A 56,776-nucleotide genomic window follows, 5' to 3' on the forward strand; every position below is an offset into this window, starting at 1 on the left:
CGATTTAACCATGAATCCCCTTTAAATTTTGAATATTTAACGAAATATTCAATAGATTGGAAATTTGAATGACTTGATTTGGTGTATATTTAGTAGGATAAATTGTTAGAAAAACTATGAGACTAAATTATGGTCCGTCCAATGACTTTGAAAATTAGCTAAAAATCAAATTTTGGATTTATTTTCAATTATCTCGTTTTTTGTTGAAATTCTATCTAAGATGGTAGCTAAAAAACATATATGGACATCATCTGCTGATGAGTTAAACAAGATTGTCGATTCATAAAGAAAATTACATGTTTGAATGAAAAATATGTACAATATCATATACTATAGACGATTTCATCGTGGACTACTTAGAATAAATCCAAACATCAAAATTTTTGTTGATTTCAATGTTCCGAGAAAAACCAGGACTTAACCAAATTATGTAGTTTTAATAATCATTAGAAAAAGAAGGTGCTATATTTTGATCAATCACATCAAATTAAATTTTTGTAGTTATTGTAGATGTAAATCATGTAACATGGAGGTAATCAAATGCTAACTAATTCTCAATCCAAAACATAGAATTTCAATATTATGTTGGAAATTTCTCAACATATAGATATAACTTTATCAACATAATATGTAAATTTAAATTTCAACACAAAGATATAATTTCATCAACACAAATCTATTGAGAAAGTTTTATCTTTTTGTTGATAATTTTAATAGATAATATTGAGATAGTTCTGGGTTCTGGATTAGAAGGTTGGTTTTATTTTAACGCGACCCTAGTGTAATATATTGGAATACTAATTTGGTGTTGACTGTTTATTCAGTAATTTTCAACAGTAATTAATGTCGCTGAAATTAACCCCACTTGATTAATTAAGTTTATTTTCTAACACGCGTTTAGTAGGCTAACGACATAAATTGTTTTGTAAAAAAGCTGGCGTTTGGTAAGATTGGTGGAAACTTTAATTGTGACAAAGGTATATTTTGGACTTTTGTTTTTGTCAAATTAGCCTTGATAAATTAACAAGGACTAATAATTAACCTTGTCAATATAAGGCTTAGAGTTTCCAATAAAAGAAAATTATAGGGTTTATAGAATTTTATTATTCAAGAGATCATTGTCGTATTTTCTAGCTCGTACTAGACATACAATCACAAGTATATGGTGATTTGCAGTGTACTGTATGTCACTATTAATTTTACTATTTTAATAGAATTTGAACTAAAATAAGTCATCATGTTTCATTATATATATAGTGAATAGTATAAAGACGAAGAACCCCATGAAACTATGAAAGTACGTTGGATAAGTACTTAGCCTTGGTATATTTAATTATTGTACTATATTCTAAGTGACAACTTTAACCTAAGAAAAAAAGAAAAGTGGAAGGTGCGCAATGGCATTTCTGTTCCACTCAAATAAATATACACATACGAATTATTGTATTGAGTATAGTATTGGTCCCAAAAACATTGGAAATATGGTGTCTCGAAATCAATTGGCACTAAAAGCATTTGTTACTTTTACCATTTATATGGCAATGAATATCAACGGTTTCGCTTGGAATCGGACCGGTGGTTCCAATTTTGAAACGGAAATTGTAATAAACGGGCCAAACCGGAATTGATTTAGTGGTTCATGCGGCCTGATTACGATTTCAAAAAATTTCAAATCATGAACCAGTAGTTCCGAGTAAGTGATTTTCATCAAAAATTGATTTTTTTTATAAAGTTTCAGCTAAATTTTAAAAATAAATAAATGACTATTTTGAATCGAAATCAGACTGACGAATCTTTATTCAACATCCCGATTGCACCTTCTATAGAACCGGAACCAGAGGTTTTTCACCGAAATTCAAAACACCATTGTTTTTACTTTTAGGCCTGAAAATGCATTTTCATGCGATTTACAAAAATATATTCAAACATTATAGGAGTATATATTTTCTAAAATTGTCTTTTTTCATATTAAACAAACTTCGTTTTTGCAATTTCACAAGAGATTACTTTTGCATATTACAAAAGTTTGGTTATACTTGCCACAGTGAAAAAAAAAATTGACAGTATATTGTACTCTCTCCGTCCCACTGTAGTTGATCATTTTGAGCACTTATTTTAAAAAAATGATACTAGGGTGTCCACAATAGGGGCGGCGCCCTCCCCCCCCCCCCACCCCGGAGTCGCCTAAGCCGTGGCTCGCTATTGTGCTGGAAACTTCCGTCGGGGCTTAGCCGGGTCCGAGGCTGCGGAGAGGCCACCGCCGAGTAGACGGCGAGGACGGGGCTGAGCCGCTGAGGGAGAAAGGGGGGGGGGGGGTGCTGACCGCGGCAGGCTATTGCACGTCGCCACGAGCTGCGGCGCTCGAACACTTTTTTTTTTGGCCACCGGCTGTGGAAGGAGAAGTGTCCACCTATTATTGATACTCTTATTCTACATTATTATCTCTCTTACTTCACTCTCTTTCTATTTTAACTAATTAGTATTATTTTCTAAAATAAGTGCTAAGAATGAAACGTTGCTTCTACCACAGTGGGACCAAAGGAGTGACTAATTCTTAATAAAGTTTTAAAGCTTAATACTCCTACTACAGTATTTTAACTAAACTATTTAAACCGAACAAAGAACCAAATACAACGTGTTTTTCCGACAAAAGAAACAAATACCACGTGTTAATCCTCAAAGCATTTTTGTCAAAATTTTTATTTTCTCCACCACATATGTATGATCTCTTGGTTAATTAAACAATTTTGATTTAGGAATTCCTAATGTCAAAGCAAAACAAAACCGACCACCTTACATATCACTTTTAATAAATTATTCAATTCTCTTTTTGTCCATATTCACAATTCTCCAAATTTATATACTACTATAATTTATAATTTCATCACTAACCCTAACTCAATTTTATAAAAGATTTCAAATTACTCTCTCTTTCCACACAAAGCCTTTCGACCAACACCTAGATCAACCTTATTTCTTGACTTCTTTTTTATAGATAAAAATTAGTTGTAGCAAAATAGAGGGGTTGGGGTAGATTTGTCCATTGGATTCACGTTTGTGAGGCTAGTGGGGGATTAAATTTAAAAGTAAGAAATTATTGGCTATAATAAGTTAATAACCTAATGTAGATTATTGCTATGATGGTGTCTTAACATAACTAACGTCTGATTTCTTGCGCCACCTTAGTTATTATTTTGCTCTACCTTTTGTCTATTTCAACATAATTTCTGATTAAAATGGAGTTTATAGTTTTGAGTGGTTACCATCTATCATTATCTACCAACCATAACCATTAATATTTATAGACCCTAAAATTAATACTACTAAATAGTAAATAAATTTATAGTTTGTTGATTTTTTCCCTAAAATAGAAATTCAATAAACTCTATTTTGGCACTATAATGTAGTCTAGGAGTGGAAAATAGTTAGTATATATTGCTATATTTATGGATGAGTTTATGTTATAAATATATATTACAAAGTAAGTTTAGTGTTAAAAAATTATATTATGAGCAAAGTTCACGATTTTAGAAAAACTCAATTAGTTGTCTTTTGAAAATTATAACTCGGGTGATTTTCTAACACGTGTTAGATTAATTGTTGCAATAATAACAATAATTTTCGATTTCAAATTAACACATACAACACATTTTGACCTTAGAGTATGATATTGTTCATTAAGTGATACATGAGACGAATATAAACTACACATGTGCAAAATAAAATGAAATGAAATAAATAAAAGTTGGTGAATTCTTTAGCAATTAATCATGCAAATATTTAATCACACCATGACTGGACTAACATCATCTATCATATCAAACTAGCCTGGATATGACTTTCAAGAAATAAGTCATTTTATAGAAAGTCACACCCAATAATTGGAGTCATGTGAAATCAGAATGATACTATGAATGTAAGAGAAAGCAATATGTCTTGTAATAAGAAGTGAAGTCGTTTGTTATTATAGTACAATCTTTTACCTTCATTAAAAATCTCATTTTATTGGTTTTGAGGTATCCCTCTACAAAAGCCACATTACATATAAATAAAGGCCATTCGATAGCTATGTTAGAACAATTTTTAAACTTTTATTTAGCCTTAACCATCCAATTGAATCGTTTAACACTCATATATATAGTCTTAACAAATAATCCATGTTACTTTTATGGTATGAGGATGCCCTACTTAAGCACATATTTTTGTCTAAAATATTAATCCACCATTTCTAGAATTTATATTTACAATTTTGGGAGCTTGATCTAGACAGTAGAAAAAAATTAGTGAGCTACCATAGATCAATTTGTGCAAAACATGCTCCATCCAAACCACTCTAATTAACACTTAAGTAAAACATTTTAAGTAAAACATTTCTAATCCAGCACGAGATTTTATGTAGTTTTAGTTTGTAAGTAAAATTAAGAGAATAAAGTAACAGAGAATGTGTCATTTAGTGGGACATCCTCAAAAGGAAAATGTGTCATTTTGAGTGTGACGGAGGGAGGGGTGTATTTGATCATAGTCATTATCTCACCAGGTCGACGCGTAATCTAGTGAACGAGATATAACTGAGAATCACATTATTCTTATCACACACTCAACAATTTCTCTAAAACTCGTGACAAAAGCAAATGAGACTTCTAACAAAGAACAAAGATGTAGTAATAACTAACACACTCAATAAATTCATTAAAACTCGTATCAAAAGCAAATGAGACTTCTAACGTAGAACAACGGAGAAGTTGTAGTAATAATTAAGGACAGTGAATACAGCCGGTACCCTACACGAGATGCAGTCGAATTCATGGCCTTCTTATTCACTGGGGGCTCCATAGCTGTTGACAGGCAAAAATATGGCAATACAACAAAAGCCACAACCCTTCTTTAATGCCCCTCCAACAACCCTTTTAATCACCACTTAATATTCCCCTCCCATTCTATCACATTAAAAGAAAATAGAGGATTAAATTGGTTCAAAATAACCGGTTTAACTCCAAAACCAAAATGAGTTAATAGTTGACCAATTAAGTCTATGGAAAACCGTCACAAAAATCATAAAATTTGGTCAAACTTTTATCAATCATGTTAAAAAAAATACCAGCTAATTAATTTTGACATTTTTCTCAAATGTTGCATCGATTTGAATTTATCGAAAATTACGTATGATTCTGGAGGCTAAAATACTTTAGTATAATCTTATATTATACTACAATCGATTATTTTTGTAAATGAAATACTCCCTCTGTCCCGCTTTAGCAGTCCCATTGACTTTTCTGCCATCTTTTTGTAAAAATGATAAAAAATAGTTAAAGAGGAGAAATGGTAAATTAAGAGAGAATAATATAGAGAAGAGTTTTATTTACATTATTGTCTCTCTTACTTTGCCATTTCTCCACTTTAACTATTTTTTATCATTTTTACAAAAAGATGGCAGAAAAGTCAATGAGACTGCTAAAGCGGGACGAAGGGAGTACAAATTTGCATAAAAATCATGAAATTCGACTTCTAAATTATAGGAGTACAAAATTTTCATTTGAATATGAGACAATCAAGAAAAACATCAAAATTATGATATACTTATAATTTGCTACTCCTATTTTTTAAAGTTGCTGGCTTGATCAAAATTTAACCGAATATCATTATTTTCCTGACAATTTATCAAGAACATAGTAAATTACTAGAAACCAGACCACAAAATGGTTTCTTGATTTATAATTGACCCGAATTTAATGAATTTCACTATTTCCCCCACTATTTATCTTAGAATATAGATGAAAATTGAGAAACCACAAAATGGTTTCTTGATTTATAAATTTATAATTTTTCTTGTGTGATGAGATAGAGCGTGTTTTGTCTCGTTGTAAATAGAAAAAATGGCGTCCACAGCACATGGTAGGGGGATGAGAGAGAAAGCCATAATTGTTACACCTCCATAGTTGTGGGACTCTCTAGCAACCTATGTAGCCTGTTTTCCCATAGGGGAACACTTTCCCATTCTGCCACCTACCTCCCATATTTAACCCCCTCCTCTCCTCCTCCACCATGTTGGAGCACCTCCTCTAAATGGACGACGCCCACCCTTCCTCCACCACCACCACCTCCGCCGCCACGGCCTTCGAGTGGGAGAATCTCGCCCTCTACACCGCCACCAAGCCCCTCCACTTCTCCATGTCCCTCCCCCACCTCTACCACTGCCACGTCCCTGATCAGGACGTGGCAGCGGCAGCAGGGCAGATGCCCGAGGCTGCGGCCGTCGGCCTCAGCCTCGGCGCGTTCCCCTCCCCCTTGCCGCCCGCGGCCCCTCCCACGAAGCGGTCGCCGGCGTCCTACCACAATATGCAGAACCCCTGCTGCCAGGTCGAGGGCTGTGCCCTCGACCTGAAGCTGGCCAAGGACTACCACCGCCGCCATAGGATCTGCGAGACGCACTCCAAGAGCCCGAAGGTTGTCGTCGCCGGCATGGAGCGCCGCTTCTGCCAGCAATGCAGCAGGTACAGTCACTACTTGCCCGTCCTTCAATTTTTATTGGTAAATAAACATAAATTTTAAAGGCCTGACGCTGACTCTGTGGAAGGTTCCACGACTTGTCGGAGTTCGACGATAAGAAAAGGAGCTGCAGGCGGCGCCTCTCTGACCACAATGCCAGACGGCGCAGGGTGCAGCCTGAGTCCGTCCAGCTCAGTGCCTCGTCAGGAGTTCTCTCTCCTGCACTGTACATTGGTAAACTGTAAAAGTAAATTCATTTTTTTTTCTGATAAAATAAATTAAATGTTATGTTGAAGTAAATTCAATGTTACACAGACCAGAGACAGGAAAATGTTCTGTTGAACGGACTTCCCGTCTCTCTGTCAAACTCGTCGTGGGAAAACCCCCCACGACACTTGGATCCGGAGAGGCTTTCCGCCATCCACCACCACTCCACTCCTCGGATTCTTGATCAATGTGAGTAATCGAAAACACAAAAACAAATTAATTAGGCCTAATTTAATTTTAATGAATATGTTTATGAATTGTGTTGATATAGGTCTGCATAACAACTCTTCCATGGCTCCGGACCTGATGAGTGCTCACTCTCTTCTGTCATCCAATTCATGGAGCTTGAACGAAGGTGAATCGCCGGTGGACGCGCAACAATTGACCCTGTTCCAGGCCAACGAGGAGGTCGGGCTCGATCAGGGCTCGGCCGCCTGGCTCTTGCATATGCACAATGATGGCTCATCACATCAGCAAGAACATCATCACCTCTTCAAACCACCATACCCTTCTGGTACCTTTTATTCCACTCAAAGGAGTTTGTAATTTATGTCTTTTCTCATTTTCTTTCATCTTTTTCATTCGTTGTAGACTATGTTGTTCTGTCAATAAATTTGTCCTTGTTTTACTCTGTTTTGTTGTCACGAGTAGGAGTCAACCATTTACCTTTGATCACGATTTCAGAATTATTATCAATTTAATGCGGTAAATATGAGCTACCCAAATGTATGAACAAAGAAGTTCCACCGAAGATATGGGCCCATGGATGGTGAACCCATCCGTGGGAGTCTGGTTTGAATTTTACCATAATTTCACGTGAAAGTGTGGAATAACATATATAAGTAGAGTCTGACTTTTAATTTTACTTACTAGATTTTGGGTTAAATTTAGGCCATTTTAAAATTATATGCTTATAATTGATGGATTGGAAAGTCCTTCCTAGGATAAATTGAAAAGAGCATGTGACAGCAGTTGTAGATTGCACTAATTCACACACTGGTACTTTATTACTATAGCTGAGTGGTTATGTTTGAAGTTAGGATCCTTTGTCTCATCCTGTTGGACTGAGATCTCACTACACATGTAGCCCAATTTGGGTACATTTACCTCGTCTCTGAGTCATATTTCGTTTTACATTTAACCGTGTAGTAAAGAGTAACGTCATCAATATACACGCGTCGTACATCACTATAACAGGAACGGGTTGCGAAACGAGACAAAAATATTCACCAATTGATATCACATGCAGTTTGGGGGTGGGAACTTCATCTCTTTCATTCTAGGACCACCTGGGAAAGGGATTGTACTTGCTGATCTACCAAAAGCATTGGCTTGATGTTCTTGTCAGCAAGCAAAAATGTGTTTTTGTGAAAAGCGTGTTGCAGAAAGTGGGGAACGAGCTAGGTTCGGTGCACGGTGGTAGGTGTGACGATTGCATCAACGTCACTATTAGACTTTTACAACGATTCACATAAAATATCGAAATTCGACATATATTACTGCGAATTACTAAAAAAATTTAGCTTGAATTTGAATTCAATTGTGAGATTTTAAATGCAACCAGTATAAGTAAGTACTTAACTTTTAGTTTAATAGACAGCTATATCTTCTTGAATTATATGTGGTGGTGGTACAAAAATGTGTATTAGTACAAATCACTGATTTTTGTTATATTGAGCAAGAAAAGTATAATTACACAAAATAGTACTCCCTTCATTCTTAAAAATAGGCAATTATACAAATTTTAATATATAGTAGTTGATCAAGTAAAAGGGAGATGAGAAAAAGTAGAAAAGAGAGGATAAAAATAATGGAAATAGTGCTAGTTGATTATGGAGTCCACATTATTAGGAGTGTGTAATCGGTCAAAAACTTTCTATATTTAGACTTGGTCTAATTTTGGGGACAACCCCAAATAGAAAAACTATAGTCTATCTTTTGAGGACGAGAGTATAATGAATTGGATATATAGGATACTTATTACTACTAATTTATAAAAGTTGTGTTAATAAGAGTTTTTTGAAGTTTATAGTCCGAGTACCTTTTGAATTCGTGTCAACAGACACACGTAGAAGCGAGGAAGGACTTGAAGCAATACTTTTTGTTTGTATAGCTTTGTCGAATTTTTGTTATTTTATGTGAATCGTTGTGCTTTTAGCCCCTATTATCACAAAAGGTCCGAATTCATTATAGCACGATAAATTTATGTCATTTATTAATAAAAAAACATGAAAATCTTCTCTCGATATTATGAAAAATAATATGTAAAATATATAGCTCATATCAAAATAATTTTTGCGTCCACTCCTGATTCGCTACACAATTATGTTCTCCTTTTTTTAGAATTTTGGATTTGCCGTGAGTTTCATCCTGTTTTTTGTCCAATTTTTCCTTTTAAATTTTCTAAAGTATTTAAGTTAAAACTTATATAGGGCTAAGTTTGGTAATGGATTGGGCTCATGTGATTCTATCAATGCATCAATTAGTCTTGGTCGTTTTGACTCATTTTTTGGTCGAATTGAATAAAATAATTTTATTTTGGAAAAGGCTATCGAATTGAATCATTGCATTCGTCATACTAACTAAACTTACCATTCCTTAATAATATTCTCATCAAGTAAAGATTAAATCATAAAAGGATAAATAGCATATTTAGGTCAAAGTGTTGTGCTTTTTAAATATGATAAGAAAAGGTTGTGGCTGCAAACTTGTAACGTTTTGGCCACAAGTAAGTGACTTAACCAAATTATATACTACTACACAATTGAATTATTGTTGGCCATATTATTCCATTTCTTGGATTAAAATTGTGAAACATAGCAAATAGCCCTTTTTAGCCATAAATTAAATACCACCTCCAAGTAAGTTAACCGGGAAAATGGGTTAATTAATTTGATCGAATCTATTCTAATCTTAATTTGATCACAATCCTTGAAATTTACTGAATTTATCTCTACTTTTTAATTAATTGTACAATTATATTCCATTTTTTTTAACTTAATCTTTTCAATTTCTAACAATTTGTAGCAATTTCGATTATAATATTTTACTTTAACCGTGAATTGTGACATGGCATGTTAAAGATGATCTATTTGTAATTTAAAATAAGTTGTGTGCGAAAATGTTAATCTACCCTTTGTTAATGAGTGATTAAATTGATACGAATTAAAAGGATTAGTAGTACTTGATAAGTCGAAAAACATGAGATAGATTTAAAACATATACAAAACATTGAATATAAAATAATAAATTTCAAAGTTTAATATAAAAATTTAAATTATAAAATGATATGGATAGAGATGTGATCATTAGCCTAAACAAATTTAATCAGATGGACGTAGGTGCTACGTATTATCTGCATAGAATTGACGCACGCCCTTTATATACAAATTATCTTTCACGAAATATTCGTCTTATCATATAACTATGATTAGATGCTAACAAATTATATTCTATAATATTTATGTGCCTTAGATCTACTTTTAAAATTATTGCAATAAACTTTCAATTTGCAACCAAAATTGACATTTAAATTCAAAATCAATGGACTAGTTTTAAAATTCATGAAAGTTATATCATGTTATCAGTCGTAGAATAACCAAACTTCAACTCCCGAATAATTACAAATCAATATCGACTCATTGATTCTCATCTCATTACTTTTCCGTTGACCTTTTGGCGAAAAAAATTAACTACGCAACACAGAAAGAGAACAATTTCAACAATAAACTTTTAATGCTCGAATAATTACAAATCAGTATCGACTCATCGATTCTCATCTCATTACTATTCTGTTAAACATTCGGGCGAAAAAAATTAACTGCACAACACACGAAAGAACAATTTCGACAATAAACTTTAAAAGCCTTTCACCAATTTTGAATCTATATCTATATCAATCAATATATATCAAAATCTCAAACTTTATAATTCAATATTTTAAATTTTCAACCCTTATTATAATTATATTATTAAGCGGAATTAGCGCATAGATTTATATATGCATGTATATTTTGTATGTATATATTAGGTCTCTAAAACCCCTTAGTTTTCAAACCCTGCCGCGAAGCAATTTGATTTCGCAATTTCTTGATGCTCTCGCAAAATTGAGAGCGAATTCCAATTGTTTTGTGGAAAGAGAGGGCTTTTCTCTTGTACGCACTCGCACACTCGATTCGAGCAATTCGATTGGTTTAATTGGATCTTCAACTGAGTGATTCACTTCGCGGTAGATCTGGTTTTTTGGGTGGCTGTTTTTTGATTTGATTGGTTGAGTTAATTCGATTGAGTTCAATGGAAGACGGGAATCAGCCGAGCCTCGATCACTTCGCCCCAATTCAATCTCCTGGTTTGTTCTCGGCTTTTCTATTGACTGTGCTCATTTAATTGAGTTTACATGCTCGTGATTGCTAATTTTTTTGGTGTCACGTCACGTCATGCCCTCGACTTTAGGCCCTGCATTCACTCCGAAGTATTTAATCATCAACAATGAGGGGGTTTGGTATTGGAATTTTGGAACCCCTTTTTATTTCAATCTCTCAGATTTAGTTTTTTAGGGTTTACTTTTAGGGTATTGGAGGCATTTATGTATCATATTGTACTGATTTGGATTTTGTTGGAATGGTTTTGGTGGAGGGCTTAGATGAGCTATAACAAAGATGTTCTCTATTTCTGAGTGAAGGGAAATCACGATAAACCATATGAGCTTGTTTTTTTCTAGAAGAATCTCTTTATTCTATAGGAATTGAAAACATGGTTGGTTGGGCATTGGGCATTGGGCAAGGATGTGTTTTACTTTTTAGGAACGAGTTTAGTGCCAATTCAGATGAAAATAACTGTTGTAGGCTCAGTTTATGCGTTTTAATGTTAAAGACTCGTTAACTCGTTTAGCTCATAGTCTCTTGCGGTAGGTGTAGACTCAATGTTATGATTTAAAGTTGATCATAAGAATACTTTTTTGATTGCTTTAGCTCACTAATTTTAGTTTGTTACGTATGTAAGTTCAGTATTGTTCAATATTGATATTGATGGCAAACTTTTTTGGTTTTCTATGACAATTGTTGTTAAATCCAGGTGACCGAGCTGTTGAGATACATAATTTGCCTGAACAGGTATCTTTTCTATAATCTGATCCTTTACTTTACTAGGTTTATTGCTTCTAATCCATATGTTTGTATTAGCATGTCTGATGTTCTCGATATCTGCTTCTCTCTCAACCTTTTACCAGCATACCTCACCCAAGGGTGAAAGGATTGTTTCTACAAATCCTTCTCCAGATACTGCCGTTTCTGGTGCCTCAAGAACCACCAAAGATCAGCCAGCAACTTCAGAACCAAGTGGAACTCTTACTGCAGTGCATCCATTCAGTGCATATACCCCTCAAGAACAGGGTTTATATTTTGGAGGTAGTTATTGAAGAACCTATTGATGGACTCTTTTTTCTATAGCACAATAGTCACATGATTAATTGTATCCATAGACAAATGATCACATTTTTAGTTGCTCATGCATAGAAATTTATGACCTTATATGGAGCTTCCATTTTTCTTTTGGGCTCCGAAGTTACTGACAATGATTGCATATTTGCATGATTAAGATGAAAGCAGGATATTCATTCAAGCTTCTTCTAGGCAGGAAAATTTTTTAAACCCATATAATCTATGTATAGCAATTAATTACAGCAGTGATACAGTCATACTTTCAAGTGTAGCTATTTTACTTTAGGCTTGACAGTCATGCCCACTGCTTTTATTTTTTCTAGCACAGCTTCTACAAGCATATAGGTTGTTGTTATTGTTAGAATTAGCCATCGTGTCCTTTTCGGGTGCTACCAATGAATGTTGATTATGTCCTGTTCGTGCATGTCTATGTTATACCTTCCATCATTTGGAGTTAACTCTGACGTTGCTTTCCTTTTAGGTTATGAAAATGGCAGTGGTAACTGGGATGAACATTCTAACTATGTTAATGCCAACAACTTGCATGTCATACCTCCAGTGAGTATAAATATTTTTGTCATATATGTATTTTTGTATGAAGGGAAGCCATGGACACTAATCTATGTTTTAACCTTGTAAAAGGGAATGTACAATGATAATTCTTCACTCTTCTATCCACCAAGCTATGGCTTCGACTCCCAGATGGCATATGGACAGTTCTCCCCGCTTGCTAGCCCAATGTCTTCAATAATGATTGATGGTCAGCTGTTCTCTCCACACCAAATGCCTGTGACGCCCCCTTACTATCCACCAGCAGTTTCACCTGGCCCACCCCATGTTACTTCGGGACTTCCAGCTTCACAGACTGAATTGATGCCATCAGGAAATGGCAATCAAGAAAATCTTATCGACAATGCATTTTTTGGGCCAGGATCAGGTTACTATCTACCATTTGGTTCTTTTGCTGGTGGAGATATTTCTGGAAATAGTGGTCATGGTCTTTACAATTTCCCTGTCGAGTATGCATCCAATGAACCAGTGCCAAGCCGCTCAAGTTCCTTAGATACTAGCAGGTTCATGTCTCCATTGACTTCTGGAAATGTGTATCCTCAACCTATTGGCATACTTGGATCGTATGAGCAAAATGTTGCGCAGGTTTGTTAAACCCTTTTGACATTATATACACTATGTGCAGAAAAAAGATACATTCTTGCTATAATTCACATTGTGTTAAATCTGCTTGAGCAATGAAAGATCATATCTGCCTAGAAAGTTTAGAAAACTTTGTTAGGTCTGTTAAATTGTTAATAAGATGGATGTTAGGCCACTTTAAGGGAGATAAACAGAGTCATGAACTTGGTATAAGTATATACTTGCATGAAAATATCTCATTGTCTTCCTTCCATATCATGTTTGGCTTTGTCATACACAAGCAGGTGATTAATTAAAAGCTGATAGCTTGATAGGCACTCTGCTTCTATTGTTTTTCCCCCTATACTTTCAGTTCATTTGTTGAGAGCTCATTGTCTCACTTGCAATCCTCACAAATCACAATACTTGAAACCATTTATCGTCTACTGTATACACATCTGTTAAGCTCTGTATGCGGATTCATTTTTCACTACTCTTTCTCTCATGTCTTGTTTCTTGAAAATCTAATGCTAGTATTTCTTGTGCAAAATGTAAACATTGTAGTTACCGTTGATATATAGAAACTTGTCTTTAAAACACTTTGAAGTATCCAGCGTATTAATTCCTCACCCTTTTCTGGATTGCTGATATTGTAATGGCAGGCACCATATCAGGGATTTGGTTTAACCGTGAACTCCTCGGCTAGGCATTTTTCCCATGGTGGTTCTTACCAGAACACTCTTGGGCCTAATTCCAACCGGTCTCGATTTACTGGTGACAGAGGTGGAAGGCGTGATAGGGACAGAGACACTATCAATGTTTCTACAGATACACTTGGTATTTCTGGTGATCGGAACCGAGGACCTAGGGCTACGAAGCCCACAAGCAAGATTTCATCTGAAGAGGGAGCCACTGGCAATAAAGATGTTGAATCTACTTCTATGTTTCATGTCCAGCATTTTAACTCTCCGGATTTCATAACTGATTATGAACGCGCAAAATTCTTTGTCATCAAGTCATTCAGTGAAGACAATATCCATAAAAGTATTAAATACAGTGTTTGGGCCAGCACACCACTTGGAAACAGAAAATTGGATGCTGCGTATAATGAAGCAAAAGAAATGGAAGGCAGTTGTCCAGTTTTCCTCTTTTTCTCTGTAAGATTCCTGTACTTGCTCTCAATAATTATGTCCTAAAAAAACCTATCTCCTTGTCCTTAGTTTCTAAGACTTCTCAATTGATAAAACTTGTATGGGAGATTTGCTGCTTGCAATCTCCTGAAACGGAAACTTGAACAATCAAAGTACTATACACTACAAATTTTAAAATAATTGTATGGCACCATTGATAAATTTAGTTGCTTTACGCTGTGGAACCTAATTTTTTGATGATGGGGACATTTGTTGGTAATTTATAGGCTACCACTAATCTACCATGACAGTCCAGTATCTCATTTAGTGTAGTGAAATATGATTTTTTGGTGTTCAACTTTTGTGATAGTTATGCTATTGACCATTATGTTTCCGCAGTTACATTGATTGCTGTTATTCCATATCAATCACACAGCCAGTAACAATTGCATGCAATTGCATCTCGGTCAATTCTTTTATTGTTCATTGCTATATCCATTTCTGTATGAGCTCTAGTAACAAGTGTGATTACTTGCAGGTGAATGCTAGTGGACAGTTTTGTGGTGTAGCTGAGATGGTTGGACCTGTTGACTTTGAGACTGATGCTGATTACTGGCAGCAGGATCGGTGGAGTGGTCAGTTTCCTGTTAAATGGCATATTATCAAAGATGTACCAAACAGTCGCTTCCGCCACATACTTGTTGAAAATAATGACAACAAGCCAGTTACTCACAGTCGAGACTCACAAGAGGTTTGTACACTTTCAAACTATTTGGATTTCAGTTTTGTATACCATACATGTATATCGCTCTCCTTTTTTTTTGTGAGAGGAGACAAACTCTTCTGTTTGAGTTTCATGTTGCGTATTTACTAACTTAAATTCATCTTGTTTTTAGGTGAAACTGGAACAAGGAATTGAAATGTTAACGATCTTCAAGAACCATGATGCCGAAACCTCTCTTCTTGATGATTTCAACTTCTATGATGAGCGAGAGAAAGCCTTGCTTGATAGGAAGGCAAAACAGCGAGCTACCCCAGCTGGGAATATGAGTGCTGCACTTGCTACTGATACAATAAATCAATTGTCAGATAACTTGGCTGACACCCTCCAGTTAGATGGTGTTAAAAGCCTCTCAAACAAAGATGTGGAGTAGCCCCAATGTTGAGACGCCAGCAGACCGCAACTGCTTGTATTAGTTGACAATTGGCATAGGAAGTTGCTGACTGGGATCATTGAGGTGACCGTTTAATTCGTCCCATGCTTGCCGTCATCACTTGCGCTGCATAATCTCTGCCCCCTTAGTATTGTCTCATTTTCTCTGTGTGAGTACTTGGCTGTTATGTGCTTCTCTCAGGTAAGAAAGGAGGCTGGAATCTGGGATAGCCTTCGTACTTCTTTGTCTTCTCTCTCTGTCGGTCTTGTTCGTTTGTTTCTCTATTCTCTTGTTAAGATTGTAGTTTTAGGCATGGGAAGGATTAGAAGCCTCCCATGTCTAGTACTTGCTGCCTTTGTTTCTCTCTCCTTTCTTTCCTTTACTCTTCTCTTTTAGCTTTTTCTTGGTTCAATTGTGGGGCAATTATTTAAGCTGCTAGGCAATAGCAATCTGTATAAGCCTCAAAATAGAATGCAGCAAGATTGTTACATCAATTGAATGAATAGTTGTCCTTTGTTGAATAACCAAGATTTCAAATGATTGAAATTTATCTGTAATGTTGTATTTATGTCTTCTTCATGAAACTTGTGAGACTACCTCTAAATTGTTTTTATTTTGACCAAAGCTTAAGTGATTATGATACAAAGATAGGTTGTTTATTGAGGAGTGGGAATTGACATATTTTCAATGATGTTTAACTCTGACATTGTTATAGACATCAATATACTTTCCTGCTGCATTGTTCCAGCTATTATCCATCTGCAAAACCTTCTTCACCGTGTCCCTCCATTCATTAGGCTCTGCACCAAAATTAACGGGTTGTCAATTTTGGATACGACATGAAAGCACACACGAAACTAATGTGTCCTTACCGTTTTGACACAATTAGGACACGTGTAACCTGCTATTGGGCCGACGTGATAAAACTAACGCATTAAACTTAGGGAATTAGACTCTGTAGGGCTATTGTGGGTTTCATGTACGTGTCTGCTTGAGTTGTATCATGATCGTATTCGTGTCCAGGATTCTCTTATCGTGTTGTGTTTGCGTTTGGCCTTATTGTCTCGTGTCAGTGCGGTCTTTGACCTCTAAGTGATCTTGGCAAAAAGAAAGCTATCTACTTACTCTCGTGGTAGAATGAAAAAGCACGATCTAGAGTGCAGTTCAACGATCCTTCATCAATCCCTTCGAAAACAAACCTGCAGTGGATGATCAGAAAGAAATAGAAAAGGAAAACACCAAAACAAAAGAGTTAATAATATGATCTGATCCTTACCCGTTCGCAATCTCAGAATGCGACTGATCATCCATGTCGAAAACAGTGTCTGCAAGACCACCAGTCTTTCTGACCAGTGGAACCTGATATTAACGAAACAACGGATTGTGATTAAGCCGTACATGTTCGTATAGCTATGTTGTAGCAAATGCACATACCGCTCCATAGCGCATCCCAATCATCTGAGAAAGTCCGCATGGCTCGTATATGGATGGAACCAACACAATGTCGGCAGCTGCATAGAGCATGTGGGACAGCTCCTCGCTGCATAATCCACACGACAACAAGGCAAGGGGTCACATTGGCCATCTCTATAATGCTAAATAATCCACACGAGAAAGAAGAATCACCTGTACATCTGAAGAATCCGAATGCTAGGACCTTCGTTGTGCTAGAAGATGAAATGAAGTCAGTTGGGTATACTACATTAATTATCGCCTACTGTATGTGCATCGACCAACATAGATGGTGTTCGACAATTTTGTAGGAGAACTTGTTCTGATATTTTGCACATCAGACTTAGATACTTGAATGGAGAAGGAAATTTGCATTACCAATCGAGCAAGACCTTCAAATTCGCTGCCAACTCGAGCATCTGGAGCAGTCCCCAAAATTATCATTTGTCCATTCTGAAACGGATCCAGATTAACATATCTCCAATAACGTCGAATCTCATTTACAACGCAAGAAAGGGAATACATAAATATACACAAATACGAAGGCAAGGCATCCAGAGATAGAGAGACGTACAAGGGCTTCTACATGTCTGATTGCATTAGTGATCAAATGAAGACCTTTCTGAGCAACTAAACGAGTGATGCAGACGACCAGGGGCACCTTAGCAGAGTCCTGTGCTTCGGGAGCCAAACCAAGCCCTCTTTGCACATAAAGCTTGCAGATCTTTTTCCCTTCGATTTGGTTAGCTGCCGAAATCAAGGAAGAAGGCAACAAAATAACCACCAAAAAAAAAAATTGACCGACCTTTCATCAAACTCGGTTAATTTCTGTTTTGCATATAAACATTGTATAATTTATATGCAGGCAGAAGTAAACACCACTGCCTGCTGATGATACAACGTAAACATTGTTCGACTGTGACAAACATGCATACGAGGAAACTAGATAGGAAACTCCAAAAATGCAATTTGATGAATTTCTTAGCTCAAACCTTCTAGATGCCAGACATCTTAATCTAGTAAATAAGAGTAGAAAAGTATAGTAACAATACGGTACACTATGGAAACGTCGAGAATGTTGTGGGTGGATAAGATTATTACCATCAAACTTAGCAGGCAAGAATGCATCTGTGGCAGGGTTCCAAATTGCAGTATCTATCCCGTTCAAAATGCCGAAGTACCTTACAAAAGCATTAAACAGTCCATTTAGTCCATCATTTTCATTATTGAGGTATATTTATATATTTAGCAATGTTTGAAGTTGGATGTGGCTAGATGTAAGACTTCATGGATTATCACTCAATAGTGAAAAGCAACTGATAGGTGTAACTAGATGTGCTCACTTGTCACGATGTCGTATCAGTGTTGCAGCAAGCCATCCCGAGTTAAGTGTTTCCTTGAGATATGTTGGAGAAACTGTACTGGAGATTACAAGAATACTTAGAAGCTCTATCAATTGCTTACCTATTACTAGTAAATACTCCTACCACAGCCAGATTGCTTAATAACAATACAAACTTAGAGTTTCATTAATACGAGGCGGGATGAAGGTAGCAGTGGTCAAATACGCCTATATGCATTCACATGGAAGAAAAATGAGAGCATTTGATGCACAGTTACTTACACTACAGCATTGCTGTAGACAATGCCTCCTTTTAGCAAACTTAATCTCTCGGGGTTGTGCCCAATAGTTCTATCATCCATAGCCTGCCAATTTTCGAATTGATGAGTAAACTCTTATGGTCAGTCAGTGCTAATCGAAAAAAAATGCAATATGATAAATGGTAATTTATCATTTATCATAGAGATGAAGGCCCAAACGAAACAATGAGATCACCTTAAAAGGAAGGCTAATCAAATCACATATATCTATAGCATGCAAGACGTATTGAAGACAAACCTTCTCTTCAGTTGAATATACGGATCCATCAAGACCGCACTTGTTCAATTGCTCTTGCCTTCAAAAGGATCACATCAACAAGTCAAGGTAGAAAAGAAGGATTTTTCGTGTTATGAACAGATAGAGATTAGCTCTACATCAACTCAAATAGTGTACTTAGTCGTAAACACAGAGGTTGCAGAAGATACTACTATCTATTTACTTTACTTATCTTCCAGGATTACAGATATAATACCATTTTTCTACATGAAATAAAAAATTTATTGGTAAGGGGAGCATCTGTTTTGATGTAATAGGCAAAATGCTGATTTGGGGAAAAAGAATGAGAGCACGTGTGAAGGGATTGCTGATAGCCAGTTTTCGGTAAGGTGCAGTTGCAATAAATAGGAAACGATTCGGTATCATACCTGCATTCTCCATAGTGCTCCATATTATGGATCGTCAACACAATTCGTGGTTTCTGCAAGGCAGCAAGAGATATACGGATCATAACCTCACCTAATAAATGACTTTCACCGAGTAACGGTTGTTACAAAGTGTCCTCCACCTGAAGGGACAGATACTGATACATATCCCAGTAGAGCAACGGCAAACCAGCAGTCTGCCACTCATGGACATGAATAATGTCGGGCTGAGTTGCAGAGACCTACAAACAGGTTCGATTTAGCCAACCATATCCAATATCTGGTTTCAAAATCAAAATCTATCCGAGAATCGACCACGAGAAAGCCATAGATAATAAATACACAGACAGTCACAATACCTGCAGCCATTCGAGGCAGGCACGACTAAAGAACAAATATGCTTCCAGTTCATCATATGAGCCTCCATACACGCTTTGTCCCTTGAAGAAGTGGTTAGTCGGTTCGATAAATACCACAGGAATTCCAAAAACTACTCCACGGTAGACATTAGTAGGGATCCAGCTCCCATCATGATACGAGCCATACGTACTGATCAGTGTGAGCTCTTTGACATGCTGTTTGTTGATGCATTCATAGAAAGGTAGAAAGACATCCACGGTATGGCCACGAGTCAAACAAGCACGGGCTAGCCCGGTCACAACATCGCCAAGACCTCCCACCTTAGCTATGGGTGCCATTTCAGCTGTGACATGAATGATATGGATAGGGTCAGAATCCTTCCGGATGTCAACATGGCCGCTGTCGCTGATGTCCCAAGACGGAAACTCTCTCTTCCAGAACGGAACTTTGTCACTCGGAGAAGGCCATGTAAGATGATCATACTGTAAATTTGTTCTCGAACCTTCTGCTTTAACACCATCCAACTGCAGAATCATTTAAACTTGAGCATACTATTTCAACTAGAGACAGTGTGAGGCTAAAGAAGCATAACAACGGGCTCTTGTGTTCGTGCTTTCAAGCCATTTCTCTTCAAATAACACTAAAATTGGATACATATATCAAAGAACTGAGCTATAAATACTAGCTCGGTCCACGAAAATAGTCATGTTTTTCCATTTTGATGCGTTCACCAAAACCAGTCGCTGTCTATTTATTGTAAGTTTCTTTTTCCAATGAGGTGAGCCCCGTTTTCTATTAACTAGTTTTTCTCTTCGAACATACCAATTTTGCATCAAAACGTGTGTCGTCTACTACCAAGACTTTTTTTTTTTAGATAGTTTTTTCCATCACATTGGCATCTAAGATTTTCCTTGTCTCAAATTTCTTCACAGCCAACACTGTTTTAAGTTATAAAAACTTGTTCTTTCATCTTAATAATTTGGAATATGATTCTCAATTTCAAACTATCAGTGACAGCAATCCCAATTGCAGCTCAGTGAAAACACATTATTCAACATACTATCACCTTTCAAATCATTTTTCAGACTAAAATTTTCTCAATCAACTAATTGAGAAAATGGGTCTGAAAATCTTGAATAAAAAACTAACCTTGTTGGCTTCTAATGCCTGAATCCTGAAATTTGTGGGCGGTGAGTTGAAACGACAGCTGACAACATCCAATTCATGCTTCAATGTTGTAGCCCTCTTCTTGAAACTATATCTGTTCGAATTTGGCAACAAAAACAAGGTGGAGAAGCAGCTTCTTGGGGCTGATGTGGGCTGTGAAGAACAACCTCGGATGATCATCGTATCAAGGCAGCTTCTTTGAGGAATTTCTGACAATGTCACTGAACTGTCCGCATAATTTCAAAGAGTTTTCTGTCTCTTTTTCTTCTTTTGTAGTGAGATTTCTTTTTATAGGCGCAAGGACATTCACGGCCCACATCGTATCAAATCTTTCTAATTTATAATGAACTGAAAACAACAAATCTATATGACCAAATTTTGTACAACCAAAAACTAGTTTATTTAAAAAAAAATAGATTTATTTATGTATTTAATTAAATTATATGGATGCATATATAGTACATAAAAAATGTATAATATTGTGGTCATATATTTATAATTTATGTATAATTTTTTAATTTTTTTAGAACTATAAATGTAATTAGGGCATACTTTTATTCAAATTTTAATAAAAATAAGAAAAAAATTCAAATATAAAAATAAAAAATGAGGTTAAAAACTAGTAAGTCTTTTAACTTGTCCACTTACTATATTTATTATTTTAGTATATAATTAATACATCAAATTATTAATATAATCTTATTTTAGTTGTATAAAATTTGATTGTCTATCATCACTCAACTAAAAATACTCATATTTATAAAATTTCTAAACAAGATTGAAGAGTTGTAATTGTCACTTATCACAACAAACAAACATATCAAAGTCGTGACATTATGGGATATGCTTCGTATCTTAACTTATATTCTTATAAATTATAATTATAATTATAATATAATAAAAAACAAAATTCCATTTTTTTACTAATGAAAATATGGAAATGTCGTTGAATAACAGAAAAAAAAAAAAAAAAAAACAAACAAATGGGGTAAAAGGAATAAGAACTAGTACTACCTTTAATCAATTACTTATTCACAAATATTCATAATTTCATCACATCTTTAAGCAAGAAATTATTTATCAAAAAGGCAAGTTATAAAGATGGTTTCACTGCAATGATTCATTTTTCATTGATTTTTGTACTATGTGTGTGTGGGCATATGCTATTGCGCCTCCATATTTCCATCAATTTTCATTCGTCAGTTTTTTGTTTTTTTAAAAAAAAAAAATTTATTTACACTAAATAAGATGCTCATCAAACCAATTCCAGTCATATATACCTCTTTTAATATGTGTGTAGTACAAAGAACATGGGTGTCGAAACGAATAACGAGCAATTGATAATTCCCAACTAACCTGCTACTAGAAGGAAACCGGGCTAGATCGGGTACTCAAAGATTAAGAACACTATACTTTCGAGATGAAATTTTTCAACAGACAACGGTAAAGATTCATTTCAACTTAGATTATGGAGTATTCATTATTATACCACTATTATCATTAGTTTTCTTAGATAAGACTTAGGTAAGACTGACCTATTGTAATGACATGTTTTAGTACTCTGGTCTACAATGTAGAAGGTATATATTTTCACATATTTATAATTATAAACAAACCATCGTAACAATGTTACACTTGTTTGAGTCTCTATGCACGCACCATGCATGCGCACACTCGAAACATTCTTAAAGTACACTAATCCTAAAAAATTATAGTCTTTCCGTCTCATAAAAATAGAAACATTTATGACGATATGAGTGTTGATATCTAATTGGTAAAGTAAAAGAGATAGAAAGAACAGTAATTGGAGTATTTTTAATGGAGAATGAGGTACACCCAATTAGAAGTCTCATTTAAGCTCTGCACATGTTTTAAGAAATGTAAAGGAAAGTGAGTCGAAAAAAAAAGTGAAATGTGGAATCCATTTTTATATATGAAGTATTTTTGTATTAGTTTTATACTAGATAAAATGTTAGTGGAATGTGAGATTTACCTAATATTTATAATAAATGTGATCCCGGACTTTTAATGACAAGCAGAGGAAGTATCAAAATATAGATGAGCTATTTTATGAGACAGACCAGAATCGGAAAAAATTCAATTTTTATGAGAAGATGGAAGTATTGTTTTACGTCGATCTTCAATTGGTAGGCCTAAAACATGTCATGCACAACTTCCATAGATCACACATTCCCAATTTTCTCGTTTCACTTGTTTGTTGCTCGTCAATCTCTCTTATCCTACATTTTTAAGCTTACCAATTGTAAGTTAATATCATACATGCACAAACGTAAATATTAGTATCATTATGCTTATTCTTGAAAGTTCACACTTTTATTACGGGATATTTTTATGATTAAATGACGGAATATTGCCAAGTTTATATTGCAATCACCAAATTTTTGTGGAATATTTTATTCCTAAAAATGTAATGATAAGTACTAAATGGGTAATTACCTAAATAGTGGGTCAATTTCAAGCAAACGTTCGAAATGATGAGATAAAACCGATCCTTTATAATACTTTACAATAGTAATACAGTATAAGAATATGCAGATCATGAACTAAGAATATTTTGAAATTAAGAATATATTTTTTTAGTAAACTTGAATTTTTTTAATTCGTTTATCTACTGTATTTGATTTTTGTGAAATTATTATTTTATTAAAATCATCATAAAAGTGAAAAATTAGTTAGTACTATAAAATAAGGTGAAAGAATAGAAAACATAGGACCAACCCATCAGATTCTGGACTATACTTTTTATCACACATGCACAAAAAATTCAACTATAATCCTATAAATTTTGCAAACTAGTTAGATTAGCTTTTAGATTTTTGGATTGTACTGACATTTGTGGATATTTCACTCCATTTTAACTATATATACTAGGGGGTGTTCAGTTGGTCAGACTAAATCTTATGATTAAATATGTATCATGTTTGGTTCATAATATTAACCCCCACAACTTAATCTTAGATGGACAGTCTCATGATAATTAGTCATAGTCTCCCCCTTCCATTTAAAATAATCCCACAACTTAATTCTAGATGGATAGTGTCATGATTATTAGTCATGGCAACCAAACGCCACCTAGGATTACTCTTTAATGCCAAGTGCTTGAACTTGTCCTATATCTATTAGCAAATTCATCTGAATTTTTTTCAAAACAAGTGAAAAATGAAAGTAAATACTTTTTGCAATTATTCTAAAGTGAAAAGTTTGAATATCCATATTGATTCGACTGAAATTTTAATTATGAAAAAAGAAATTGGTGGAAAAATTAATAAAATGGAACTCCTATTTTTATAATACAAATTTTATAATAGTAAGATATAAGCGGAATAATTGATTAAAATGTAAACTATTCCTTATATACTTTCAATAATACTGTAGTAAATATGAAATCATAGTGAATACTCCCTCCGTCCCAAGGTATTAGACCAACTTTCCTTTTTGAGATGTCCCGACATATTAGATTCATTTTCTTTTTTAGCAAAAAACATCTATCTTATTTTATTCTCCACCTACTTTTTTCTCTCTTCTCACCCCTACTTTTTCCCTCTCTCATACTTTACTCTCTCCACTTTAACTATTTAAATATCAATTCTTTTAATCATATGTCCAAAAGAAACGAGTCTAATACTCCAGGAGGGAGCATCTTAAAATGATAATCTGAGAATTTCACCGTCAAGATGATTTACTTGATTTAAATGTAAAATTCCATAGTAAATACACGTACTATCTTCTAAGTCATGATCATTTAAATATTGATTAGCTGTCCAATTCTTCCGCTTCTAGACGATGTACTTTACGCTTCCTCAGTTGTATCCTCTTGTTTTCTCCAACACAGGGCAGTCAAAATGACCGTCCGGGGACTGGGCCCCACACGCTGAGTACAATATTGACCGGAGCGTGCACTGCCGTCGATGTCCACGCGGGCCCCACCTCGCATCCGACGGCTCATAATCGATCTCCCCCTCTCAGCTGGGCCCCACAGAACAGCGTTTATTGCGCCATGCCCCCGTGCTCCCGCCCACACCCTATCCCTCCACCTTTTCCCAGTAAAAATAAGAAGAAAAATAAAAAAAAGGAAAACAAGAAACAAAGAAAGAGAGAGAAAAAGGAGACCAAGACTATTAAGCCCTCTCTTTGCCAATACTTCTTCCATTCATTTCCATCTCCATTTCTCTCTCTTAATCTCCCTCTGCTACTACTCTCCCTCTCTCTCTCTCTACAGCTGTCCCTCTCTGTCGTCGTCACTTTCACTCCGCCTTCGCGTGTTTCTCGCCTACGCCTTGTGACGGAGAGGAGCGGAGGGGCAGTATTGTAAATTCACCGAGCTCCCATTAGAGTGTTGTCGGGGTTATCTGAGGCTCGATCGAGGTTTGTTTTTCGCCTAATTTCTCAATTTTTGCCGCGGATCACTCAGTATGCCTGCGAATTTTAGGGTTCCTGAAGTTTTACCTTTCCCGTGGGGTTTGATTTTGGGGGAATACTTCAAACTGGTGTTTTTTTTGTATTGGGGGTTTTGTATTTTGCTTTGAGGTTTGATTGTTTCTGGTTTCTTAGCTGAAATTTGGATAATTTGGTGGTGAAATGACATCTGTCGGCTGTAAATTTGGTCAACACAACAGGATGAAAAGAAAGGGGATAGATGGAGGAAGTAATTACTCCTACTAATTAGGGCTTAATTGTTTGACCTCGTTTAAATTCCGGTTTGTTTAAGTAATTACTCCTACTATTTAGAAGATTCACTTATATGTTGGAGGTCTAATTTGAGATGTTTTTGAAACTGTGAAAGATCGTTTCTTTTAATTTATGTTGTTTGGGTGCTTCTTCTTTTGCAAGGGAAAGGTGGGATGAAGCTGATAATTTTTGTTTGTATGTCCTTGATGCAGCACTAATGCAGATGATATAAGAAGATTTTCAGGGTTGTGTGCTGCTACTATACGAACACTTGAAGATGTTGGAGGCTCCGAAGTTTACTGGAATTATAGGCTTAAACAACAACAATCATGAAAATTATGATTTTTCGCATTTCTATCGCAAGCTCAATGAGGGATCAAATATGTCAACTGAGAGTTACGGGAGCTTGCAATTGAGCAACGGTGGAGGCTCGGTTGCCATGTCGGTGGACAACAGTAGTGTTGGATCGAATGATTCCCACACTCGTATCTTGGGTCACAATGGCCTCAGGCATGTCAAGGACTATACTGTTGATGCCAGTGTCAATCACGTGAGAGTTTCTCATGGTCTGAGTGATGACGCCCTAGCTCGAGCTTTGATGGATCCTAGATACCCTACTGAGGGTCTTGGTAATTATGACGAATGGACACTTGACTTGAGGAAGCTCAACATGGGACCTGCTTTTGCTCAGGGTGCATTTGGAAAGCTCTACAAGGGTACATATAATGGCGAGGATGTTGCAATTAAGCTTTTGGAGAAGCCGGAGAATGATGCAGAGAGGGCGCTCTTGATGGAGCAGCAGTTTCAACAAGAAGTAATGATGTTGGCTACACTGAAGCACGCGAATATTGTTCGTTTTATTGGTGGATGCCGGAAACCGCTAGTCTGGTGTATTGTGACGGAGTATGCCAAGGGGGGTTCAGTCCGCCAATTCTTGACAAAACGTCAGAACCGTTCAGTACCTTTAAGGTTGGCTGTAAAACAGGCCTTGGATGTGGCTAGAGGGATGGCATATGTTCACGGATTGAATCTAATTCACCGGGACTTAAAGTCTGACAATTTACTAATTTCTGCTGATAAGTCAATCAAGATTGCGGATTTTGGGGTTGCTCGTATAGAGGTGCAGACAGAAGGAATGACACCAGAAACAGGCACTTATCGGTGGATGGCCCCGTAAGTTACATTTTTCTTCCTTTTGGGTTACACTTTCTTAGTTTGTTTTTTATGTCTTTTTAACTTACGAAATTCCTTTCTACCTATTATAACTTCCTACGTGTCCGGTGACCCCCACCCCACCTTTTCCTGGGAATTGTAATTTTTTTTCTCAGCTTGATCGTTCGCCCTTCTTTTATTATTGTTTTTGTTACTTTATTTCTCAGTGTCTTTTACTTCCATTTATATACTATATGGGTCATTTATTGCATTCAGTTACATCCTCTGATATGGAGTTAAAGGCGGGAGGCCCATTTATTCTAGATCTTATAGTTCTATATTGACAATGATGAGTATTCATCTTGCAAGGGCAGATATAATGGGTTATTTTTGAATAAATAATGAGAGACTAGCTCTACGAATTGATTAGTTAGTTGCCAGAAGTTGCTTTACCATGAATCATTGAATCTGGTGGAGATATACATTATGCACATCTTCTGTATATTTTTGCTCAGGATTATTTAAAGCTATGTAGTAGCATGGCATCTTGTTGTCAGCAATTTGAAAATACAGGAATAATAACATTACATTATAGTAGTATGTGATTGTTGAGGCTTCTTCTTTTGTAATGATTTTGGAATATAGTGCTCTGAATCATAGTGAATTATTTTGTGAGATTTGCATTGAATTTGAAGTTTGTGGTGTTACACTTGAATTTTTCCTGCGACCCTGAGTAAAATAAATAAGAGTTTGACGTGTTAAACATCTTTTATCTCCCGACTTCTACATAGAGGGTATAATATTCTCGATGTTGGGCGCTCTTCAGTCTTCTTCAAGCATCTAAATCTTTCTGCATTTCATATGTACGCATTTGAACTTCTTGACATGGTTCTTGATCGCTTTTCATGCGCCTAAACCTGCAGTTAATTATCATTGTATTCAACTTGAAGCATCTTATTTATGCTCAAGGGGTTCTTAGTACATTGAGCTGTGAAATTTCAGGGAAATGATCCAGCACAGGCCTTACACCCAGAAAGTCGATGTATATAGCTTTGGGATCGTACTGTGGGAGCTGATCACAGGGATGCTCCCGTTCCAGAACATGACTGCTGTGCAGGCAGCATTTGCTGTTGTGAACAAAGGTGTTCGCCCAACCATCCCCAACGACTGTCTTCCCGCATTGAGTCAGATCATGACTCTTTGTTGGGATGGTAATCCCGATGTCAGGCCCTCCTTCAATGAGGTGGTAAGAATGCTTGAGGCTGCCGAGACAGAGATCATGACTACTGTGAGAAAAGCTCGTTTCCGGTGCTGTCTGAGTCAGCCGATGACTACAGATTGATGCAAGGATGAAATCTAGAAGTGTCGAAAACAGAGTAAAGAAAGTGGAAGTTTTCCGTCAGCGTTATGTATGTATCAGGCTTAATTTCTTTCCTCGGATAGAGAAAAGGAGAGGAAGATTATGGTAATAACTGCTTGTTTTGATTTTTTTTTATTCTCCCCTTCTCTTTTTTAACTTTATGGATTTGAGATACCAAATTAGTGGTAATAGAAGAGATTTGTTGTGTATTTATGCATTCCTTTGTGTTATATAAAAAAGTTGCCTTCTTTAGTTGAGTTTCTATTGATCTGTTATAACAGCAGGCGACGTCGTTCTATCCCTTTGTTCTTTGTTCCTTTTATTAAGATGATGAATAATGATTCTCCTTTATATTTACATTGGTAGATATATGAGATATTGCTTTCATCTGTTATAACATGACCTAATATTTTATCGAAAAGTAACACAATGATTAAAGAAAATAAAAAACCTTTTATTCTATCGAAAAGTAACACAAGGATTAAAGAAAATAAAAGACATAGCGAGTAAGTAAATCAGGGAAAATGTCATTGAATAAACAACAAAAAGAGAGGGATGAGACTATGAAAATTTCCAAATCCTTATAAGGAATCATCACCAATTTGAAATATTCGGATAATCGATTTTGTGATTCGCACACGTGATAGAAGTGTGATGAATTAAAGCGAAGTTGATACAAAGCCCGTCCGCAACTCGTCTCTGTCATGCGGCTATGGTGGATGATGGATGCAATTGATGTGTATCATTTTCCAACTAAATTGTCGTAAAATCCAGCACTTATTCTACTATATGTTTCTCATTCAATATATTTAAACGATGGTTAACCAAGATATGTGCCGATTGAATTCCAAAAAGAAAAAGTTAAACTCCGAATTTAGTTGGTGGGCATAGGAGATGTTCCTTCCATATGTCACAACACCGACCTTTTATTCTACCGAAAAGCAACACAAGCATTAAAGAAAATAAAAGACATAGCGAGTAAATGTTAAATCACCAACTTGGAATCTTCAAATAATCAATTTTGAAATCCGCACACGTCATAAAGTGGAACAAATCCTCGTCTCAAACATCCAACTACGGTGGATGCAGTTAACACCGATCTTGTTCAAACTTGATTGTGCATAAAACAAAACAATAAAGTTGAGATAATTCCACTGAATAAACAACAAGAACCGACAAATGAAGCGAGTCAAACTTCCAATCCCATGCAAACAATCACCGACTTGGAATCTTCAAATAATCAATTTTAAGAGTTGCACACGTAATAAAGTGGAATCCCTGTCTTCAGGTTGTCTCAAACATCCAACTACGATGGATGCAGTCAACGCCGATCTTGTTCAAACTTGATTATCGTAAAATCGAGTAGGTGTGTAAAACAAAACAATAAAGTTGTGATAATCCCACTTAATAAACAACAAGAACCGACAAACGAAACGAGTCAAACTTCCGATCCCGTGTAAAAATTCACCAACTTGGAATATTCAAATAATCAATTTCGAGAGTCGCGCGCGCGATAAAGTGAAGTAAATCCATGTCTTCGGTTAGTCTCCAACAACCAACTACGATGGATGCAGTCAACACTAATCCTGTTCAAACTCGATTGTCGTAAAATCTAGTACTTCTTCCCTCGAATATTCCTCACTTAATAATAAGCATATTTAGGATTTGGTTTTATCTATTACTACACTTTATAACTTTACAATTGTAATCTTATCTCTTAGTATAATTACTCATTTTTTTTTTATTTCCATATAGAGTAAGTTTCCAATTTCTGGTTCGATTTAATTTGAAAAATCATCAAATTTAATTATTTTAGATCGATCTATCAAAAATGTTGAACTCAAATTCTATGACGTCGATTGTACGCAAACGATCCACAGTGGATAACTACTCATTTAGATTTAATTAATGATAAATAAAAATTGGTAAAAATGGGGAGAGAAAAAGGAGACGAAGACTAGAGAGAAACTCAGCTCATACTTCCCTTCATTTCCATCTTCTCTCTCTGAATAATCCGCTGTTGATTCCTCCGTTTCTCTCTCTAGAGCTGTCCTTCTCCGAATCTGTCGTTTCCCTCTCCATCACTGCGTGTTTCATGTGCAAACGTAAGCAGGATTGTGAGAAGCGAGGGAAATTTCACCGAGCTCCGTTGCGAGCGAGAACAGTCTAGGCTCTTGGCTCTCGATTGAGGTGCATTTCTATACTTGTTTCTCGATTATGCCCTCGGATCACCGTGTAATTTTGCGAATTTTAGGGTTTATTGAGTTTTTATCTGCTGTAATTTTGCTGTGTTTTAGGTGTTTATTCTTTTCATTGAGAGGGGGGTTTTGTTCCGAAGAGAGTTCTGATTGTTGCAGCTGAATTTTGGATGCTTACTTCTTTGATTTTATTGCTAGTGATTCTGGTCAGCTCGGTTGACTGAAGGAGAAAATGGGTTTAGTAATGAATCTAGGTTTGATCGTTTGAATTCATATGAAAAGATTAGATTTTTGGGGAGTTCTGGTGGTTATTGTAGTATAATCTTCATCTGTTGTTTTAGATATGGTAAGGAATTTTATTTATAGACAGGTTTTGTTTGGGAAGGTCGTGGATTTCTATGAGAATGATCCATCAAAAATAAAGATTCTGTTTTGTGGGTTTAAATTTGGTTGCTTAAGCGAAAGGTTCTGGATGTATTGAGTGTATGCTAAAATATTTTTAATTGGTGTGTTTTTGTTGTTGAAGGTGTTGGTCTGCGAGCTTGAGGGTGGAAATGCTAATGCAGTAGATATAAGAAGATTGTTGAGGTTTCTTGCTGCAGATTGCATTGGTGAACACTAAAGAAGAAAATGTTGGAGGCTCCCAAGTTTACTGGAATTGTAGGCCTAAACAACAATAATAATGACAATTATGTCATGCATTTTTATCACAAGCTCAATGAGGGATCAAATATGTCGACCGAAAGTTATGGGAGCTTGCAGATGAGCAATGGTGGAGGCTCGGTTGCGATGTCAGTAGACAACAGCAGTGTTGGGTCGAATGATTCCCACACTCGTATCTTGGGTCACAATGGCCTCAGGCATGTCAAAGACTATTCTGTTGCTGCCAGTGTCAATCATGGGAGAGCTTCTCATGGGCTGAGTGATGATGCCCTCGCTCAAGCTCTGATGGATCCTCGATATCCTACTGAAGGACTTGGAAATTATGATGACTGGACAATTGACCTGAGAAAGCTCAACATGGGACCTGCTTTTGCTCAGGGTGCTTTTGGGAAGCTCTACAGAGGCACATATAATGGTGATGATGTTGCAATTAAGCTTTTGGAAAGGCCAGAGAATGACCCGGAGAGGGCACAATTGATGGAGCAGCAGTTTCAACAAGAAGTAATGATGTTGGCTACGCTTAAACACCCAAATATTGTTCGCTTCATTGGCGCATGCAGAAAGCCCATGGTCTGGTGTATCGTGACAGAATACGCCAAGGGAGGGTCAGTACGCCAGTTCTTGACAAAACGTCAGAATCGTGCAGTGCCCTTGAAATTGGCTGTCAAGCAGGCCTTAGATGTGGCTAGGGGGATGGCATATGTTCATGGATTGAATTTGATTCACCGGGACTTGAAATCTGACAATCTTCTGATTGCTGCTGACAAGTCTATTAAGATTGCTGATTTTGGTGTAGCTCGTATTGAAGTACAGACAGAAGGAATGACACCAGAAACAGGCACATACCGTTGGATGGCCCCGTAAGTTCTTACTCATCTCTTTCTCTCTTAGCTTTGCTTTTATTCGGTTGATATCATACTTTTGCATTTGGGGACGACACATTCCTTTTCTCTTCCCTACCTACAAACATCGAGAGCCTCCAGTATATTTCCTTTTTCCCACTGTAGAGTGTAGACTGATTTTATGATCATCTAATTGCTTCTTTTAACTTATGTTCTTAAAAAGTGTTTTGTGTATGCCTTTGGGCAGATAAGCTTACAACTATATTATCAATTTGTGGAATCAGAGCATTTTTGGCATGCTAATGGCCCACAATGCATTGTGGTAATGTAGTTAGAAGAGTTTCATTTATGTTACTACATCTTAACTTAGCCACTAAAAGTTTCTTTATGTGGAATCAATACCTGCCAATTCTTTCATCCAGTGTTGGAATGATTAATGTGTCCCACTGCTAGAAATTTCATTAGATTTTGTATTCTCACTTCACTGACCTATTGGTGGTTTTTGATGTCTAAAGTTGTGTGTTCTTAATTGTAGAGTAGGGATTAATTGACTGCTTTTAGTTATCCTTTAGGTGAAATTGGTATTATTTCATGGTATAGGGATGTTATTACATATTATTCTTTGTTACGCTTTTTAAACCACAACACAATAAGAAATTACTTCAGTTTAAGAGAAGTTGTGGATCTTTTGAATATGCCAAGATCTTTAGGTATATTCAATCTATCCACCTCAATAAGAACTGCCATGCCTATACTTTTCTGTGTCAAAGGACTATTGATTCAAGTTGTAAAACATTGATTTTTGGCATACTAGCTGTCCTCAAGCTAAATAGAAATTGCTGCATTAGCTTAGATGTTTTTCAAGCATATTTGTAGTTGATTGGAGAAATTCTCTGCATATTTGTGGTTCCCCCAGTAAAATTTGTTGGAGAACAATCACAGGTTAGTTTTGATTTGACGAAAGTGTGTGCATTTGAACTCCCAACTTGCATAGGCAAACTCTAGAAGTTCAAATCAATTCTGGTGTCTTCGTAGAAATGAGATTTGGTGGGGGTGTTTAATTTTTGTGGGGTAATAGTAATGCATTACAGGAACCTATCAAAAGCAATGAGAAGTAGAGTGGTATCTTGCTGCCAGCAATTTCACTCACAGAGGATATTAGTTTGTATTGAGCCTTTTAAGTTGTGAGGCCTCTCCATTAAATTGGTCTTGCCTTCAGACTAAAACTTTGAATCCTACACCTTAGTGGTCATATACTTGCACTTCTCGAGTTTGGTATAATAATACTTTATCGATGAGTGCCCCTTTCTGAACATGGTTGTTATTCTTCTGTATTTCTTGATGGTTCATTAACTTCGTGCTATGAAATTGCAGAGAAATGATCCAACACCGGCCTTATACCCAAAAGGTCGATGTATACAGCTTTGGGATTGTCCTGTGGGAGCTAATCACAGGGATGCTCCCGTTCCAGAACATGACTGCCGTTCAGGCAGCATTCGCTGTTGTGAACAAAGGTGTCCGGCCAACTATCCCCAACGAGTGCCTGCCTGCTCTGAGCCAGATCATGACGCTCTGCTGGGATGGCAATCCTGATGTTAGGCCGTCCTTCAGCGAGGTGGTGAGAATGCTCGAGGCTGCAGAGACGGAGATCATGACTACTGTGAGAAAGGCTCGTTTCCGGTGCTGTATGAGCCAGCCGATGACTACAGATTGATGCAGAGAACAAATTAGAAGTGTTGAAAAAAACAACATATAATTAAGAATTGGAAAAAAAGGTGACTGATTTTGTGTCAGGTTTATGTATTTATGATCAGGCTAAATCTCTTTCCTGGGCTACAGCTGAGGAGAGGAAGTTTATGATAATTACTGCTTTGTTTTGATTTTTAACTGTGGATTTAAGATACTATTTTTAGTGGTAATATAGATCTCATGTGTATTTATGCATTTTACATTATAAATATTGATAAGCACATAAAATCTATATATGTTATTTTTGCTCTAAATAAGATTAGAACGAAGTGTTGCATTCACAATATAAGGGTTTGATTCTTGGAATGCCTATTTTTCCAAGTGCAGTTAGTTTTCATTATAAATACAAGTGATCTAACGTTGTAATTTGAAAATTGTTTTGTAGCATAATTATTCCTAATATATAATTATATATTGGCAGAGAACTTGAGTCCCTACTTGACCAGAAGCGCAACTCAATTAGTAAGATGTTTTTCCTCCAACCAATAGGTCAAAGGTTTAAGTAGTCGACAAATTTAGGACGCTATAAGACCCTCTATAGCGAAAGATCTAAGGTTCAATCCCGTTTGTGCATGGTGTAGAGTATTATATTTCTCACTTTATGCAGTGGTATAGTGGTCTCGCCTACGTATACTGTACTGTTTTAATTGATAATTATAGGCAAAATGATTGATAAAAATAAAAATCTTATTATCCCGAGTACGTAAAAACACCGAATTTCATTCACATCGAACAAAAGTTCAAAATTATGATCAAGTTTTGAAATAAATATCATCATACACTATATCATAAAGAATTTTATTTGAACTGCTCCTATTACACTGTATGTATGACAATTCTATAGTATATTAATGACTAAGTATACATGAAAAAAGTCCGAGATGATTACGGATCTGAAAATTGACCTCAATTTTATTAGTCTTATCATAAAATAAATTGGACCTAGATATTTGAACTAAAAAATTATTAAGATCACAACTCATATGCATGTGCATATATCTAGCAAAATCAATATTTCTCGCTGCCAATACAATTAAAATAAAATAAAAACTGTACTAGCTAGATAATTAACATTTTCTGGATCATGTTTCAGATATCTCATAATTAATGATAAATAAAACTATGCTTAGGACGTCTAGAAAAAATTAAATAAAAGTGATTGAAACACAAGAACAAAAAGTAAATTAAAATCAATACTTTTTAGATATTCCATAACATGGTTTTATTTTGCGCACACCATAAATCGTAGTAGTAGTAATTAATGTGGAAGAAGAAGAAAGAGTTACGAAACTAAAAGTCTTAGTACATATCCAAATGGTGCAATCAAATTTAGTACTAACGCTATTGACACACTCGTGTGGTCGAGTTCAATTACTAAATTACTAGCTTAATATGCTAATTTTGCTAACTTAGTTAATTTTGCATATTAAAAATTTCTACGTGATGATATTATTATGTCTACATAAATTAAGTATGTCAACTAGATATGTGTTGATATTTGATATTTTTTATATTAAGAGTTGAAAGTTAGCAAATTAAACTATTTATAAGTTTCTCATACTCCATCCGTCCCACAAAGTTTGTCCCATTTCACTTTATACCATTTTTGGTAGTGGACCACATATTCCACTAACTCATTTCTACTCACATTTTATTATAAAACTAATATATAAAAATAGGACCCACATTCCATTAACTTTTTCAATTCACTTTCCATTATATTTCTTAAAACTTGTGTCTAGTCAAAGTAGGACAATTTTTATGGGACGGATGAAGTATTATATATTTTATATGTATATGTCATATTGTCCCTTATTAACCTTTTCTTTGCAAAGATACATTTGATGCAAACATGTATACATGTTCTTGATCTAAGGATGTCTATCCGTTCTGGTTCTGATCTTGGTTTAAAACACTGATTTTAGATTATTTTTTCGTTTTTGGATGTTTTTTCAACAAGTTACCTGATTTTCCAATTTTTTTTTTCCAATTACAAGTCAAAACTTGCGTTCAACCTTAATTTACATATCCTAATTAATTTGATCAATTCAAACAATTATATGCATATACATCAAGATCATAAAAACGTATTTTCATATAAATATTTTCAAATGTCGCGTTTCCCCCACGAAAATGGTCAAGAAATCAGTATTTTAATAAATGGACAAAATGTTTGGTAGGTTTAATTGCATGTTTACATGTTTGGCTGAGTTGCACATCGATTTTAATTAATTAATACTTAAATTTCTCTTTATTTCTTCATTTCATTAATAAAATGTTTAGTGGACTAAACCAGCCACTAAAAACAGTAATGTGAATACAATATATAGGAGTATAAAATTCAAAATTAATTAAAACAATTAAAGGATCCTCCTAACTAAGAAGGTCGATCGAAGAGAGAGAAATAGTATTTAATTAGGATTTGTGACATGTAGTGTCAAAGATGGAGGGCTTAGTTGGTGTTGAATTCGAGATTCCAAATCACCAAGTCTTATGTTTGTTATAATATTAAATTAATTTCACTAATTTAAAACTATCAACTTTACATAATTTAGTTAAAACAACTCTATCATGACTTGATGATAGGCCTCGTCTCACACGTCTTTATTCCTTTTCTTAAACTGTACTATTCAATCCAATACAAAGTAGAATAATAAAAAATTCGAGTTTGACCTAATTATATTGGTGGCGGAATCTAATTTAATTTGTCAAATTTAAATAAATTTTGTTACTACATCACAAATAGAGTTATCATCATTTCTAAATTAATAAATTATTTATTCGATAAAACAATATTCGCTTCATTAATCTTATGACGTGTATTTACTTTAATTTCATACATATAATATGACACTTTTCCTTTTTAAAAACATTTATTATAGCACAGTTATGTATCTTCGCATTTCTTAAACATTGTTATTCTTAATGAGAAAATTACAAATGAGACAATTAATTTTTCTACTTGTTTGATTTCAACTTACACAACCACATCACAAAAATCTTGGAGAGAGAGAATAAATCATTCTCTTGATTTAATTTTGACATTTCAATATAAAAGAGATTTTAATACAAACAACAAAACAACTAAATAGATGAAGATGATTCAAGCTTTGTGTGGGTAAAGGCGGATAGGCAATCCCTTGGCCGGAATCGGCATCGGATTCACGACAATTTTCTCATCAGGAATAATTTTCTCCCACCGAAATCTCCTCACAAGGTGGTGCATGAACACCAAGATCTCCAACCGGGCGTACTCCTTCCCGGGGCACATCCTCGGCCCTCCCCCAAACGGGACAAAGGTGTAGGGCGCGGGCCCCGTGCCCTCGTATCTCGATGGGTCAAACTTCTTAGGATTGGGGAAGCACTCCGGGTTGATATGTGTCGAGTTAGCACTCCAATAGAGCTGTAACACGTATGAGTGTGTGATAGTCAGAAAATCATATCGATTACGACAAGTGGTGGGTATTCAATTGTATATTTAAGGAAAATGTGAAATTACCTTCCAGCCCTTGGGGATAGTGAAGCCATTGTACGTGAAATCGGTCAAGGCTTCTCTGAAAGCACCCTGAAGTGGCGGCGCAAGTCTTAAAACCTCACATGCTACATTCCATGAATATTTCATTTTTTGGATATCATCCCAATTTAGCATTTCTCCTTCCTTTTTCGAATTTGCAATTTCCACTTGTTCTGCAGAAAAATAAATAATTATGTCAATCACTTCAAAATTTTATTAAAAAAAACTTTGAGACTAAGATATTAATTTAAAAAAAAAAAAAAGGGTTTGTTGACCATTTGAAGCCGGCCGCTGTCTTAATAAGAAAATTTTTGCCTACTTTTGTCACGATGAATTAATTAAGTACACATTTATACACTAACAAAACGATATTCTGTTGACAATTAGTATTAACCGATTTTCCCATTAATTCAGATATCACTAGTTTCAAATTGATTCATGTAACCGCTAGCATTAACGGTATACAATTTATAAGATACTAAAATTCTAACTTGACATATTAAGTTTAGTTAATCAAAATATTTAACCTCAAAGTCTCCAAAAATCCATTAAATTCTAATTACTACTACTAAAATCCAATTATAAATCACTATTAAACCTATTTTTGCCAAATCATAATGGTACGTGTTTTAAGTGCCACCAGTTAAAAAACCGCCAATTTCGGTTCCAAATCAATGTCACGGTTCCACCAAAGGCACCGTAACCAGCCAAACAAGATATTCAACGATTCTACTTATGAACCGAAACTGAGTGGTTTCAATTTCAATTCAGAACCGCCTGATATTTTTTTAGCATTTCCCGAATTTTATCATTTTTTGCCATTTTTTTCCGAATCAAGACCAGTGACTAATTGTTGGTCGAAAATGTTAGAACCGGAATTGAAACCAGACCGCTTGAACAGCTAAGCCGTTTCCGTTGCCATTTCCAACCGTTTTCGACGACCACGATTCAAAAACCGAAACCACCGATTCCGATTCCGATTCCAAATGCACGTCTAGTGTGTGTGTTAGTGTGTGAGAGAGAGAATAAACATACCCTTGTAGACTCCTTCATAAATCTCAGGCAACTCAGCCAGATATTTCACAACAAAGGCGCATGCAGAGCTAGCCGTATCATGTCCACCAATCAGCAGCCCCAAAATCTTGTCAGCAATATCCGCTTCAGTCATAAACTTCCCACTCTCATCACTCGTCAGCAGCATATGCGACAAAATATCCTGAGTGGCCGAAGCCGATCCGTTGTCAAGGTCCACTTTCCGCTGCTTTATAATCGCCAGCAATTCCTTCCTAATAAAATTGGACGCCTTGATGGCCTTATTGAAGGGCGTCCCGGGCAGATCCACGGGGACCGAGATCAGCCCGGACGCCAGCTTCTCGAACGGCCCCCCCAGCCGTTCCACGTGGGCCGGATCCTCCACGCTCACGAAGAGCCTGCACGCCAGCCAGAAGGTGAAGCTCTTCGTGAGCGGGAACACCACCACCTCGTCCCGGCCCTCCCACCCGTCCGCAAAGTGGCGCCGCGCGATGTGGTCCATGATCCCCACGTAGCGCTGGAGGGCCTCCGGCTTGAAGAAGCCGGGCAGCATCCGGCGCATCTTGATGGCCTCCTCCTGTGGCGGCGGACGCAGGAATAAATATGAGTAGGGACTAAATTTTTTAAATTTTATTCAAAAATAAATTTTAAGTAATTTACATAATTAATAGGGGTTTTTATATTATAATAATTATGAACAAATTTTGGAACTTTATAATAGAAATTTTTAAAAAAGTTTGGATTCATTAGGGGCCCTTGCCTGCGACGACGAGGATGAGGACGAGGACGGGAAGACCTTGTCGACGGACGAGGGCCACCACGCGCGGACGAGCTTGTTCTCGTTCGAGAATAAAAATTTATTCCCGGACGCGCCGCAGAAGACTGCGGCGCGTTCGCCGAGGAGGTGGGTGCGGAAGACGGAGGAGGAGTAGCGGGCGAGCCGGTCGAAGATGAACTTCTCCGGATGGCCCTTCCAGCCAGTGGAGAGAAACTCGAGGCTCTCTCCAATGACTGGCCAGCCTGTCCGGCCTGGGGGCAGGCCGGACGCGGCCGGCTTGGAAAAGAGGAAGTGGAGGAAGACGGAGACGGCGACGACGAAGGCGGAGAGGAGGGAGACGTAGAAGAGCTCCATTTTTTGATTTGAAGGGAAATGGAAATGTGGTTTGTGTGAAGATTTGGTGAGGGAGTTGGAGCTTTTTTATAGGCATACATGATGGTAATGTGGGAAATGAAATGCCAAGATGGCAAGATCCACTGTTTTATTTTTTATTGGTTTAATTTGACATATATCGATGGGCTCGATTAATTATTTAATTGTAGATTGATTCGAAGATCGAATTTTGTTTAAATTAATGAACGTGTTGAGCTAATCACATCACACTCAAGTCAAGTGAATCAGGCTGTATTTGGCTCACTTGGTCATGGGTTAGGCTACTATATAGATTTGGTGACATGAATCAAATTAAACTAATTTATCCTATAGATTTTTTATGCGTTTTTATAAAATATTTTGGGTTAAAATAGTCCTCCAAATTGTTGTTTATAGGAAAAATAGAAAAAATTCAAACCGAAAAAGACAACAAAAGAGAGGTCATGCAAGGTGGATGGGTCTTTAATCGCACGACCTGTGCCAAACATCATATTCGAACCAGAACCAAGCACACGGTCGTGTGCTTGACCTAGCCAATGCATAGATTTCAATATTTGACATTGTGTGTACCTGCTAGAGTAAAGTAAAGTGACTTTTTGAACAGTTTGATTCTAATTAGAAGTTTGAGAAGAAACGAATATTTTAGAAACTTCAATACATGAATCAAATGTTGGTATTCAAAGTTTGCATTAATAGAAGACTGACCAGAGAATGATCGAGACTAAGGTTCTCTCATAATAGTGAGATCGAGACTAAGGTTCTCTCATAATAGTGTTTTTCTATTATCGATGAATGTTATCTGTCGATAACAATGTTCACGGACGAATTTTTGATAATTTCTGACGGATATTTCCTTTAGTAAATGGAGTCTTTTTTCTTTTTTTTTTAGTGATAGTAAATCCAAAAATAAATCTTTTAGGGTGGGAAAAAAGATATGAAATTAAATAACAATGCTAACATTAATTTTACAACTTTTGGGGGTGGGGTGACAGTTAAGGTGTGCGAATATTATAAGAGGTCAAAATGGGCTGGCTATATAATGTTTAATCATAATATTTAAATTGAGTGGTTCCTTAATTGGTTGGCTTCAAAAGGGTGGGTAATCAAGAAATATTATATTTCTAACTATTTATGTGGGCTGTGATTCTAATCTGCAGCACATTTCTCAGCAGTTTCATTTGGAAGAGGTCACGAAACTCATCTCAATACTATTGAAAATTGAAATTCATCAATGTGAAACCTTGTAATTTTACTATTTTGTTCATATTTGAAAGTCAAATACACTTTATTTCAATGTTTGACTATGAGAGCAATATTGATACTGTAAGTACTAAGTACACATTATATAAAATCAATTTTGACTACCTAATGACTTTACGTTTTTAATATGTATACAGTTGCATGAAATCAATAATCGATTCGAAATCCTCACATAAATTAAATATGACATTCGTCAATTGTCGTCTGAATTTAAAATGTGATGGTTTAGATTTGAAAACAATATTTAGTTATTAATTTGGTTCATTTGTAATATTGTAAATATTATTATGGTCTCGATTAGAAAAATATATTGATGAAACCTTGATTTAAAAAGTGATATAAGTCGTTAATTGAAATCAAGCTATGCTTCTCAGGAAATTGAAAGTGACATGTTATAATAATTTTTAACAAACTAATCAGCACATTTGAGTGCATTTATCAGTAGTTTATTATAATATAGTGTTAGGAATGTAATTAAATGCAAACTATAAATATTGTATAAACTCCAAATTATGATCTGGATCGTTAGAAAATATCTCTGTTGATATTTTTTAACGATCCAGATCATAACTTGGAGTTTATACAATATATGAGTTTGCATTTTATCACTACCCGTTAGTATTATGTGCTAAATACCCAACATTTCCGACATATAATTTTAAAAAAATGAAGAGTATCGATTGGGTAGCTATAATATTGTCTGTCTGTACGTATGTACATATGATATATTTAATGAGATTAATATTAAAAAAATCCTATTTTAAATATTAATCCTAACTCAAGAAAACATATGGTTCTTAAATGGAGTATACGATGCAAAATATTAATTTGGCATTTAGCGTATAATTGTTCCACAAATTCTGAAACAATCAATTATGGGCCATACTAGTTTGATATAATATCAAAACTGAGAAATTGTATGTTATTGAAAATTTGAAACTAGGTGCTAAAACACTAATTTCAAATATAATGTCTATATATGATTATGGTGGGATTCCACTTTTTTCCAATACGGCGGGCTACGATTAAAAAAGAGTCAACATTTTTTTGCTGTCTAGCAAAACACTTGTTTTTCTAATGTATTAGTAGTAGTAAATGGAGTACTAATTAATACTCCATGTACGAAAAGAAATATATTAATAAATGCAAATTGAACTATAATTAATCAAGAAAAAATTACAAAATCAATCACGTTTAAATGACGCACAAAACCTTTTCAGGGTGAAAAAAAGGCATACTATTAATAGTAAGAAAAAATCCATATTTTAGTCCATATATGGACATTCGCATTAATATTATTTGCTGCCTATTTATGATAAAAAGGAAACGTTATTATGGGACGAACTAAAATGACAAAGTGTGACTCTTATCATGGAATCAGACGAAGACGAAAGAAGTAATATTTAATTATAAAATTTGATGAATAGTGGTTTATCATATTATTGATTTAAAATCCTCATTTCTATACCCATTCAAAGTTAAATGTGAAATAAGCCTGATTATCTGAGAGGTTGACTAAATCAACTCTATATTTTACCTTCAGAAACGTTGACAAAATTGTAATTAGTTAATGTCAAAACCAAATTGTTTCTATTCAACATTTGTACCCCAGTGGTTAAACTATAATAACAACAAAAACCGAATAAATTAAATTTCACGAAAATGACGGTAATGTTAGTTAAATAACTAAATACAAAGAGTTGCAGCTATTCCTGTAAATAATAGGTCAATGTCAAGAATTTCTCCTTATCTGTCATGACTAATAAATTTAAATTTATTTTTTTGTATAAATCGTTGAAATTAATGATTAGATTATTAACAAACAGCTACGGTATCAAACTTGCACGCAGGAAAGGTGCAAAATATATTCCTATTCAACATAAAGATTTTTATAGTGCTTGTATGGTCATATTAATATTAATATTTATGTAACAAGTGGCACTACGTACGCGACAAGAAAAAGAATTTAAATCGGTTGCAATAATAGATCAATTACAACGACAGAAAATATATTATAATGGTTATGTTTTATAAAATTCATCTTGGTTACATGCCATACATTTGCACTTGGTGCACAAATATGTCTATATTTGCATAATATTGTCCATTTTATAGAATCTTATATCCATCGTAATAGGTCACATCCTAACACAAATATTCAATATAATTATATAATGTTTATAAAAGTAGCATCAACGAGAAAAACAAAGTGAAAATTTCCAAAGAGATACCCAAATTTGTAGGGACCGGGAACTAAATACTTAGTAATGACCAATTACTTTTAGAGCAATATATCTAGGGATGGAAAAAATACCGAAATACCAATATATTGCATCTATCATACTAAAAAATATTGAAAATATCAAATTTTTGTATATCTTTATTTTTCGGTACAATATGATACACTGCTGAAAAATATCAGTACAATAACTATATAAATTTTCGTATGCCATGGTATACCAAAAAATTTGGTTATCAACATATATTGACTATATGACATATATCGAATTTATATACAAAAAATATATTATTATAGTTATCAATCAATAATCTATTTTAACGCTTTAGTATCTTATTTAAATAAATTATAGTGTGATAGAAAATTGAAATTAGAAATAGATAGCCGAATAAAACTTATTTTTATACGCATTCTTTTGTAGGAAGGCTGAAAAATGAAAAGAGAAACTTAGTTTATTAGGCTTTATCTTGGGCCTTAGATTTAGTATCATGGCTCATTCTTTATTGATATTAAAAATAGAAAACCTACTAACTTATGTTTATATAAAAAAGAAAAATCTAGAAACCCCATAACCCAACTTTATTGGCTTTAACTTGGGCCTCAGATTTAGGAATATGGCCATTCCTAAGATATACACCACCCTCAATTCCTTATAAATAAAAATTATTTTGATTTTAGCGCGTCCCTTAAAAGAAACTTTCTATTTTAGAAAAATTTTGAACCATATATTATCTTGTACATCAATTTATTTATAATTTATACCATTAAAAATGTGGACACTAACACTATTTTTATTACTTTTTCTCTTCATTTTTATCTTACCAATTAGGCATTAAACTCCATATTATTTCAAAAGTTTCTATTTTTGAAAGAGGGAGGTAGTATTTATTTATTATATTAATAAAATCTTCTATAACTCAAATAATTTGAAAAAGAACTACGATTCGCAATATCAATGATACTATAAGAATGATAAATATTAAAATTAATTACTAAAAAGTATATTCTAGTTTCAAATTCTAGTTGATCGCACCTCTATTCTATGCTCAAGGTCTATCCTTGGTAATAATCCAAGTAAGCACCACCAAGCACAATTGCACAAATTCTTTTCATGGAAGCTCGGCCCCCGATTTGATCGGATATATACCAGCCCCATCTGAGTTTTTAGAACCTAAAAACAAGATTCCGGTTTAAAAAAAAAAATCGGGTCCTAATCCGATAGGGCCTGTCTTGACCTAAATAAGGTCCCGACCAAAATAAATTTATTTTTGTTTGTATAACAACATAAGATTTAAAAAGTACTACTATATACTAATATTTTCAGCCCTAGACTGTCTCTCCCATGCTCTCGTTGCCACCACGACCATGACTCCATGAGAATCTTGAACTGACGAAAGTGTCGTCTTCTATGTAAGCAGCGAGGACTTGAAGATACGAGGCAATTAAGTATCATTGATCCTCTCGTTAAAGAACTTTTGATAGAAAATTCTAGGGTTTCAGTTGGTGTGGGACATTTTAGGTTTGGAGTAATGTATTCTTAAAGAGAGGGAGAGGATGAGACTGAGGAGGAGAAGGGTAGAGACAATGAAAAGCTTCATGTCACTAATTTCTTGCATTGATTTATGATTAATTGGTTACGTGTGAAATTGGAATAGTATGAAATGAAATATTGTGAAAACTTAATTTGGTCGTTTATATAGGAAAACAAGTGGTAGTTTGTAGCCTCCTATAGTCTATCTTAATTACTCAATTAACTGATAATTAGTTAAGAGTATGATTAATGGTTAACTTTTTTCCCATCCAAAGTATTATCACACCACTCTCGATTAGTTCAAGTTAGGTTTAGTTTCTTCATTTTGCATATTTTGTTTAGTTTTAATACTTTAAAAACCAAGATAATGTCATTAAATTTTCAAATTATGTAAGAATCAAAAATTGATTTGTCTCTCTCTATTTTCAATTTGAAAGGAGAAAGTGATAAGCCTATAGCATTTTCTCCAACTGAAGGCGACCTCGATTTGATCGGCGCCAATGTCACAATATTTTCCTACATAATTAAATGAAGAACTAAATTCACAATGCAATTTATTAATTCGGTGTATAATTAATCCAATTAATTAGACTAGTTAGGTTCATGACTATAGTGTAACTTTTTCTTTAATAGTACTAGTAATTAAGTGCGTTTTAAATTTATCAAGAAATCCCCCGCCCCCCTAATTATTAAATATTTTATGCATATATTTAGGGATGCCGGATGCCAATCCGATCGATTTTCATGTTAGTCCGACTCGGATTGTAGACTAATCGGACTGAAATTTTATTAGATTTTGAAACCATCCTTAAGGTATCGAACTAGCCCATTAAACTAATTAGACTAAAAGCTAACAACGAAAATTAACTTTGGTAATTCTTAGTCTTAAGGTTCGGTTCCTATAATTATAATATATAGAAATATATAAAATCAAAATTATAATCACATGACATTATAAAATTCAATGTCTAACAGTCTATTCGGATCAACCCAAGCTATATTGTTACTTCTACATTCATTTACGTAAATGAAGGTACCAATGCATTGAATTAATGTTGATAGATGCAAATTAAATTAAAGTGATAGCTTAAAAGTGACAAAGTTGAGGAATAAAAAACTTTTCTCAACGAAATTCTTGTGTTCAATCTCAATAGGTATGGTATTTATTCTTTACGTTCATATGACATAGTATTTTTATTAATATTACTCCTCCGTTCCATAGTAGTTGAGTCATTTTTCTTTTTTTTTGGACGTTTCATATTAGTAGAGTTATTTTAAAGTAGGATTATTTTTCCTCTTTCTTATTTTATTATCTCTACCTTTTTCTTTCTGTCTTCACTATTACGAACGAAGGGATTAGTATAATTCTATATAAATTACTCTATTCTATTTTGACTTTGTAGTTCATACTACAAAACCATTAGGTATGGTATCACTAAATTTTGAAAGTACTAACAACTAACTTAATAACATTGTTGGTAGAATTTCGCAGACTAATGAATAGACAAATGACCATAGGGTCTTATATGATCGCTAACTATTTTAAATTGCTAACGGTTAATTATGTCATCAGTCTATATTATAGATATGATCAACACGAAGGTATTTATATGTTAACAAACTTGAATTGATTTGCAAATATATTCGTATTAATATAGTTAGCAGTTAGCAAATAGTTAGCAATTAATCACATTCCTATGACTATATTAATCACATTTGTTGGTACTTAAGTATCTGAACAATAAAAAAAAATTCTAGAACGTTGAATATGTAAAATTGATACGTTATTAGAAAAACGGCAAAAAAACATAATTGTACTTTTGTATACTCTATGCAATTTTATGTTTTAATAGATTTTTGTACTATTGTTTTACAGCATTTCATTAACTTTATTTATCGGATTTTCTAGAATATTCCTTAACTTGAGATTGTTATAAATCAGAATTAAAAAGTATAAGGACCTGAAAAATCCCATATGAAAATGATTAATTCTTATACTTCATCATTAAGTAGTTTGTGTACGTGGTGGAATGTACTCCTAGTTTGTTTCCTCAAAAATATTACTACTAAGATATAAAATTAAATTCACTTCGTGGCCCAACTAATTATGTACTCCGTAATTCATTAATTACTATACTTTCGTGACATCGTCACAATTAATATTACCTACATGATGGCATTAATTAGGAAAAATGACGCAAAGTACACGGAAATATTTCCACGTGAATATATAAAATTAGGATTTCATTAAAATACTCATAATTTTTAAATCCATTCGTAAATCTTCATGATCTAGAGACCGTAAATCGACAAGAAATGGACGAATAAATATGAAATCTTCGTACCTTCTATGATTTGAACTCGTTTGTTCATTCATTAAATTAAATAAGGAGATGAATCCACCATTATAATCAAATGATCAAAAATTTATATATGTTGTAGCTTAGTTGTTCCGCAATAATAAGACATTTCTAATGTAGATAGTCAATAATAATATTATCATAATTTTGGCAGAAAATGACATGTGTATAATATCTCCAATTAAAATCGTTAGTCATATTGTCAATATGACTATTAAGTGGTTTAAATTTATTAAGAAATTTCTAATGTAGATCGTCAATAATAATATTCGACAGAAAATGATATATATGTGTAAAATATCTCCGATTGAAATTTCAATGAGTATTGAGTGGATTCAAATTCATCAAGTAATTTCTAATGTAAAAAGTCAATATCGCATTCGCAATTGAGTACTTATTAATTAAGTGGAGTTAAATCCATTAAGAAATTTCCCTAATTATATATATTCGCTAAAAGTATGAGTGCGTAGTGCGTTGTTGTCAAATTTCTCCAATTGAAATTGTTCGAAAATGACACTTTAATAGAAAAGCCACTGAACAAGTAATCAAATGCAATTTGAATAAATTAAAAATGACATGTAACACGTTGATATAAAAATGGCACGAAATGGCACCTTTTATTTTTTGGTTCAAGATAGATCCCTATACAAATTTTATGTTTTATATTCCCTCCGTCCACGAATAAGAGTTCCGTTTTTCCATTTTGGTCCGTCCACGAATAAGAGTCTCGGTTCATAATTACCATAAATGGTAAAGAGACCCCACAATCCACTAACTCATTCCACTAATATATACAAGTAAGACCCCTATTCCACTAACTTTCTTCCACCCACTTTTCTTAACATTTCTTAAAACCCGCGCCATTTAGAAATGAGACTCTTAATCGTGGACGGAGGGAGTAATATATATTCTCGTATACTTTAATTTTTAATTATTTCCTTTAATCCTTATGTAACTGATTTGATAGAAACGCTAATTTAAGATATTAAAAATCAAAATAAAAGTAAAAGGACCTGAAAAAAAATCTCATGTGAAAATAACTATTCTTAGATTAAAGACAAGTAATGGATCGAGGAGTCATTTTTACTTAATTATGATCTAAATCAAGATGAAGTAGAATTAACTAACCTAGTTTAATGATCACTCAATAATATCAAGAAATAAGTTCATATTCACTTTGTGGTCCAATCGTTCAATTTGTTACTCAATTATCAACATTAATAATGATAACAAGTGGCTGGAAAATTTTGACTCTCTAATTAATCATTGTGATTTGAGAATAAAATGTTTTTGCACTTACATTTATACATGTGATTTTGTTCTTCTTTTGTCTATATATACTTATCATTCTGTTACAGAGATGTACATGAACAAACGACATCTAGTTAATTACATCAAACATATTTGAAAGGTAACAGTTATATTTTTACCATTTTCTATATAAAAAAATAAATGTTTACACCAAGATAATATTCTTGAATTATTATTATGATGATGCAGGGAAAATGTGGAGGTTGAAGATTGCAGAAGGCGGTGGGAAGTGGCTGACGACGACGAACGATCATGTCGGAAGACAACACTGGGAATTCGATCCAGAAGGCGGAACTCCAGAGGAACGAGCTCAAGTTGAAATTATGCGACAAGAATTCAAGAAAAATAGGTTTCGTATCAAACAAAGCGCTGACCTACTCATGCGCATGCAGGTCTCTCTCTCGTCTGTCTATCTATTTATCTATCTGTCTGTCTATGGTTAACAAATTACTAGTAGTTTGATTCAAATCTAATACACATAAACTTGGACATAATTAAGTTTATTTGAGAAATGGATAATGTCGAGATTTAGTGAAATTAGTACATTTTGTTTAAGTATTCATAAAAAAAAGTAGTTCAATTGTTTTGTCATTTGAATTTGATATTTTGGCTTCATTTTCAAATATATGTATTTAGAAAGAGAGTGATCGAGAGAGGTTATGATAGTGAACATTGTAGTTTAGTTTTTTTTTTGTTTTTTTTGTCTTTTTTGTTTTTTTTGGTTTCATACTATGATAGTATGATTCTAATGCTTTAAAATTGTTATTGACACCATGAATGCAGTTGAGAAAGGAGAATCCAGGTGGCGAGATCCCAACCGCCGTAAAAGTGAAAGAAACAGAGAAAATTACGGAGGAAGCCACCACCACAACGCTAAAACGCGCCATCAGTTTCTACTCATCCATCCAAGCCCATGACGGCCACTGGCCGGCCGAGTCCACCGGCGCTCTATTTTTCCTCCCTATGATGGTATATAAGCCCTAAGTAATTGAGTCAAACACGAGCCGCGCCCGTGCTATATTTAACCATGATCATCTGTAATTGCATTAAAAAATGTCTTTAGCCATTCTCTTTCCGGCAATTTAAAAAATTTCTCAATATATATTTTTTCTCCTCCGAAAATAATTTTCTAGCTTCGTCCCATGCATGCAGGTGATGGCCTTGTACTTAACCGACAGTATGGGCGACGCCCTTTCGCCGGCGCATCAGGTTGAGATCAAACGGTACATATACAACCATCAGGTCATATTCTTTAATTCCATTTCTTATAAAAAAAAGTGTTCCAATTTTTGTTACATCCACATTTTGTTAATTAGTATAGTACATTATATATGTCATAATTTTATAAAGTCGCATTAATTGATGTTGCAACTATTAATTTGTGGAACAGAATGAAGATGGAGGTTGGGGTTTCCACATAATGGGCCCCAGCACAACATTTGGCTCTTTGCTCAATTATATAACACTGAGGTTGCTCGGGGAAGGACCGGAAGGCGGGGAGGATAGAGCGATGGCAAGCGGCCGGAAATGGATTCTCGACCATGGGGGCGCAGTCGGGATAGCGTCGTGGGGGAAGTTCTGGCTCAGTGTAAGGCCCATTCAACAAATTTGATAATATTTTGTTTTGTGGTTGTTGGAAAATAAAAGGTTGTGATCTAGTGTGTGTGTGTATGTTTCTCTCTTTTGTTATTTAAGGTGTTGGGAATTTACGAGTGGGATGGCTGCAATCCGATGCCGCCGGAGTTTTGGTTGCTCCCGAAATCCTCACCAGTTCATCCAGGTTCTTGATCAAAGTTCAGACTATAACTTGCATGAAAATTTACTTTTTTTAGTGACATGTAGTGGTTTTGATTATATTTATGTGTTGTCCAAAATATAATGTTGAGTGAGTTAAAGTTTGCGACTGATTATAGTAGAGATTATTATATTGGTTCAAATTTCTCCTTTTACAATGATGTGAGATGGTTCAATTTTCCAACTCTAGTTCTCTTTTGGCCAATTTCTAATATAGTGATTGATGATTTGAGAATTGTAGGGAAAATGTTGTGCTATTGTAGATTGGTGTACATGCCAATGTCATATTTATATGGAAAGAGATTTGTGGGGCCCATCACTGGATTGATTCGATCTCTGAGAGAAGAGATTTACACTGAACCGTATCATAAAATCAATTGGAATAAAGCTCGAAACACTTGCGCAAAGGTATGTCCATCGTATCCGACCTATTTGGCCGAGATTTAATTAAAATTTCACTCTCTTAAGATAATTCAAAAGTTTAAATTTCATATATCTTTCATTTTAAATTATTATTCTTACACAAAAACATGTGTAAATCCTTCATTCGTCCCTAGGCAGGTGAGTAATATTTTTCACGTGTTTTAGAAAAATGATTATCCCTCCGTCCCACCGAAGATGATCCACTTTCTTTTTGGTTTGTCCTAAAAATGGAAACACATTTATCTCTACTTTATTCCCCTTTTACTTTATTCTCTCCATTTTAACACTATTATGATTTATTTCACAGTTATGTTGATTACTGACTATATTGTAAAATTATTCTCAATAGTATATTCTAAAATTATGGTGATTATATTGCAATAGTATGTTAATTATATAATAACACTATACTAATTACTATTGTAAAATTATTGATTTATTTTTGCAGGAAGATCTTTACTATCCTCACCCATTAGTCCAAGATATGTTGTGGGGTTTCCTTCACCATTTGGCTGAGCCAGTGTTGCAGCGATGGCCATTTTCCAAGCTAAGAGAGAAAGCAATGGGACTTGCAATGAAGCATATTCATTACGAGGACAACAACACTAGATACCTTTGCATAGGAAATGTTGAGAAGGTATATACTTTTGCACTGGCAAATACTCCCTCCGTCCCACATTTGGAGTCACTTATTGTTATGGCTCGAATTTTAAGAAATAGTTGAAGTGTGTAATAAATGAAGTGAGATTGTAGAGAGTGTAATAAATGAAGTGAGATAATAAAGTTGGTTGAAGGTGAGCCCTTTTGACTTTTGATTTTTGTTTTGATTTATTTTAATGTAGATAATGACATTTTTATATATTTGATGAAGAATGGGGTAAAATTGTATAACCAAATATGGAAAATTCTAAAAGTGACTCTTAAACTGGGACGAAATTTTATGGCAAAAAGTGACTCTTAATCTGGGATGGAGGGAGTACTATATATTGTATACTAATGATTTGTCCTTTTAATTAGGCATTGTGTTTGTTGGCTTGCTGGGTGGAGGATCCCGGATCGGAGGCGTTCAAACGCCATCTTGCTCGTTTACCGGACTATTTCTGGCTAGCTGAAGACGGCCTTAAAATACAGGCATGCTCTCTCTCTCTCTCTCTCGCTCTCTTGCTCTGCTCCTCATCGATCTAAATCGGTTGAATCCTTTTTATGTGCAGACTTTTGGTTGTCAAACATGGGATGCTGCGTTCGCAATCCAAGCTATTCTGTCGGCTAATCATTCTCAACAATTTGCACAAACACTGAAAAAGGCACACAGCTTTATAAAAGCCTCTCAGGTGCGTGACAACCCGCCCGGGGATTATCAAGCAATGTACCGCCTCACTAGTAAAGGCGCTTGGACCTTTGCTATACAGGACCACGGCTGGCAAGTCTCGGATTGCACTTCCGAAGGACTCAAGGTAAAGTACGAGAGAAAAAGAAAAGTAGTTACGTAAATAGTGAGTCCCACATTATTCATAGTGTAACGTATGGTGAAAATGTTTCTAAAATTCATGAGACTGACCAAAATAGTAAAAAGAGACTATTATTTGGGGACTGTTATGTTCAATTTACTTTTTCAATTTTTTCTTGGCTACAACATGATTTTTTTTTGGCAGTGTGCACTCCTACTATCTAAAATGCCCGAGGAAGTGGTGGGGAAAGGACTCGAAATGGAGCGCATCTACGATGCTGTCAATGTCATATTGTCTCTACAGAGTGACAATGGCGGATTCCCGGCATGGGAACCTAACGAAGCACCCAGATGGTTGGAGGTGAAACATCTTACAAAATATGCCTTTCCTATGAGTAATCTCCGAAATGCATGAATATAAATTCCATATTATTTTTGTTTTTTAGAAATTCAACCCCACGGAGTTCTTTGAAGATACTCTGATCGAACGAGAGTAAGTGACGAAGAATTACTTTGATAAAAAAAAGGAATCAAACTCAGGCCTTTAGCAATGAAGGGATATTACTCTACCACCACACCACTGATACTTTTATGTTAAAAACATATCTAAATATATTATTATTGTTAATTTTGGAGTTCATTTGTACCCATGTGGCTCCGCCACTATACGATAGTCACGGGTGTTTGTTTGAAGCAGACATGTGGAATGCACGTCGTCGGCCGTACAGGCGCTAGCAATATTCAGAAAGATGCACAAGGGCTACAGAAGTAAAGAGATTGAGATCAATATTTCCAGGGGAATTCAGTACATAGAAGACGTCCAAGAGCGTGATGGTTCATGGTAATATTAATTCACGGTTAAATATTCAATTTTGTTTCATCGTTTAAATATTTAACGAAAATGTCACAAGCTCTAGGGAGGTACCCAACAATTCAATTTTCACATAAAAATGGGACAAAATTGAATATTTAGACAAATGTTGCTAATAAAGATTTGGTTATTATTATATATATGTAGGACTGGTTATTGGGGCATATGTTTTACCTATGGTACATGGTTTGCTGTGGAAGCATTGGCAACATGTGGGAAAACATATAACAACTCTCCCTCACTCAGAAAAGCATGTAAATTTCTGTTGTCTAAACAGTTGGAAGATGGTGGATGGGGTGAGAGTTATCTCTCAAACAGAGACAAGGTAGTAGGAGTACTTAATTAATGTATTTTTTATCAGTCTAATTGATATATGAATAATATGTATGTTTGTGGGATCTGTAGGCATACACTAATCTTGAGGGTAACAGATCAAACTTGGTGCAAACTTCATGGGCTTTGTTGTCACTAATGAAAGCTGGACAGGTTAGTGCAACAATTTTGACATTTAATTGTAATTTTTGATATGTATGTGATTTAAAGTCACATTTACTTTTATCAGTTTCTATGTGTGATCTGGTTGTACAGTTTACAATCATAACTCTAAGAGTTATATATGTTTTGTTCCGTCGTTCAGGGTGGTATTGATCCGGAGCCCATACATCGTGGGATAAGATTGCTGATAAATTCACAAATGGAAGATGGTGACTTTCCCCAGCAGGTAATTAAGGAGATGACATAAAATCACATAATTTGTATGTATACATAAATCAAATTGATCTAATAATGTATTTATTTGATTTGGGTTGAGCAGGGTGATATGACAGGAGCATTTATGAAAAATTGCACTCTCAACTATTCATCCTATCGGAATATCTTCCCAATATGGGCTATTGGTGACTACCATCGGCTTGTTCTTGGAGCATAGCATTGCTATATATACCACACATGATTAAGTTATAAGTACGGGTAATAATATTATTCAATTTTGAACTCGTGTATTTTAAAATAAAATAAATCAAAAACTATACATAACATCTTATTTATTTTTCTACGAGCCTTCATTTTCTCAAAGCGATGGGCTATATCATCATCAGAGACTTGTAGAAAAAATTCTTTCTCAATAAAAGTTACCAAACAATCATTCAAAGGTTGATCACTAATTCTAGTTCGCAACTTAAATACTCTCTCTACACTTGCAGTAGCAACCGAAAGAATCAAAATCAACTTGATAAGCAAAAAGACAAAGTGGTAAGCCACATCCCTCTTTATTTCAACAAGCTTCATTGAAAGAGAACTAAGATCTTGGAAATTCTGAAAGCCATTACTCTTTATAGATTTTAATTAGGTTTAATTTTTTTATTTAAATTTTATCTCAAATCTTATATTCCGATTTATTTCCTTAGATGAATCTTCCTTCAATATTCATAGCTATCTTTTGGAAATTATTGTAAAATACATTACTAATAAAATTATGTACTATATAACAATAGTAGTAAAAAAAATTGGGGATACCACCGTCCCCCTTGTTTTGAATTCCCTCCACCACTTACGAAACTCATCTCAATGCAATTGAAATTCATCAATGTGAAACCTTATAATTTTACTATTTCGTTCATATTTGAAAGTCAAATACACTTTATTTCAATGTTTGACTATGAGAGCAATATTGATACTGTAAGTACACATTATATAAAATCAATTTTGACTACCTAATGACTACGTTTTTAATATGTATGTATACTGTTGCATGAAATCAATAATCGAAAATAAGCGATTCGAATTCCTCACATTAAATAAATATGACATTCGTCAATAGTCGTCTGAATTTAAAATGTGATGGTTTAGATTTAAAAACAGTATTTAGTTATTAATTAGGTTCATTTGTGATATTGTAAATATTATTATGGTCTCGATTAGAAAAATATATTGATGAAACCTTGATTTAAAAAGTGATATAAGTCGTCAAGTAAAATCAAGCTATGCTTCTCAGTAAATTGGGAGTGACAAACTAATCAGCACATTTGAGTGCATTTAACAGTAGTTTATTACTCTTCCGTCTCATAAAAGATATCATACTTATGCGATAACACGAGATTTTAAGAGATTTTATTTTGTGTGTTAGATGGAGAAAGAAAATATAATATTTACATTAATGTGAGAGAACTTTTTCCAAAAATGGAAATGTGACATCTTTTGTGGGACAAACTAAAAAGAAAAGTGTGACATTTTTTTGGGATGGAAGGAATATAATATAGTATTAGTAGTATATGCTAAATATACCCAACATTTCCGACATATAATTTTTTTAAAAAAATGAAGAGTATCGATTGGGTAGCTATAAATATTGTCTGACTGTATGTATTTGATATATTTAATGAGATGGGATTAATATTAAAAATCATATTTTAAATATTAATCCTAACTCAAGAAAACATATGGTTCTTAAATGGAGTATATACATGCAAAAAATTAATTTGGCATTTAGCGTATAATTGTTTTCACAAATTCTGAAATACTAATCAATTATGGGCCATACTATTCTGATGTAATATCAAAACTGAGAAATTGTATGTCATTGAAAATTTGAAACTAGGTGCTAAAGCACTAATTTCAAATATAATGTCTATGATTATGTTGGGATTCCACTTTTTTCCAAAAGGGCGGGCTACGATTATTTCAAAAAAAGAAAAAATCCATATTTTAGTCCATCGATATTGCATTATTATTAATATTATGCAGTCTTTTTTTTTTTAAATACTTCTTCAAATGTCTCTGGATATTAATATAATATCGCTAAAAAAGCTTTTTTTTTTAAAGCCAAAATACCCTCCATACTATGGTTATTTATGTCTTTTCAAGATAGAGAGAACCATTACTTTAATTACTTACTAGTATTAACACCGAGACATTTGATTTTCACTTTGATGAATACAAATTTTGAATAATTCAACAAAATAAAACTAATATCATTATATACATTTTAGGAAAACTTCTTCCTGCTCACTTTAAATAAAGCATTTCCTATTCAGCACAAGATTTTATACGTTTTTATTTTGTGAGTTGAGTGTGTAAGGAATAAAGTAAGACATACGATAAAGTAAAAATAATTGCTTCCATTTCAGAAAATGTGTTAATTGGAATAAAACATATCCAATTTATATACCAACACATTATTATATACTCCCTCCGTCCCAAGGAAGATGACCCCTTTCTTGGACGGCACGGGATTTTATGCAACTTTATTTTGTATGTTAAGTGGACAGAGTAAAGTAAGAGAGGGGGAATAAAGTAGAGATAAATGAGTTTCCATTTTAAGCAATGTGTCATCCTAATTGAGACAAACCAAAAAGGAAAGTGAGTCATCTTCAATGGGACGGAGGGGGTACTATCTACGTCCCATAGAAATATGTCATAGTTCCTTTTCGTCCGTCCTATACAAATAGGTAGACTATTTATGACAATCTTTTTCTCCTTTTATTTTACTTTATCATTTATGGACCTCACCATCTAGTACACAATTTCACCTATATTTCTTTCTTTTTCTCTTACTCTACCAATTACACAATAAAACTTGTAAATGACATCTTTCTATGAGACGGATGGTATATATATATAAAACAATTATTTTAAGAATTTAAGCATATACATGAGAACTACTCGTTTAAGCGCATAAGAAAAAGAAAAGTAGAAAATGCATATATTTGATCACAAATTATAAATAATTAAAACAAAATAATAAAATAAAATTATTATGTAGTGTAGTACACATTAAAAAAATAGAGTAGGTAATCTTTCTAAGAGAGCTTAGAAAGATTACCTATTCAACACAAATTTTAAACTTCATCAGACCCAATTATATTGTGTGACTTTTTTTAGATGCAACGATGATAAGTTTAAGGAGTGAATTACATATTTAGAACCTATACTTATCACGACGAACGTTTGCGGTCCCTATACTTACAAAATATCATTTGCGGTCCTTATATTTGTACTTATGCACGTTTTAAGGTTCTTTTCACTTTTTGATCTTTTTTTGGACAAAAATACCCCCCAAGAAAAAATTTATACACTATTTTCTCTCTTTCATCCTCCTTTCTTTTTCTTTTGTCTATAATAAAATTAGAACTAAAATTATGGGTTTGTTAATCTTATTTCCTTGTATTCTGTTAAATTTTTTGAGAAATTTAATCATATGATGATAAATTTTATATTTTCACGTCATTTTTCTTCATCACACTAGAGTATTTGTGATTATGCTTCAAATGTGGAGTATTATAATTAATGATCCCGTAAATAAAA

The 56,776-nt window shown here is 34.6% G+C and overlaps 7 protein-coding genes across 8 annotated transcripts; 5 read left to right on the top strand and 2 right to left on the bottom strand.

Moving 5' to 3' along the window:
- Positions 1-5,866: 5,866 nt before the first annotated feature.
- LOC125197316 (squamosa promoter-binding-like protein 12) lies at positions 5,867-7,384 on the top strand. Its single transcript, XM_048096051.2, has 4 exons — positions 5,867-6,491; positions 6,575-6,720; positions 6,802-6,942; positions 7,025-7,384. The coding sequence occupies exons 1-4, from the start codon at positions 6,064-6,066 to the stop codon at positions 7,297-7,299; spliced, it is 990 nt and encodes a 329-aa protein (XP_047952008.1). The 5' UTR covers positions 5,867-6,063; the 3' UTR covers positions 7,300-7,384.
- Positions 7,385-10,783: 3,399 nt separating this feature from the next.
- Positions 10,784-16,174, top strand: LOC125192884 (YTH domain-containing protein ECT4-like). The gene is made up of 8 exons (XM_048090555.2): positions 10,784-11,101; positions 11,827-11,864; positions 11,981-12,158; positions 12,673-12,749; positions 12,834-13,346; positions 13,985-14,479; positions 14,991-15,203; positions 15,349-16,174. The coding sequence occupies exons 1-8, from the start codon at positions 11,047-11,049 to the stop codon at positions 15,604-15,606; spliced, it is 1,827 nt and encodes a 608-aa protein (XP_047946512.1). The 5' UTR covers positions 10,784-11,046; the 3' UTR covers positions 15,607-16,174.
- A 66-nt stretch (positions 16,175-16,240) lies between these two features.
- LOC125192883 (uncharacterized) lies at positions 16,241-21,167 on the bottom strand. Of its 2 annotated transcripts, none has more exons than XR_007171488.2 (15): positions 20,872-21,167; positions 19,722-20,246; positions 19,506-19,604; positions 19,366-19,418; positions 18,959-19,016; positions 18,683-18,765; positions 18,402-18,479; positions 18,160-18,239; positions 17,633-17,805; positions 17,437-17,511; positions 17,233-17,273; positions 17,041-17,146; positions 16,883-16,965; positions 16,732-16,791; positions 16,241-16,406 (listed from the first exon to the last, which is right to left on the bottom strand). XR_007171488.2 is itself a non-coding variant. In XM_048090554.2 (15 exons), exons 1-15 carry the CDS (start codon positions 21,067-21,069, stop codon positions 16,291-16,293), a joined length of 1,842 nt encoding a protein of 613 aa, XP_047946511.1. In that variant the 5' UTR covers positions 21,070-21,166; the 3' UTR covers positions 16,241-16,290. The 2 variants fall into 2 exon arrangements, 1 of the variants encoding a protein (XP_047946511.1); XM_048090554.2 differs by having other exon boundaries at positions 16,732-16,805; positions 20,872-21,166.
- Positions 21,168-25,011: 3,844 nt separating this feature from the next.
- Positions 25,012-28,342, top strand: LOC125194171 (serine/threonine-protein kinase STY13-like). The gene is made up of 3 exons (XM_048092240.2): positions 25,012-25,275; positions 25,791-26,751; positions 27,733-28,342. The coding sequence occupies exons 2-3, from the start codon at positions 25,856-25,858 to the stop codon at positions 28,070-28,072; spliced, it is 1,236 nt and encodes a 411-aa protein (XP_047948197.1). The 5' UTR covers positions 25,012-25,275; positions 25,791-25,855; the 3' UTR covers positions 28,073-28,342.
- A 1,665-nt stretch (positions 28,343-30,007) lies between these two features.
- LOC125194354 (serine/threonine-protein kinase STY13-like) lies at positions 30,008-33,737 on the top strand. The gene is made up of 3 exons (XM_048092528.2): positions 30,008-30,280; positions 30,815-31,811; positions 33,168-33,737. The coding sequence occupies exons 2-3, from the start codon at positions 30,919-30,921 to the stop codon at positions 33,505-33,507; spliced, it is 1,233 nt and encodes a 410-aa protein (XP_047948485.1). The 5' UTR covers positions 30,008-30,280; positions 30,815-30,918; the 3' UTR covers positions 33,508-33,737.
- Positions 33,738-36,543: 2,806 nt separating this feature from the next.
- Positions 36,544-39,264, bottom strand: LOC125197414 (beta-amyrin 28-monooxygenase-like). The gene is made up of 4 exons (XM_048096151.2): positions 38,849-39,264; positions 38,092-38,665; positions 37,042-37,229; positions 36,544-36,945 (listed from the first exon to the last, which is right to left on the bottom strand). Exons 1-4 carry the CDS (start codon positions 39,218-39,220, stop codon positions 36,646-36,648), a joined length of 1,434 nt encoding a protein of 477 aa, XP_047952108.1. The 5' UTR covers positions 39,221-39,264; the 3' UTR covers positions 36,544-36,645.
- An 8,623-nt stretch (positions 39,265-47,887) lies between these two features.
- Positions 47,888-53,526, top strand: LOC125195713 (lupeol synthase-like). Its single transcript, XM_048093885.2, has 17 exons — positions 47,888-48,039; positions 48,129-48,331; positions 48,723-48,908; positions 49,092-49,181; positions 49,330-49,527; positions 49,635-49,719; positions 49,975-50,141; positions 50,605-50,793; positions 51,174-51,287; positions 51,368-51,610; positions 51,809-51,964; positions 52,050-52,096; positions 52,301-52,444; positions 52,622-52,799; positions 52,880-52,960; positions 53,112-53,195; positions 53,289-53,526. Exons 2-17 carry the CDS (start codon positions 48,134-48,136, stop codon positions 53,400-53,402), a joined length of 2,274 nt encoding a protein of 757 aa, XP_047949842.1. The 5' UTR covers positions 47,888-48,039; positions 48,129-48,133; the 3' UTR covers positions 53,403-53,526.
- Positions 53,527-56,776: the final 3,250 nt, after the last annotated feature.

The sequence above is a fragment of the Salvia hispanica genome, chromosome 4 (genome assembly GCF_029641045.1).
Source record: "Salvia hispanica isolate PSC_SH4W2 chromosome 4, Shi_PSC_v1, whole genome shotgun sequence".
Taxonomy (NCBI): Eukaryota; Viridiplantae; Streptophyta; class Magnoliopsida; order Lamiales; family Lamiaceae; genus Salvia; species Salvia hispanica.

What these genes read in the sequence shown, in the direction of transcription:
- LOC125197414 (XM_048096151.2), bottom strand. Translation starts at nt 39,220, where the DNA reads ATGGAGCTCTTCTACGTCTCCCTCCTCTCCGCCTTCGTCGTCGCCGTC. An exon ending in CCTCATCCTCGTCGTCGCAG is followed by an intron (nt 38,666 to 38,848) that starts GCAAGGGCCCCT and finishes CCGCCGCCACAG; the next exon opens with GAGGAGGCCATCAAGATGCG. An exon ending in TTATGAAGGAGTCTACAAGG is followed by an intron (nt 37,230 to 38,091) that starts GTATGTTTATTC and finishes ATTTTTCTGCAG; the next exon opens with AACAAGTGGAAATTGCAAAT.
- LOC125194171 (XM_048092240.2), top strand. Translation starts at nt 25,856, where the DNA reads ATGTTGGAGGCTCCGAAGTTTACTGGAATTATAGGCTTAAACAACAAC. An exon ending in ACTTATCGGTGGATGGCCCC is followed by an intron (nt 26,752 to 27,732) that starts GTAAGTTACATT and finishes GTGAAATTTCAG; the next exon opens with GGAAATGATCCAGCACAGGC.
- LOC125197316 (XM_048096051.2), top strand. Translation starts at nt 6,064, where the DNA reads ATGGACGACGCCCACCCTTCCTCCACCACCACCACCTCCGCCGCCACG. An exon ending in TTCTGCCAGCAATGCAGCAG is followed by an intron (nt 6,492 to 6,574) that starts GTACAGTCACTA and finishes ACTCTGTGGAAG; the next exon opens with GTTCCACGACTTGTCGGAGT. An exon ending in CTCTCCTGCACTGTACATTG is followed by an intron (nt 6,721 to 6,801) that starts GTAAACTGTAAA and finishes AATGTTACACAG; the next exon opens with ACCAGAGACAGGAAAATGTT.
- LOC125194354 (XM_048092528.2), top strand. Translation starts at nt 30,919, where the DNA reads ATGTTGGAGGCTCCCAAGTTTACTGGAATTGTAGGCCTAAACAACAAT. An exon ending in ACATACCGTTGGATGGCCCC is followed by an intron (nt 31,812 to 33,167) that starts GTAAGTTCTTAC and finishes ATGAAATTGCAG; the next exon opens with AGAAATGATCCAACACCGGC.
- LOC125192883 (XM_048090554.2), bottom strand. Translation starts at nt 21,069, where the DNA reads ATGATCATCCGAGGTTGTTCTTCACAGCCCACATCAGCCCCAAGAAGC. An exon ending in CGGATTCTTCAGATGTACAG is followed by an intron (nt 17,147 to 17,232) that starts GTGATTCTTCTT and finishes TGGATTATGCAG; the next exon opens with CGAGGAGCTGTCCCACATGC. An exon ending in CATTCTGAGATTGCGAACGG is followed by an intron (nt 16,806 to 16,882) that starts GTAAGGATCAGA and finishes CATCCACTGCAG; the next exon opens with GTTTGTTTTCGAAGGGATTG.
- LOC125192884 (XM_048090555.2), top strand. Translation starts at nt 11,047, where the DNA reads ATGGAAGACGGGAATCAGCCGAGCCTCGATCACTTCGCCCCAATTCAA. An exon ending in TACATAATTTGCCTGAACAG is followed by an intron (nt 11,865 to 11,980) that starts GTATCTTTTCTA and finishes ACCTTTTACCAG; the next exon opens with CATACCTCACCCAAGGGTGA. An exon ending in ATGAGCAAAATGTTGCGCAG is followed by an intron (nt 13,347 to 13,984) that starts GTTTGTTAAACC and finishes TTGTAATGGCAG; the next exon opens with GCACCATATCAGGGATTTGG.
- LOC125195713 (XM_048093885.2), top strand. Translation starts at nt 48,134, where the DNA reads ATGTGGAGGTTGAAGATTGCAGAAGGCGGTGGGAAGTGGCTGACGACG. An exon ending in AAGACGGCCTTAAAATACAG is followed by an intron (nt 51,288 to 51,367) that starts GCATGCTCTCTC and finishes TTTTATGTGCAG; the next exon opens with ACTTTTGGTTGTCAAACATG. An exon ending in AAGCACCCAGATGGTTGGAG is followed by an intron (nt 51,965 to 52,049) that starts GTGAAACATCTT and finishes TTTGTTTTTTAG; the next exon opens with AAATTCAACCCCACGGAGTT.